At 42.9% G+C, this 72,089-nt stretch overlaps 1 protein-coding gene and 1 long non-coding RNA gene across 2 annotated transcripts; one reads left to right on the top strand and one right to left on the bottom strand.

The window, feature by feature from the left end:
• Positions 1-21,232: 21,232 nt before the first annotated feature.
• On the bottom strand, positions 21,233-58,342 carry SEPSECS (Sep (O-phosphoserine) tRNA:Sec (selenocysteine) tRNA synthase). The gene is made up of 11 exons (XM_037044855.1): positions 58,086-58,342; positions 57,149-57,303; positions 55,059-55,177; positions 54,584-54,742; positions 51,899-52,052; positions 48,364-48,466; positions 42,678-42,807; positions 42,456-42,547; positions 28,545-28,638; positions 26,819-26,909; positions 21,233-24,952 (listed from the first exon to the last, which is right to left on the bottom strand). The coding sequence occupies exons 1-11, from the start codon at positions 58,197-58,199 to the stop codon at positions 24,697-24,699; spliced, it is 1,467 nt and encodes a 488-aa protein (XP_036900750.1). The 5' UTR covers positions 58,200-58,342; the 3' UTR covers positions 21,233-24,696.
• LOC118986136 (uncharacterized) lies at positions 58,208-62,737 on the top strand. The gene is made up of 3 exons (XR_005066311.1): positions 58,208-58,287; positions 61,552-61,639; positions 61,885-62,737. It is a non-coding gene; the product is annotated as an uncharacterized LOC118986136 (long non-coding RNA).
• Positions 62,738-72,089: the final 9,352 nt, after the last annotated feature.

The following is a 72,089-nucleotide window of genomic DNA, read 5'->3' as shown; positions in this document are numbered from 1 at the left end:
GCCCACAGCCTCCGGCACATTCTCACCTTCACAGCCAAGGCTGCTGTGTGGATTGTTTCTCTGCAGAGAGACTCACTTTGCTGCTTCGTTGAGAAAAGTGTGAAATGCCTTTCTAAATAATGACAAGGCTGGCAACTGAGCTGGCTGGCCGGCCAGCAGACCTTGGAGATTTATACAGTTCAGATCAAGTAGGGGCCCTTCTGCTCGCCCTGGCTGAGAAGTTAGCTGGGAAGTTACCTAATCCCACTCAAGCTGCGTTTCTGCACTGTTAAATGGGGACATGGTAGTCTCTCTCTCTCTCTCTCTCTCTCTCTCTCTCTCTCTCTCTCTCATTAGGCCGAGTTCTGGTGCATCCAGACCATCCCCTCTCAACCAATCTGGCATTTCTGACTCCATGTCCTGAGTTGGCCGAATCGAGCAGAGCAGGGAGCTCATACAGGGTTGCCTTTTTTTCAGGCCCCATCTCATCCCTCGCTTCCTCCCCAACTCACTTCTCTCCTTAGACCAGTGGTTCTCAAACTCCAGTTTGTCATCAAAATCACCTGGACAGCTCATCAATCCCAGAGGCTGAGGTCCACCTCCTCCAGAGTTTTCCATTCAGAGGGACTGGGGCGGGGCCTAAGAATTCACATCCCTAAGTTCCCGGATGAAGCAAAATGATATAGATCCCATTAGGGACCACACTTTGAGATCCAGTGGTCTAGAGAAACTGATAGGGAAAGTGAGGGACCGGGAAGTTCTGATGTTACTCATCACCTCTTACAGAATCTCCATGCATAAGCTTTTCAGGTCTTGCTGAATCTGGACTTTGAAACACGCAAATAAATATATAATCACAAATTGAGATGAGTGCTCTGCAGGAAAGCTCAGCATCTCTTAAGAGAGCATCCAGGGGTACTGGTCAGGATTAAGGACTGCTCTGAGGACATAATAGAATCTGAGAATGTATAGAATTCTCAGTGTCTTTTGCGTGAGGATGCGTAGAGTTAACTGGATGAGGGGCCAGCAAACAGCACTGCAGGAGAGGGGCCCCACATCCGCCTTGGAACCACCCTGCCAGGAGAGGGAAGTGAGAACGAAAGACACAATAGACTGAGCATGCGTTCCCAAGTCAAAGAAACCAATTGCCAGCTGTGGTCTGGATGGGATGTGCTGATAAGAGGTAAGAACAGAGAAGCAGGCCCTTCCTCACCACTCATCCCTGTCCTTTGCCTCTCCCCTGACAGCTGCCCCAGCTGCCCCAGCTCCGTGAAGCCTGCAGCTGGGGGCCCTGCCTTCCTGGAATGGTCTCTTCATGGCACGTTTTTTCCGTTGTGGATTGCTGCAGAGCAAACCCCAACAGTTAGCTCTCTGATTCTGCGGGCTGGTCGGTTGGCTCTTTAGCAAGACCCACCTGCAATCACTCATGCAACCATGCTCAGCTGACAGGTGAGCTGGGCGGGCAGTGAGCCGGCTTAGCTGGGTGTCACTCTCCATGTGGTTTTTCCTCATGGGCTCTTTGTCCCATGGAGGGCTCAGGGCAATTCCAAGAAGGTGAGTCGAGAGCCACAGGGTCTCCTAAGGCCTAAGCTTAAGAACATACCTGGTGTGACTTGTGCCACATTCACTGGTTGAAGGAAATGAAAGCGTGGGGGAGGGAGGAGCTTGCTCCTTCCCTGTTCCTTTCTGTCCCCACCTGATAGCCTCAGCAACAGCCTTCACCAGGCAGCAGCCTGTGTCCCCATCGTCTCCTTCCTTCCAGAAGCAGCCTGGATGCTTGTTCTGCGGAGTTCCTCCTCCATGCCTCCAGTTCCCAGTTCCCTGGGAAGAAGGGAACAGTACCTCCCAGTACCTCCCAGTACCTCCCAGTACCTCCCACCTCTTCCTGCGTCCCGGAGTTACCACCTGTTGCTACCTCTGTGGTCCTTTTTTGCCTTTTCAGTACTCTGTTCAGCCAATTTCCTATATTAAACCATCCCTGCTTAAAGTACTGGATGGAGTTTCTGATTTCCTGACTGAGCCCTAAGTAACACTGTCAGCTAAACTGTGCTCTGCTGTAAGTATCAGACACCCAACTCCTACTGGATTAAACCATAGGACGTTTATGCTTTACTCAGGAAAATGTCTGGAGGTTGGTAGTTTGAAAGCTGGCTTTGTTTCTCAACAACATTGCAAAGGACTCAGGTTCTATCTTCCTATTCTGTGGTCTGTGGGGAGTTGTCTTCTCACATTCATGCCCATTCCCACACGGTACGCAAGTCGGCTGCTACAGCTCCGGGTGTCATGGCTACATTCAAGGGCAGAAAGCAGAGAGACAGCCTCACGAGGCAGTGAGAAAGGACTTTCTCAACTCAGTTTCTCTTTCTCCATCTCCCCCTTCTTTCCCTCTCTTAAAATTTCTGTAACAGGCTTTCCCCTACATTTCATAGACCCCAAACTAGGACAGTGGTCTACCCCTAACTGCAAGGGAGGCTGAAAAATTATCTAGCAAAGGAGGATGGGATTACCCCAAGAGGCTGCAGTCAACCGTTTCTCCCTACCGGGGGCTCCACCTACTGCCTGGAAAAAGTCAGGGCTCGTTCTCAGTGGGCTGTGGGGAGGAGTGGGGACACTGGGGAGAAAACAGTCCTCCGTCTAGCTCCCGGCCGTGACTGTCCCCTGGCCCCTGGCAGCTTCACTGCACTGGACTCCCTTCCCAGTCTCCTTATCCAGGGCTGGCTGCCACTTCTGGGCCCACCATGCAGCCCAGGAAAGAAAGATGGAAAGACAGACTCCCGCCTTCCCACTGCTAACTGTGCAGGTGGCTAAACAGGCCTGAGGTCACGGCCTCTCCTGCGGCCTTGGCTTCCGTACTCCGTACTGAGAGCTCCCTTTCCGGGCAGCTAACAGGACATCTCTCCTTCCAAGCCCAGTTTTGCCCTGGGCTGTGTGGCCAAAGTCCCTTTTAAAAAGGGAGTCTCAGGCCTTAAAAAATTCACAGTCCCACCAGGGCCCTGCCAGCCCCTTCTTCCTGCTACTGCCCATTCACTCGCTGGCCGGCCCAGGGTCAACAGGGAAATAAAGGAATTTAGAAAAACATTTCCCCAAAGTGGTGACTTGCTTTGCGAGGCTACTCTCCCACAAAGAGGGCGCCAGTCCCAGATGCCAGGGAACGCCACCTCAGCCTGTCTGGCTCCTGCTCCCACCCCTGCCCGTCCACCATCACCCACAGCCATGTCCTGTGGGGACAGACTGAGGGTTGGGTTTCCCTGGGGGCATGAAGCCCCCCTGAGCCAGGCTCCCCCAGTAGAAAGGGTCCAAACTTCATGTTCTCTAGCGTACCCCTGCCTACGTGGATATTCCTGGAGCTGCCCATTCCACCAGTGGTCGGCAGGGAACAGAAAAGCAAAGACCGGTTCATGACCTATGCAGTCTCCTTCGAGTGCCATTTCCCCCCCAGAACTCCTTGAGATCAGAGGTTGGAGAAGGAATTTTCACCTCCTTTTTGTTACACTCCTTGCTTCCTAACTCCAGCTAAACCTTTGTGATCTCAGTTGATCCCTGCTGTATTCTGGGCCTGGCATGCAGGAGCGCCCTCCGAGCGACTCTGGATGGGTGAATGTCTTTGTCCCCTGCCCTCCCTCTGTGCCTGGGGTGCCTGGCTCCTTTCCCTACCCCACCCCCAATCCTACTGCCCCTCAGGGTCTCACACCCACTCACACCCTCCAGGAAGCCCTCCCAGGCCCCCAGCAGTTGGGATAACTCAGGGAGTCTCTCCTTTTCTCCTCCAGCCTCTCTGAGCCTCATCCCTGCCTCCTCTGCTTAGGAAGGATCTTGTCCAGCTTCATGTTGGAGCGAGTGGCACGTGCCTCCTGGGTCTGTCCTAGGTGTGTGTCCCCATCCATGGGGACAGGAGACAGTTTACCATGTTCTACAGTTATTGCCCCATTCCCAGGGGCCGGCACTATGCTTGGCACATAGCAGGCACTTCCTGAATGTTTGTTGAACGAATAATACTTATGGTACTATATTATATATAAATACATTATATGTTGTGTATCATCTACATACGTAATATGATGTTTTACTTACAATGTGTGTTGTGTATATTATACATACTAGTTCTAATAAATTAGCCTTCCTCTATTCCAGGCACAGTTCTCTGTTCTTTATATGTCAACTCATCCCATCCTCCCAACAGCTCTGAGGGTTATGCAAGGTCACACAGGTCATACGAGAAAAGTTTGGAAATCCAGCGCTGGAGACTGGTTTTTAAAAAGTGCCTTCTAAGGAAAGGGTATTGGCCAGTTGAGCTCGGTAAATCCAGGAAGGCCCCCTTGACGGTGGGGAACAGATTCCATGGTATTTAAAGACAGGAAGAGTGTTTCCTTGGTGGGAGCAGGGAGAGAAAACTAAGGAGGAAAAGAAAACTCACAGACAAAGCCGTTTGCCCTTTTTCTACTCCTCACTCACTGGCCTGGAGTCAGCAAACGTGAAAAAGCAACTGCCTTCATTGGATCCGGGGAAAGCAGGTTCCAGGAGCACAACCCTGGTAATGCTGACTGCACCGGCCATCGTCACGCCCCCGTCTCGGCATATCAGACCTTTGGTGAGAGTTCATGGTCAGTTACCAAGGTGCGTCACTTTCCGCATAGTTATTCAGCGGGTTGCAGGAACGCCATCCACTGTAGCTAACGGGCCCCTTCTCCGTCTGCACAATTCTCAGCGCTGTCAGTTGGCGTGACATGTGTGCACCGGGCCTCTCACCGCCATCTGGCAGCTTCTGTGAAAGCACAGCTCCCCCTGCACCCCCCACCCCGCCCTCCATCAGGAGCGGGGTCCCGAGCCAAGACTGTGGGTAAAGCAAGATCAGGACGTATGGGCGCCCCGGCGATGACAGCCATGATTTAGCTGCGCCGATTGCTTTCTGACATTTCCATAGCTCTTCCTGGCTCTGCCTCTGCAGCGGCCAGTTGAGAGCTGCAGGAGGCAACAAGCAGAAATTGAATTTTCCACAGTGTGCTCATCCGAGAGGCTCATTCCTCAGGTCTACAGGCAGCTACCTGGGAAGGTTCCAGTGGGTGTTACTGCCCCCTTCTCCCCCACCCCCACCCCCCTGCTTTGCCCTGGCTAATGCCCCTGGGTGGAGGGGGGAGTGGGACTGCCCCAGCAAGGCAGGGAAGCTCAGCTCTGGGGACATTCAGGAAGGCAAGAGGGCACTCTTCACTGTGGTCACCAAGGGGTGGACAGATACACTGCCCTGAGTGCCCTGAGAACTCCCGAGAGAACTTCCCCGTCTGTTGACACATGTAGCCACCCAGAGGCTCCCAGGGTGTCACAGCGAACGCAGCTGTGGGGAAGACATGTTGGCACCCACACTTGGCCTGTTCTCTACGTCCCTTAGAAGAAGGGATGTTCGCCCCCTCTGTCTGCCTGACCCTGGCACAACGGGCCGGCAGAGCCAGAAAGCCAGCAAGGCGCTTCTCTGTGAACCTACCTTCCCTGCCTAGTTCACGCAGACACCTGTGGGGCGGGTGTAGCCCTGAGTTTGGGTGCATAAAGCAATGTCTTGGTAGCCGTGTCAAGACCTGTCCAGTCTCCAGATGCTCTGACTCCGTCACTTCGAGGTGGACCCAGGAAAGTGCATTTTGAACAAGCATTAGGCAGCGTCCTCTTGTTAGTGGTTCTCCGCTGTAGTTTCGGAGATGTGGTTGCTGCACATAGTCCCTTCCTCCCGCACTGAAACTCTCCTTTTGGGGGATGCTCTGGGATGTTCCCTGCACCCCCCATCCATCCCCTAGACCTTGAGTCGGCTCCCAGGACACATCCTCTGCAATCCACCATGTGGGACATCCCTCAGTTCCCTGTTTATCTCCCTCCCACAGCGTCGCCTGTTCCTCTCCAAAGGTGGGTGGCCGCCGGACACACCCAGGTCACGTGCTGGGCTCCCTGTGGGCAACGGCAGAAACAATGCCACATTCCCCTCCACGTCCGAAGGGGCCCAACCCAGTGAGAGCTTTATAAATATGCTTGAGCAACTGTGTTACATATGCAGTAACACTGACCTCTGTCCAGACCCCAGGCTAGCTACCAGTGAGAAGAAAAATGGTAGACAAACAATTTTAACCCCAACTGATAAGTGGTGCTCAGTGTGTAAAGCGTGGGGCCCAGTAGATGGGGGAAGGCTAAGGAAAAGGAGAACACCCAGCTCCGTCAGAGGTGAGGACGAGCTCTGACATTGTGCGCAGGGCTGTCCTGGGGGTCAGTCTGGCCACTTGTGACCAGTCTAAATGTCTCTTCCATTTGATCCCAAAATTCCAGTTCCGGCATCTTGCCCGGAGGAGATAATAGAATGAGGACACAAAGCTCTTTGCTTGGGTTATTCCCCAAACACCAACGAAGAACCTGCCCTACACAGGGCTTGGAGCTAGGGGTTGGCCACCTTGACTCAGCAAGGCAGGAGGGTGTCGGAGTGTGCAGGGTCCCCAGGGAATCACCCTGGCAGGGCTTCTTGGAGCAAAAGGCCGGTAACAACCTAAACTTGCATCCATGGATGGTGGAGACCACGTTCTGATAAAGCCACACACACAATCCAAAACACTCATTTGAAATGTTTCTGTGCATCCACAGTCATTGTTGGAGGGGGCTCTCTGGGACATGGTTGGGCAAAAAGTGCAAATTGGGAAATAGAAAAAGTCTCACGTTGACACACAAACATCAGCAGGAGCGTGTACAGAGAGCAAGGCAGGAAACATCAGTGTCGCACGTCAGAGTGTTCCAGGGTTGTTTCTGATGGGTGGAGAGTTGTACCTTCTTCTCTCTACCTTCCAGTTTGAAATTTTCTACAAGAGCATATATACAAAAGGCAAATATTATCTTTGTGAACTGAATGAATGAATGAATGAGGGAAAAGCAAAAAAGCATCAAAGTTCAACCAAGGATCTAACTATTAACGGCCTGGGAAGGCTAAACAGTCTTCCCTGAAGACTGGCACTCCCTCACAGGTGCCCTGGGAGGGTGTGGGCCCAGAGAGCCTCACGGGTCTCCTCCAATCCAACAACCATTGAACTCCATGACCTTCCTGCACCTCTTCCAGCTCTGAGGCTCTGAAAGGCTGAGGCAGCCATCAGAGAAGTGAAACCAATCCAGGCCCCGCGTCGGGCTGGGAGTTGGCCGGCCCTGGCCCTGGCCCTGGCCCTGGCCCTGGCCTTGGCTTGTTGTTTCATAGCTGCCGAGGCTCCGTTGTACTGGCTGACGGATGAGGCGCAGCTGAGGCAGTTAAATCTTCCTCAGCAACTGCATGTGCTGTCAGGACTATTCACAGTAGCGTGAGTCCCCTGCCCCAGACCCTTCTCCCGGTGACACCCTTCCAAGCCCGACTCTCGGCTAATAAACCCACACCCACACTGACCTCACAGCTGTTCTCCCCGCGTGCTGCCAGCCCCTCATCTGAGCCAAGCTGTTTGGATTTGCCACACATCGGGACAATTTTTCATCTGGGGCTTGTCATCGGTCTCAGAAACTGTTCTCATTCATTAAAAGCTTTTAAAAAAGATTTTGTTTGGTTTAGAGCAATGTTAGGTTTACGATAAAATTGAGAGGAAGACACCGAGGTTTCGCAGAGACCCTCTGTTTTCAGACACACACAGCCTCCCCCACAACCAACATCACTCACCACATCGGCCGATTTTTCACCAAGGGCACACTGACACACAGTCACCCAAAGTCCATCGCTGGCCTCAGGGTTCACTTTGGGTGTTGTACATGCAACGGCTTTGGAAGAAAGTACAATCGCAGGTGGCCATCAGCATAATATCATACAGGTATTTTCCCTGCCATAAAAATTCTCTGCGCTCTGCCTAGACATCTCCCGTGCCCCAGCCCTGCCCCTCACGGATGTTTTCGCCCACTCCTTAGTTTCAGAGAAGGCTTTTCAGGAGGGATGGTAACACGTCTGGGCACCAGCATGAGTGTGGTGGGCTTTCCCCTGCCACCAGACACACTGGCAAAAGAGGCCCCTCCATCTGCTAACACACTTGGGGTCTTTGCGACAACGTGATTTGCTCATGACAGAACAAAAGGGGTGACCATGCACAGCCACTCCCGCCCCCGGGGCCCCATGCCACACCCCATCGTGGCTTCCTTCCGTCAAATGGAGCCACAGCTTTGAACACTGGGGCCCAGATGTGACAAGGAGACTGGAGAGTGAACACCAGTTGATCAGCTCAGCACTAGGCAGTTGGGGAAAGGGGAGAAGGGCAGTTATTTGGAACAAGGAATCTGGCAGGCCACAAGCACAGCAGCTGCAGACCACATTAAGGCCCGCATTGGCACGAGGCCTAGAACCAGAAGCCACAGTGGTGGTGATAAGTGGTGGCGGGAGTGACAATTACAATGACAAACGTTTGTGGAGAGGTTGGCCCTTTACGAGTGTGTTGCCACACACAATCCCATCGGCTGCAGATGAAAAGGTTTTCCCCCGGATGCACAGGGCCCAAGGCCCACGCAGGATCCACCCACCCATTCATCCATTTATCCATTCACATACTCACAAACACAGAGCTCTCACCTTTTTCCAGTTACCCTGCTAGGTAATTGTACTAGCCAGGGTTCTCCAGAAGAACAGAACTGACAGGATGTGTGGATAAAAAGGGAAAGATTTATTGTAAGGAATTCACTCAGGCGGTTACGGAGGCTGGCAAAGCTAAAATCTGCAGGGCGGGCCAGCAGGCTGAAGACCCAGGAAGAGCTAATGCTGCAGTTCGAATCTGAGAGCTGTCTGCTGGCAGAATCCCCTGTTGCTGGGGGGAGGTGAATTTCTGTTCTATTCAGGCCTTCAACTGATTGGATGAGGCCCACCCACACTGTGGAGGGCAATCTGCTTTACTCAATGTCAACTAATTACAATGTTAATCTTATCCAAAAACGCCTCAGAAAGACATCCAGAATAATATTTCAAAGCCACCCACATGCTCCTCACGGGCAGCCAGGCTGGAGAGCCTGCAGTCACGGAGAATACGGTTCTTACTTCTCTCAGGCAGTGCCAGCCCCTTGCATGAAACCAGGCGACTCCAAACCCTCGGCAGCTCAGGGCAGCCCTCCGTTTGACTGAACACTTCCATTTGGATCACGTGGGGCCCGTCCACCCCAACTGATGGGACTGCCATCTCATCTGCAGGGCCCAAGGTGATGGGCCAGGAGAGAAAAGGAGACCGCTCCTTCTCCATTTCATCTGGCCTGTCATTTTTGGAAAACACACTGTACAGGATGAGGCAGTGACAAAACACAGCTGCAGTGGGAAACTCCAGGGACAGCGGCTCCTGGCTTGTCACCACCATGATGCATGTTCTGTTCCACAGCACTCGCGAGCACACATGTCCCTGTGACGTGCAGGGAGCAGGACTGTGCGACTGGACCCACGGCACAGGGAGAAGCGGGAGGGCCAGGGCGGGGCTCGGCTGAGGCAGGGCCGGGGCCCCTGCCACATCTGGTCTTTTTATTTGGTTTTTCCGTTGTTAGAGCCGTGGGGCTAGGGCTGGGGGTTGGTTATTGGTTTTCCGTGGTTGGCCAAATGTAATCATTCTGAAGTCCTTTCTGGACATTCTTCCTTTAAAAAAAAAATGCCTGGACTGCAATTTTGTTTTATGGCCTCTCCCTTGAGATCGGCTTTTAATTCAAAAATAAAACCCCAGCACAAAAGGGAGGGAAGGAGTTGGCAAACCTTTGAGGAGGGCTGGAGAGCCCTGGAGAGGGCTTCTGTCACAGCGCTTCTGCGGCCCCCATGCTCTCAGGAAAACGCTGCGTGTGTGTCCGAAAAATCTCCAGCTTCCTTGTGAGCCTGTGACTCGCTCATGTCTAGCGCAGTGCCTGGCACAAAGTTGGTATTAAGCAAATATTTTTTTTTGAAAGAGCAGCAGAAAAGAATGCCTATTGACCAAGAGGCTTCCTTCTCCATCGGCCAGATTCTGCAGGGACTTCGCTACTAATGAACCATGAAATGAGGACCCAACCGTTTGGATTTTGATGAAACATAGCACCATTGGGAGAAAAGTTAAGAAAAAAATGCAAATAAAAAACTATCCCACGCTTGTTGTTCGTGTTACGGTGCTTCTACAGACAAATAAAACGCCTTTAATAGTCAGAGGGGGAGAAAAACAGAGTAACAGGCCCACTGCTGGGGAGGACGGTGTTTATTTCTAAAAGGCAACTGGGAGAGATATGTGAGTCCAGGACTGAGCTCTTAAAACCTGCCCCTCAAACAGGTCATTGCTCAACGTTCTCTGGCTACAACCAAAGATGAATCGACTTCTCCGTGCTGTGCAGCCAGACTGTGTTTCTCCTTCTTGTTCAAAGGGCTATTGTATCTCTGATAAATTTCTCACAAGGTCAAGGTTCACCAGATCTTTGGCATTTTCCAAATTTATATTAACCCATCACTGAAAGAGATAAAGTGGGCTTGGCGTGACTTGTGTGTAGGGAGCCCGTGACAGTACTGGATAAGTACATTTGTGCCCAAACTGTCTCATATCTTCATACGGGATTAGTATCACACCAGTCTGGAGTTTCTACAATCCCCCCTTTTGCCTTAAAAAAGGACTAGAAACGCCCCTTTCATCTCTGGTTCTCGCCTACCACGCTACCTGTTGATTCCTTACAGGACACCGACACCTGTTCTGCGGCCACATTGGCAAGGTTTCTGGTGTCCTGGGTGCCATGTAGCTGAGCCTCGGGCACGGCACCCATCTGGAGGAACGTGATACACTTTCATGATTCCCCTGGTCTGAAGAATCGGTTCGCTGTTCCCTGCACTGCTGTGCAAAGGCAAGCCTCTCCGAAGAAGCTGGAGGCAAAGTGAACATGGCCAGGTGTGTTCTGGGCTTCACATTCACCTGCTCACGTTCGGCCTAATAACTGCGGCATTCACCGAAGAGCACATAGTAGGAAGGGCATTGTCCCGAGGGCTTTACTTCCGGCCTCACCAGGGACTCTTGCAACAACAGCTTAGAGAAGTTAGCTCTTCCCCACTGTGTGCAGATGAAGAAACTATAGCACAGAGAGCGTGAATACGTTATCCAAGGTCACACAGGGAGTGGGCATGCCATTCAGTCCCATGTCCGGCACCACGACACCGCACTGATCTGTCCATACTGTGTCACTTTCATGAACTGAGCTTTAAAAGCCCTTTGTGACGTGGTGGAATTATGGAGATGATTTTTGGTTTCCTGTTAAGTTTTTTTTGCCTTGGATGAGTAGTGTTTCAAAGCCCTTTTAGGTGGCTCAGGCTCCACCGACCAGCCCCGCACTCAGGGAGGCCTGGCCTTCTTCCCAGCAGCCCCCTGGGCTCCTGGTTTAGAGCCGATCCCTGCTTCCCCACCCAGCTCACCACAGGCAGGCAGGCTGCTGCCCTCGCCAGCCTTCGCCAGGACGGCCACTCAGGCCCCTTCGCTGCCTCCCGACTCACACGCCTTCCAGGAGCCGCAGGCCTAGACTGTCCATGGTAGTGACAGCGGCCTCTTCCCCGGAGGTGGCCTCCACAGGGAAAGACCTGATGTTGTAAGTTGAATTGCATCCACCCCCACCCCCAAAACTCATAGGCTGAGGTCCTAAGACCAGAACCTCAGAATGTGACCTTCTTTGGAAAGAAGTTAAATGCAGATGTCATTAGTTAAGACGAGGTCAAACTGGAGTAGGATGGGCCCTCGTGCAAGAGGACTGGCGTCCTTCTGAGAGAGGAAGTTCGGACACAGACACACATGGGGAGAAGACTGTGAGGAGGCAGGGGGAGGAGGCAGAGATCAGGGTGAGGCGCAGGAGCGCAGGGCCGTGGGGCTGACCAGCAGCCCCCTGACCCAACAACCCCAGGAGCGGGCAGAGGCCTGGACACGGCTCCCCCACGGCCCTCACAAGGAACCAGCCCAGCTGACACCTTGACCTGACTTCCAGCCTCCAGAACTTGGAGACCATACATTTCCGTTGTCTTGGTGGAATTTAAGTACTGTGTTACTGCAGCCCTAGCAGATGAACATACCAGATATGAAATGATAAAGAGGAAAGAAGGAAAGCCCAGCGGACGAAAGCCCTGGGCTCCGCACTTAGGGGCCACCCTCTCAGGAAGCATCCGAGCCCCACAGCAGTCCACAGGAGGGGGCTGGGGCAGCTCCCCGGTGAAGAGCAGGTCGGGGGATGGCGCTGAGCCCGTGTAGCAAAGGTAATGTGCTCCTCTGTTTGCTGCGGTGCCTTTGGGAACACGCATTGTGAAACTGGGAGGGAGCAAAGCCACCTAAAGGCTCCCACCTGGGCCCCATCCTGACCCACCCCCACCCGAGTCTGGGACAGGTATTCTTCCCACGTGCTCCATAGCACCTTATGCTTCCGTGTCTTCACTGCATCATGGGACTTGGTGACCATCTCTTTGCTTGTCAGCTGCCCCACTAGACTCAACTCTCAGGACCCAACTGAGGTCAGGACCGCACCCACTCTGTCGCCCTTGTACCTGTGTGGCTAATCATGTGTCGGGCCCACTGTGTCTCTCTGCTGGGTGAACGGATGGGTTGATGGATGGGTGCATGCGTGCATGACTCCATGACCCAGGGGGCGGGGGCGGGGGCAAAGAACTAAGATGGAAAAGAAGAAACAGGACATTTTCAAAAACAGATTGTTTTCATGGGGAGATAAAAGGGGGGAGAAAAGGGAAGACAGACAAAGAACGAGAGAAGGGTGAGGAGAAAGGTGTTCGGCCACCTTTCTAATGTGGATTTGCAGTTCCTTGTCTGATATCTCCGGACCAAACACTTCCATATTCAGAATGTTGGGGCTTTTAAGAAAGGTACCGTGGGGCATGGTCCACATGGGGTCGCCTCTTGTACACAAATGCACTGACATTTCTGCAGCCAAAGTGGAGGGCTATTTTACAAAGTAGGACCAGTGAAGACTAACGAGAGCCTTGCACAGTCTGGCAAGCCGGATTGCTTTCAGCTGGAGGTTTTCGGAGTCCAGGATGACGTTAATGGAGTGCGGCTCCATACCGGCACGAAGCCAAGCTGAGACCATCTCCGTTCACACTTCCCACTTCGAAGAAGGAAGATGTGCAGGGCAGAGAGCCTTTCCCCTGCATGGCATTCTAAGGTCACAGCCAGGGGGAATTTGGGGATGGGGTTCCCAAGAAACTGTTAGGGACAAACCATTTGTTCAATGTATAAAAAGTGCTTTGTTCCTGAAGCTGAAGAATGAGAGGCCAGAGGGAAGACTTCTTATTGAGAACCAGACCCTTTCTTCAGTTCCAGATTCCTCCCCACCTTTTCCCACTAACAAACTACACTTTCCATTGTTCTCCTTCTCTGGAAAGTATTTGTACAGTCATCTTCCCAGCTGCCCAGAGCCCAGCTGTCCCAAGCTGCAGATGGCTCGGTCGGCGTCTGGGTGGGGCCCCCAGGCTATCCCCGAGACCTGCAGAGCACTGAGAATGCTCCCCTCCTATAGGATTTGTCCCTGAACCTGGCTGGTTCGAATAACTCGAGACAGATGCAGACATACCTGCTGCCACTCAAGGGTCCAACTCCCAACTTCCTCTATGGCAGCGTGGGGTGACGATCAGACTAGGGAAGGGGAAGGAAAATGAGATGCAAAGCCAGGCAGGTCTGGCCCTCGGCTGTGTCCTCACCACTTGCCTCTCGACCTTAGGCATGTGACTCACCTCTTTCTCAATTTCAGTATCCCCTCTGGAGAAGAGAGCAATGATTTATCTTTGCAGGATTGCCATGACGACTAAGCCAGATGACATACGAAAATATCGTAAGGTCTGTCCACCTGGTGGCCCAAGCTTGAGCTCCAGACATCCTATCTGAAGCCTGTATCAGAAACAAGGAAGCATGAAAATGTGCATCGCTTCTCTTTTAAGGAAACTTTCCAGCAATCCCACAAAATAACTCAGCTTATATCTCACTGGCCTGACCTTGCTAGGTGGCTACACCTAACTCTCAGGCAAGCTGGGAAATCTAATCCACTGGAAGGGGGCCATTATTCCCGGGTGGAGATGGGACGAACCAGATGAGCAGTCTCCTGCCAGTGCTCAGCCAGCAGCTCCAGTCCTTCCCAACCGTGCCCTGGGGAGTCCCTCTGAACTGAACACCAGTCGACCTGCAGTTCACGCCAGCCCTGCCTGCACCAGGCCTTGACTGCTCCTGAGCGAGTGGGGGTCAGCAGGTCAGGAGGCTGGCTGGGGAGAGGGGGTGGGGGAGGCAGAAGCAGCCCCACTTCAGTCCCAGGCTTACCCGCTCCATCCCATACAGAAGGCCCCCAAAGTACTGCCAGAGCTGTCCCTGGGCACAGAAGGGGTGAGTGACCTGCCGTGGGCTACCTTCTTCCTTTGCATTTCGATCCAGGACTCCAGGTCCCTCAGTGACGCTTCTTACTACCCACCGCCTCTCGATGCACAATGTCACCTTCACCCCAGGCAGCTGGAGTGTCAGCAGTCCTGCAGGCAGGTGCGCAGACTCCAGCTGACGGGGAGCTTTGGGCAAGGGAGGCAGACACCCCACTCAGCCCCTTGGGTCCCAAGAGCCCTGCTCTCTCCCCTAGGCTACACCCTCCCCTGCTCAAGGGTGTGGAATCATCCAGGAAGGCTGGTCTCCAGAGGGCTCAGGGCCAGGTGCCAAGTCACAAGCTCCTGCCTCTGAGAGTGGAGAGCAGGGAGCCCGATCCAGGCAAATCTAGGCCAGGTCCCCACATGCTGAGTGGACAGACTCAGGACTCCTTCCTGGATTCAGCTCCTCAGCAGCCTTCTGTGCACACAGACATCTCCCGCCGGCCCCCATCCCCGCCTTCCCTGCTGATGTCAGACCCCTAGAGACCGTGACCCTGGCCTGGGCTGAATCCTCTGGGTGCCAGGCACTGGGAGTTTCCAAAGTTCACAGTCCTCCCGTATAAAAAGTGCATAGCTGGTTACCAGACAGCCCTCTACCTGCTCCCCGACCCCTACACCACCAATACCACCACCACCATTAACACCAACGCTGGTCCCTCAAAACGCAGGCATGACAAAGGGCAGGCAGGGAGTTGTTCCCACGTTGGAAATTGTGCTGGGAACATGCTAAGCCCCGAGCTGTCCACTCGATGCCTATTATCCCCACTCACTTCCCAGCCCTGCGAGGAAGGGATGGTTACTATCACCCCTTTTTACCGGAGGCCAGTAAGGCCAGAGAGCGGGCACTCCTGACCCTGAGCTCCTGTTGGCAGGCCAAACAGGCAGCCCATTTTCATTTGGGCCTTTCTGTCACTGACAAGTTATTATTTTATAAAGATTTATCTTTGGTTTGAAAAAAATATTTCTGTAGGCATGTCTGGATTTCCCTGCGACACACAATTTTTCATTAGCTCCAGGTGCAGAAAAGGCTGAGGTTGCTTTAAAAAGATCAGAATCCCCTTTCCATGTATTTTGGGAGGACAAACCATTCCCCGAACTTGGCGTCATCAAATCCCAACACCTCCCATCTACTGGGGGCCAAGGGCAGACCAGGCACCACGCCAGACGCGGCAGAGAACTGCAGTCCTTCCTCCAGGCCCTGAAGTGGACATCACCGGGGCTCCTCCCCTCTTGTGGGCACTGAGACTCACCCAGGGAATCAGCCCCAAGTACATCCTCAATAAACGGTGGCCAGCTCTACATGAGGGTCAGCACAAAACGGCCTATGAGCAAAAGCTAGCCAGCCTCCTGTTTTTGTATGGCCCATGAAGTAAAAATAGTTATTACACTTTTAAATGATTGGGAAAAAAATCAAATGGAAATAGTTCACAACTCATGAAAATTACATGAAATTCCAATGCCAGTGTCCATAAATAGCTACTGGACCACAGCCACGCCCATTCCTTCACATACTGTATCCGTGGCTGCTTTCAAGTAGTTGCCACAGAGGCACAGAGCCTGCAAAGCCTATACTATTTACTACCTGCCTAGCCCTTTACAAAAAAACAAAAACAAAAAAAAAACAACCTCACCTATGCCCGCTCCAAAGTGCAGGATTTAACCCTTGCTCCCAAGTTTCCAAGCTCTAAGGTCCGCCTCAGAGCCCTGAGCACCACGGTTTCTGGATCCTTCCCCTGGAATGAGGCCAAATAAGCCATCTAAGCCGCCCAACTTCTCGGGGGCCGAACTGCAAAACAGAAAGCATCATCAGGCCTTGCCCGGCTCCAAAGTCTGTCAGAAGACAAAAACAAGATGATGTACGTGAACGCATTCTGTAATCCAGGAAGCACTCTATAGCAACGGGAAGAATTACTGCACGATTTGATTCAGAGAAAGGAGGCTGGGATGGGGAAGTAAGCCAGCTGGGGGAGGGGAGGGCTCTGCCTGGCTTTGGAATGATTCAATGATAGAACAGACCACACCTGCCAGACAGGGCCTTTGTGCAGCCCCAGGCCCCTCCTCACTCATGTCGCAGTTTCTTTAACCCTGAAGACTGCAGTCACCCCTTAGGGTTCAAATTCGGGGCCAGTGCCACTTCCCCAGACAAATGGCTCATTGCATTCCCAAGTTCAGCCTCTTCCCAAGCAGTCGTCATCACCCCCCTCCCCTGCCCCCGCTCCTGGGGAATTTTAAGGTGCTCCAAGGACTTTTCTTCCCCAAACCCACCCAGATTCATTTCTATCTTTATCCCGAACTTGTTAAAACAAATATTTCTGGAATAGGCTAACGTTAAACCCTATTGGTTATTTCTTTAGGGTGAACAAGTTAGTTGTCCATTTGTTCAACAAACATTTGCTAAGGTTCTCCAATGTACTGAGGAAAAGGAGATAAACCTAGGTAGATCGATGATCCCCAGAAGGGAGGCAACTGGACGGACAGGCAGGGGAAGCTAAGTGGGTGCCGTGGGATCGGGAACCGACACCACTGTGCTGAACCAACCCGTTTGCAAGGTGTCTAAGAAAGGGCAAGGTGGAGAGCAAGGTGCAGGGAGAGTTCCTGGAGGTAGTTAGCTGGGAATAGTTCTGTAATAGAGAAGGTCAAGGGTGTGAGGCACAGCTTGGGTGTGAAGGGGTTCTTGGGGTTGCTGGCCAGTAACTCCAGGGGGGTCCACCGCCACAGAACCTCCTCCCACCTACTGGAAACCCCTGCCCTGGGGGTTCTCAACACAAAAGCCAACCTGGAATCTGACAGTGGCCCTGCTCTCCCTTGACCATGCGCAGTGCCCCGGCTGGCGAGGTGCTGGCCTGACACTCAGCCAATCTTGCGCAAGTAAGAGACAGACAAAACTGTGTGCAGAACTGGATGTTTATTTCCACCATCTGTGTGGCAATACAAGTTCAAGTTATCATGGCATCCGCTCTCCATCAGTATCAGGGAACCATTCAAACACCCACAGCCATTTACTGATTATAAACACACACTAAAAAAAGGCACTGAGTGGCATGTGGCCCCGCACCTGCCGCCTTTGTGTGCGTCAGTCAATTTCATGCCCGGGAAGCCTGGGCTCCGTGGGGATGGCTGTACAAGCAGTGTGGTTGGTTGTGGGGTTTTGTCTTTTTTTTTCTGGGGAACAGCATAAACCAAGTTGGCTCAAAAATACATGTATTGCCAATAGATGGGAATAAATGGAAAATGGACAATGATCATAAATGCAAACAAAAATTGCTGAATTTACCAATATTAAAAGGTCCATTTACTTACAATTAGTAGATAAAACTGAAGAGCATTTTTATCAGCCTTGAAGAAAAGTTAGCAGGGGCAGCTGTACAAAACGCTCCTATCTCCCACCCCAGAAGCCTCATGCACCCCCGCCCCCACGGTGTGTCACTGGCAGTGACAAATAGGGAATAAAACGGGCCTGGTGAGAGCAGGCACGGGGAACTGAAAGTGCAAAAAGGAATTGATGTTACAAGGAAACAAAGAAAACTGACCTATAAGGTGTGCAAATGTTTTCTCGCAGATCCTGACTCGGAGATTGAGATCCGCCTCCGTCTGTCCTGAAATCAGCTGTGTGACTTTGGATAGTCATTCTCAGAACCTGTCTTCTTACTTTGGACAGCTCCAAGCGTGGGGGGTGGGGCCACTGTACCAATGTATCCAGGAGCTTTTCGGAAGGCACAGTTCCAGGTCCACTTCTCCAAGCCAGGGTTTGTTTTTACTTTGTTTTGTTTTGTCTGTTTTTCTTTCCCTGACAGCTTTCTAACTGCCTCTATGGTATAAAAGGACCCTTTTATTGCCTATGACCATATTTTTTGGAGGGGGGAGTGTGAAATAACATTCATCTTTGTAATTAAGTCAGGGGATGCAATGTATGGCGAAGGGAACAGGGTCAGTAATATCGTAGTAACTCTGTGTGATGACGCAAGGTTGCTAGATTTACTGTGCTAACTTCCTAAGGTACACAAATGTCTAATCACTGTTGCACACCTGAAACTGATACATTATATGTTGACTATAATTTAAAATCCATTTTAAAAGCTAAAAAGAGAGGGCAAACCATTTATAGGGGAGTAACGTCCTATAAAAGAAAAGGTGGGGAGCAAGCTGGCCGGGGGGAGCCATCAGCCTGTGATGTAGACCCCTCAAAGTTCAGCCAGCCCCCAGGGGGGCTCTGAAGCAAGGACTGCCTGTCGTGTCGGGTGAAAGAGCCAGGCACCTATACCACCACCTTGCCCTGAGATTGACCACAGAGCTCGACTTGGGCTCAAAAATTGAGTTTTGCGCTCACCTTGAAGGAACCAAGGCAGGGAGGCTGTCAGCTGAGCACACGACTTACATCAGGAAGCAAGTCTTTTCCAGAAGGGAGAGCAGAGCAGTAACTTTTGCGTCGGCTGCACCAAATGCAATTTTTAAGAGTTCCGTCCGAAAAGCAATGGAAACCCACTGACTAGTTTCAATGACACGAGACAAGCTGGGATTTCATAGTTACATAAACATTTAATAATGCCCACTGAGTCAATCACACAACAAATAGTTGACAATCTGTCATGTGCCAGGTGCCTAGGTGCTTGGGATACATGAGTCGACAGAACGAAGACCCTGCCCTGGTACAGCAGGAGAGAGGCAAACTACAGGACATGATAAATGTGTCCAGTACATAGTGTGTTGGACTTTTGCTCCTCAGTATGGTCCACGGGCCAACGGTATCACACAGGGGTTTGCTAGAAATGCCAGCCTCACCCCAGACCTACTGAATTCAAATCTGCATTTTTACCACGAACCCCAAGTGATTCTTATACACAGTCAAATTGAGGCTCCACTCTCAATTCTGAGGTACCCGTTAGACAACGTGAAAGTGGGGGAGTTGACTGCAGTATTTAAAAAATGCAGTCTAGGTAGACCTCAATGAAAAGGGAAACTCTGATTAAAAACCTGAAGGAGGTAAAGGAGTTAGCAGAGCATCTAGTTCGAGATGTTCACTGGCAGAGGGAATAACTGGAACTGAGGCTGTAAGGCAAAAAACGCCCACAGTGTTTGAAAGCAAGGCGAGGACAGGGAACTACTACAGGACTCCAGATGACAAACGGGGCCTTCAGAGCTGGCTGGCAGCAGAGGAGGAGGTGAGAAGTGGTCTGACTCTGGGTGAGTTTTCAAGGTGTACCCAACATGCTTTCTTGACAGATTAGATACAGGATGCGAGAAAGAGAGGAGCTGAGGGTAAGTCCAAGGCTTTTGGCCTAAGCAGCTGAAAGAACAGACGTGTGAAAGAACTCGAGTCGGGAAGGCTGTGGGTGGAACCGGTTTTTTAGAAGGGAAGATCAAGGAATGATGCAGAAGTTGAGATGTCTGTTAGACATCCAAGGAACGATCAGGCAGCTCCACGCAGTGTGGAGTTCAGAAAAGAGGTCTGTCTGCTGAGATGTAAATTTGGGAGCCATGCTCAATCACTCCACCACAGTCACCTAAGAACAGAGCTAAATAGAATGAACTACGCTGCCACTCCCGCAGATCTGATGATGACGCCACACACTGTGGTCAGAGAACACAATTGATGGGGAAGTCACAGGGGCACAACTTTTATACCCCGTGATCTGCAATTTCAGGTGCATAAAATAGTTGACACATTTTAAACGTTTTTTTTAAAATTCTCAAATATAAATGCAAAACCAAAGGTACTCATAGAAACCAAAATTGAAAAACTCTGAAAAGAAAAAGTGATGATCATCTAAAATCAACCATGTACTTTTTAATTTCGGCTGGAGAATGGGCAGAACTCGTGAATGACTCCCTCTTAAAAAAAAAACTGCACTAAAATAAACTAGATAATGAACATACGCTAATTGCAATCCAGCACCGCTTGGTACAGTGCGGCTGGGTGCAGGGCAGCGGTTACCAATGCTGTGTTTCAAGCCCTGAGTTAACCATTTTCTTACACTATCGTCTCACTTAGTCTCGACCCTGTAAGGCTGTACCCATTTCACTTAGGATAAGACTGAGACTCAGAGAGGTTACATATGTGAGCTCATATGGTAATGAGGGCCATGCAGGAATCAAACTCCCAATGAAATGAAAACTACCCACAAAATTCAAACAACACAATCAAGAAATCTGCTGCAGAAGGAAGTGATACTAATCTATTTTATTTTCAAATAAAAGATAAAGTGCTTCTTTTAGGAATCATTAACTTCTAAGCATCCAACTTTATATAGTCACTAGACCCCTTACAAAATGGTTGCTGGAATGTCATCTCTTTCCGGTTTTGTTTTGCTTTTGACAAAATACTCTAACCACCCTCTACCTGCTACAACTCGTGTCCTCATCATAGGTACGTATGACTTTTCTTGCTGGAATCTAGGCAAGGTGATACTGATGACTGAATCAAAACTAGGCAAGTAGTTTTGTGTTACCTATACTTTCAGATTTTATCCATAGCAATGATTAGGTAAAATATAATATACAGTCAATGATTCATTAAAGTTTTATTTCATGTAATAAATTATAGAATTCATTTTTAAACAGTCTACACCAAAAATATTTTTGGAAACATCTCTCTTTTTTGGTAAACAAATAGGTTAGCAGGTTAGTGTCAGTTTCTATTCCAATGACTAAGATCCCCACAATTACACAGTTGAACAGAGCCTTTCTTTACATTTCTCTAAAAATTTGAGTTGATACCACTTGAAAAAAACAATGCAGTATAAACATTTCCATTTTGCCTAAGGCCTTAGACTGAACTGTAGAATATTAGGTGGAAAATTATAAAGATATATTCATTAGCCTTGAACTCATCATCACCTTACATATATATATATACCATAATGGCCAAAAGAAACAGGAAAGTTAAAAAAAAAAGCACAAAAGAATACAGTAGGCAAGTCTTAGCCTTGTATATTATAAGTAGCCATAGAAGACATATCATCAATGCAATGTAAAAGACAAGGAAAAAAACAGTTTACAAGTTTTTTGTTTGTTTTTCCCTAACAAAGCAATTCAATTGTTCTTATCAAATTATTCAGAGGGTATCAAACGTCTGTGTACATAAACCGGATTAGTTTTTAATTACAAAATAAGATTGGTCTTACAAAAAGCACAAGATAACAAAACCATTTAAGGGCTTTGGCAGAAATCAGCACATCTTAGAAAATGGAAAAGAAAACCCAGCCATTATATGCACCAAGTGGATATGTATTCAGAAAAATTTCCGCGTGTAACAAGAATGAGACTCGTCGATGTTTACTGTTTTTGTCGATTGTTGGCTATCTTCCTCCATGAAAGAACACAAGAATTTAACTCTCATGGTGAGCTACTAATTCAATATTAAAGCAACGTCACTGGCTAAAAAAAATTACCTTTGCTTAATTTATTTTTTCAATTTACTTTTGTTTAATTTAAATGTCACTAAAACCTCCCCTAGGCATATATAATCTAAAAGTAAAAGTCCATCCTGTAGCTTAGGCCTCGTTAAAGTTCTTCTTATTGGGGGGATGGGGGGTATAGAAACAGCCACGTTAGAGTTATGCACTAAGGCAAAATATTGAAAAAATTTATATGGAAATTTACTATTTTATATATCAAGTGCCCATTGGTTAAACAGAGCTGTATTCAGTAATTCACATTCTATGATTTTATTCAACTAATAGAAAAAGCTAAACAGAAAGATTTACTGTTGAACGCTGAGTTCCTAAGGCTGGGGTCACATATCATCCCCTGACAGAGTGAGAATTCATCAGCCGAGAACACGGGAGCCGAATGGAGAGCTGGATTTAAAATTCCTGTCCCTGCTGTGCGTAAGGAACACAACGTGGAATGGCCTAAACGATATTTTGTGTTATTCAATTTTCTTTTCTGGGCGGACTACCATAGCCCAATGGCTTTAGAAACCAAACTCCAAAAATCTACCTGACAGCCCGAGAGAAGAGGAGGCGGACCATAAAGATGGAAGAGGTCATCTCAGCCGACTGGAAAATGCACTGTCCACCGCTCGTCTGCCCCAGTTCCAGGACAACCAGGGCCAGTTATGAGGGTTCCCAGTAACCCTCAGTGCTGGCACTTTGAAATAAACAACTGTCTGTACATACTTTTTTATACTTATATGTGGAAATGGGAGTGAACACGGGAAAACGACATCAGTGTGGGGGCAAAGGAAAGCCTGAATACATGGAACCGGTAACATCCCTTCAAAAACGCAGGAATTCTATAATCTCAAGGTCAAATTTAAACCAGCAGGAATAGAACTGGAATTCCAAAACCTCAGAAAAGAAAGCACTAACAATAAAAACTGCAGCGGATTTCACGGAGCAGGAATAAAACATTATAACATATCTATCATGCACATGTGGGTTCATGTAATTTATCTTCAATTAGAATTATTATCTATTCAGCAGCTGAGGCCCAAGACCTGCTGATACAGTGCAGATGAGACAACACGTGCTCGTCTCCCGCTTTGGCCTTTCTTCAGCTAAATGATGATCGCACAGCATAGGGCACCTGCCCTGTAAACCAACCCTGGCTCACCCGGAGTCAGTGCCCTGCCAGCATTCTCACTGGCAGCGGCCCTCCATCCCCTTTCGTAGGCTCTAGAGATTCCAGGGGACTTTTCAGCTTTATTGGTTCTACAGTTCAGTCCCAAATTCACACAGAAAACACTGCCCAACCTTTTAATCGATGATCTATTCCTATAAAATGATTTATTAAAACTGTTTTTAAGAATAGATATTTAAAGTATGTGAACTCCGAAGATTCGTTTAAAAGTAACCTTTACGACACTTATAATTAGGTATTTTATTTCGAATCGACTTCCAAGGTTATCATCACGCCAGTGTCTAAAGTGCTCTGACTTACCTGAGCAGGAGCAGTGTCATCTGAGCTCACGTTTAACAGCTCACACCACCAGATCAATAGGAAAAAAACAACCCAGAAACGAAGGCAGCATTCTCTCCTGTAGTGTGGTCAATGCGTGTAAGTCTGCAAATAAAGGTACGTTCGAACTGGTTTCAAAGGAATTCTTAGAGCCTTTAATATGCCAATAGGCAAGTTTTCGAAGTCCCCAAGCTATTTGTCCACAGAATCTTTTATCTGTATGAGCACTTCTTAGGAATAATGTTTTACAGAACAGGTCTTAGGAAACACAGCTTCACTAATTCCTCAGACTATGAAATATCAGTCTATTTCTTAAAGTTAACCATAAAACAATTGTTACAGCCAATAATTCTGGAACTTCAGACTCAAAAGGTGAGCATATGGGAGGGAGGGGGATTACACCTGTGTATCATACTACATTGTTTTCACCTCCCTCAAAAAATATGTTCAAAAATACCCATGGTTAACCACTCTCGCTGGTGGTCTGCGCAACACGCAAACAAATCGACCAAATACACAAAGTCTGCCCAAAACAAAAACAATGGAACTAAAGTTTTCACTTGCCCAAATGGAAAAATACGTAAGTGCCATATAAAACAATTTATAATGACATATTTAGAACTGGTAACCCTGGTTATTACTCAGGAGTCTATACCATATACTGAGATAACATTATAGAGCTATCTTCTTTGAAGCACTATTGAATAATTAAAGTTGCTATGGAAAACCCGTTATGTGAGGAGTTCAATGACTTTGGAGCAGTGTTTCTCAACCTCAGCACAGCTGAAATTTGGGGCTGGTAATTCTTTGTTTCGGGAAGTTGTCTTGTCCACTGAGAGATGTTAGATGTCAGTAACATCCCACCAGTCAAAAGGACCAGAAATGGCCCAGATGGTGCCTAGATGTAAGCAAATCATCCCCCGTGGAGGAGCATTGCTATTGAGAGAAAATTACAGCTTACACCTTGACTCTGCTTCCCACTTTACAGGCATATTGTGACTTACACATATCGACAAACATTAGTACTGAGGAGCATTAGAGATCCTCCGAATTCAGTGTGATCAGAAGCACAAGGAATCTGTGAACAGCAGAGATGGTTAGAAAAGCAGTCTACACGTTTCCAAGCGCACTGTGGTAATTACACTGCCCCCACAGTAGTAAGAATCATCTGAATCATAATGCTCAGTTGACAAATATTCTCACAATCAGAAAAACGCTGCGTATTACAATACGTTAAGGATCATGAAGACTCAGGCAGTGTGAGAATAAGAAACGAACGATCATCAATGGCCGATCAGACCACATTCTGTTCCCTGGCCAAACATGCTCCATGACATTCCCAATCCAAATATCTCAAGTCTTGTCTTTAAACTGCTTGCCTGCACTGCTGCCGCCTCACTTCTTTCAAGTTGTCACGAAGAGCCCCTCTCATGCCACGAGGAAGGGCCTGCTGTGTGTCAGGGACTCGATCACTGCTTTCAGAGTTCTGCAACACCCACACCTTCGGTTTTGTCACTGCTGTCACTTCCAGACACATCACTCTCTCTGTTCTGCTGTTTTCTGATTATCTTTAAACACTTGTCAAGTCTCTGTACGAACAAGTCCACATCCTGGATCTTCATTCCAATGGCAGACGCAGCATTGAGGTAAGCACACGGGTAATTATCTGTGTGTGACATGAAGCCTCTGAAAGTGTAGCCATTCACAGTTTGCACAGACCCAAGAGGCACAACTCTAAAATGGAAAAAATTTACCAATTTAATATGTCCAGTGATACCAGTATACCCCCCATAAACAAAAGATATCTGTGGCAGTAAGCTTTACATCTACTTAAGAGGGTTATAAATAGCCATTATTTGTGGCCTATGAAAAAAGACTGTCAGCCTTAAACTACCATATTTTTCGGACTATAAGATGCACATCCGCTTTGCCTCCCCCCACCACAAATCTGGGAGGAATAATGGCTGTTAATGCTGCTGTGGAGTTCTGTTTACATTTACATTGGTGAAATATTATGTTATTTATGTTATTAAATATTTCAGCATATTTTTTGCTTCAAAATTTTTTTCCTATTTTCCTCCTCTAAAGCCTAGGTGTATCTTATGGTCTGAAAAACATGGTAAAAAGTATACAATACACTCAATTTTACATGGAAACGTGATTATCATGTATCCATCTTGTATTAAAGAGGTACACGCTCACAGAATCACAAACACCTGTACAAGAGTCTTCTTCAAAAACGTGAAAAGAAAATTATTTGTTTTCGTACCAAATATGAAATGTGACTTCACATACACAGACCTTAATGGAATGGTGAAACTAGTAAGCCAAAGCCATTTTGATTAATTGCCATGTGTCATCTCAAATGATCGACCAACAAAAATCCCACCTACCTAGCCAGTGCCCGCAGGAGGGGTTTTGAAGCAAGGGCCTAGGAGAGGTCATGTAACTGCTTGCAGGGGGGTAGTTCTCAGCGATCGGTAACACTCAGCAATGGCACATTTATTTTTTAAGACTGATTTCACTGGCATACTTGATATAAGCAGATTTCTAAGAGTTACTTTTTTCCCCCAAAGAAGTCAATTAGGATCAACTCTAACATAAACACAAATAGTGGCGACACAGAAACAAAGCCAAGAAAAGCATTTTAGGAGGGTCCAACTACGCTGTGCTAAACAGACATAGTTCATCAAGGTAAAAGCTCAGCTAACCTACACTTCTTTTCTTTTAAAAAGTTGTTCTTTGATGAAAAATCTCTAACCTCTGGTGTCAGAGAAAAATAATAGAAGAATATAAAGAAGAATACTTAGAACAAGATATTTCTTTTCAAGTCATTTTTCTCTGACACCATTAAATTAAAAATTAAATTAATTTTTAAGCCATGTACATAAAAGAGCAAAATTTACATTTTTAAAAGGCAGTACTTAGACAAGAACTGCATAACCTGCCCTGACCAGGGTGCTTTAGTTGGCTGACTGTCATTCCGCAAAGCAGAATGTTGCCAGTTTGATTCCTGCTCAAGGAACGCACCTGGGTTGCAGGCCGGTCCCCAGACACAGGCTGCGAGAGGCAACCAATCAACGGTTTCTCACACAGTGACGTTTCTTTCTCTCCCTCTCTTTCTCCCTCCCTCCCCTCTCTCTAAAATAAGCAAAATCTTTTAACAAAAATAATTTTTAAAAAACCATAACCTTCTTTAGTTTAGAAAATGGTCTTTTCCTTGAAAACATTTTCACTTAAATTTAGTAACAAAGATGACTTATTTCTAACACCATTAAGTGACACCATGGCAGACTAGCTAACAAAAGAAAATAAAGACAAATATTTGCATAGAGAGGTAACGGACTTCTGTATCTGTGTGTCTATTAAAACCAAGAAGATTCAGATCTTTCTGTGACTATTTCGAGTGTAGGCCGTCCACGGGTGCACATACCCTCCTGGATTCTCTACCGCATCACCATTTACTGCAATGAATTCATTTACTACAATGAATTCTCAGGGGTAGTTCAGCATATACGTGGGGGGCTGTTGTTAAAGAAAGGTACTTTGCTAAAATTAACTTTTAAAAGCTGAATAAATCCAAGCCTCTTTTAAACATACCTGGCTCCAGAAACCTGTCTGGTAAAAAGCATTGAGCCCAGCTGAGTGACAGCTTTGTCACAGTGTTCGTCTAGTGTCTTAAGTGTCACAGCTGAAAAGTAAAAAAAGTATCCCAATGAACCTCAAAAGAACAACACATAATCACGGAGACATTACTCTTTTGTGTGCAAACACGCATAACAGGAAATTTACCATCTTCACCAGTTTTAAGTGCACGTTCGGTGATGTTAGATACATTCACGTCGTTGTTCAGCCCTCACCACCACCCACCCTTGGAGTTCTTACCATCTTGGAAAACCAAACTGGTACCTAACGAAAAATAACTCCCCATTCTCCCCTCCTGGCAGCCACCACTGTACTTCCTGTCCTTCTGACTTTGACTGCTCTAAGTACCGCATGCAAATGAATTAATGCAGTGTTTGTCTTTTCCTAACTGGCTTATTTCACAGAGACTTTCCTTTTTATTCATTGTCAAGTGGCATGATTTTACGTGAATGCACTTAATAAATTATAGTCAGGATTTGTTTGCACATCAGACAAAAATATGTTAATATAAAGTCTCGGACAGATACATGTCATACGCAGAATCGGACAGAATTTCCCTACCACCCCTCTAAAAGAGTGAATTTTCCAGTTACACAGATGGAACTATGACATGATCAATACAGCAGTTTATTCAAATTCAACTACGTTTTAAGAAGTTGTAAAACGAGAATGTGGGATATATTTCAGCACAGGTATAAGACTAAGAAACATCAACTTCTGCATATGGACATAAAAATTCTTTCTGCGGTCACATGGGTAAACTATACTCTATTCATACCACCAATCACTGACACTAGGCACCACTTCCTGAGGACAGACTTACCACACTAGTTTACAAACATAATCTCCATCACTCTTTACCAATTTTGCATGTGAGGGACCATTAGCTCTCTTTTTGAGACAGGAGGAAGGAAGTCAGGGGCTACTGCATGGCAGAATAGGGACTCAAACCACACTGTATCACCTTCCACAGTATCTACCTAGATTCTAGGCTAGCGAAGGACTGACTGGGATGAGGTTTATCACATATTAACAACCACATCATTTTCCATGGAAGCTCATTCCAGAAAAAGGTTTCAGTTACAAATGACTGTGTCCTTCCTTTCCTCAAATGTACATGAAATATGAGACATATTACACTGCATATATTCACAAGTTAAAAAGGATAATTATGAAGCTTAAAAGTTCCTTAATGCATAGAAGTCAACATTCATATTATCCTCTTTAGTAGGTCTTATACTACATGACAAAAATATATAGTTCTTCTACAAACTAAGGAAATTACATAAACAGAATTCTCTAACATAGAGACACTCAATAAAACAAGTTTCTAATATTATGGTGTTTTGTTAACTGGTAGAAATTTTTTATACAGAATCCTTACTAGTGACCAAATGATTTTCATTAGAAGCAGGAGTTAAAGTATTATTTCTCTGTCTATTCATTATAATTATAATACTTAATATTGATTTGGATTCTTTCAGTATATAGTTTTTTATCTTAGAAATACATTAAAGCATTTCTAAAGGCTAACTAAACCTTTTCAATTTACAAATTAATACTGTAATAAATTTAGAAATAACACTGTAACTAGAAAGAATTCATACTCTTTTCAGAAATACAAGCTTCCTGCTGGGGATGGTTCAGAAGTGCTGATTTTTTTTAAAGGAAAAAAAATTACCTAAAGATATGGGATTTTGAGGTGTATGCAACAGTCTTTCATTATAGGCTTCTGACAGCTTCTTTAGTTGGATGGACAAATATGAAAACATTTCCTGCAATAACAAAATGTTACACTTAAAGAAAATCAAATAAATATGTATTGCAACTTGCCAAATTTAGAAGGATAAAATCTGCCTGGTGAAAGTCTATGATGTACATTAAATTACACTCATCCCTGTGCCTAGGAGCAGTTCTTTCCTTGGCTGCAATCCAGTGAGATTCAAAGCTGCCACAACGACCAGAAACCACAGGATTTAAGTAAAGAAGGCAATGAACCTGATTTGGGGCTATCACGTATCTATCACAAATCGATCCTCTTTTCAGAACCTCCAGGGCTATTGCTCTCATCCAAGCAGCTGTCACCTCCATCCTGGACCACAGCAATACATTCTCAATGGTTTCTCTGCCTCCTTCCCCACCTCTCTGCAGTCTGTTCTACACACAGAGGCCAGAGGGGCCTTTCAAAAGCATAAATCAGATCATGCCCCTCCCAATGACTTCCACTTGTAAGTATGGAAAAACAAACTCTTCATCTATAAGGCCCCAAACGATCTGTCCTCCCCTCCACTTACTATGGCAGCAGCCACACGGCCTTCTTGCCAGCAGTGGCCACGCCTGCTTCCCCTAGATGCAGAAGCCCTTCTCCCAGGCCACTCCACCCGTGGTTCCTCCTGACATAGACTCATACGACATTCCTTTGTCACTCCCCTGTGAAATCAGCTCTCCAACCCTGGTTCTTCCCAACGCTCAGTCTCACTCCAACACCATTACCTATTTTGGTTCCCTCACCATATTTATCACAATTTGAAATTACCTCATTTATTTGATAAAATGCACATTGCCTATGGCAGCCTAGTAGAATGGAAAAACTCCTTGAAAGAAGGGACTCTGTCTTCTTCACCAGTTTTCTCAACACGAAGAAAAACGTGCCAGGCTTTAGAATATAAGTAACTTAGAAAGAAGTAATTTAAAAATGTATTTCTTTTAAATCATATAAACTGAAAATCAATGATTCTCTAAACTCAATTAAAAAATATAGCAACTAAAAACCGAAAATTGTATTCATGATCTCACTCCAGAAAACAATGTAGAAAATAAAACAAAAATACAAGTATTTTGTGAGTATAAAATTTCATGTGCACACATAAGAAGTTACAAATTGACCTAAAATTTCTTCTCCTAGTAAGCCCTTCCAAAAGAACAGAAATGAAAGTCTGCTCACCAAAGTCTGCCCTCAAATGCCCATCTGTACAGGCCTCCTCCAGCCACAGTCCAAGCCATAAACTCTGAAGATCCACCTAAGAGCCAGGGGCCAGCCCTGCCACAGGACAGCAGGAAAGGGTGCTTCTCCGATGCCCAAGGCCACGAAAGCTGCTCCAGATTTCTGTAAGGCAAGGGCTGCGGAGTCTGGTCCCACACTGGCACTCAGGAGAGCTTTTTCATGTCTAAAGCATGTAGATGACTAACTCCATCTTTTGTTAGGTAAAGATTAAAAGAAGAGGAAAATTCCTACCAAGCTTATGAATTATTAATGAGTCTACTGAAGACCACATTTTTACCCTTGTTGACACATAGTATATCTTGTATTCTGATATGAAAAATTTTAAAACTAATTGTTCTTAAATTCTTAGGATATTTTATAAGACTGATCTCAACATGTCAGAATTATGAAACCTTAGATGAAAAGACATTGATTTTTTTGTATTTAAAAAGTCAATATCCGTATTTGTCATACCTATTGAACCCACTGATACATGTGATGTCTTTTTCTTTTGTCACTTAAAAATTATACAGAAATATTTAAGGAGACAAATGTTATCACCAGAAACAGAAAAAAAAGTTGTGGCAGCCATCTTTTCTTAAACATATAAATATTTCTGGCCCTGGCTGGTGTAGCTCAGTGGATTGAGCGCGAGCCTGCAAACCAGAGGATCACAGTTCGATTCCCAGTCAGGGCACATGCCTGGGTTGCAGGCCAGTTCCCAGCAGGGGACTCATGAGAGGCAACCATACATTGTTATTTCCCTTTCTCCTTCCCTTCCCCTCTAAATTAAATAAATAAATACATCTTTTTAAAGAAGCTTTCTGACCCTCCTTCTTAAATTAGTATTTCAATATTCACTTCAGAAGTAAACCGATCACCAAATGGAATAAGGAAGTTAAGAGGTTTTCCAGCAACTGGAACATCATCCACAATCTTCTATCACCAAAGCAGTGTTAATGAAGACCACGGTTCCTAGGTTTCTTTCACATGTCTTCATCTGCTATAACATAGGTAGGTCACAAACTTAAATGCTCCATATTTTAAGTCACATTTTTAGATATTAATTGCTCATTTTCCTTCCCCTATATTATAAAGTCTCAATCTGCATTTTCCTACTCTCCTATTCATCAACTTCTCATAAATAGAATTAAATATAATAGCTGGGAAATCCCTTTATAGACTTCTATGTTTTCCTTCCAGTGTAACAAACAAAAACCTCACAGGTGAGGAACAATTTAAAATATTATTCTATCTAGTATGGCTGCCGCAACACTCGCCAACGTGGTCACACTTGTAGAGTAGAGTTGACCCTTGAACAGCACAGATTCAAGTATTTTGATGCAAGGTTCAGAATCAATGGATACGGAGCGCCTACTGTATACATTGCTCTATGCCATTTTATATAAGGACCTGGGCATCTGCAGATTTATCTACAGGGGTGGGGGAGTGTCCTAGAGCCAACCAATCCCCTACAGATAGCCAGGGCTCACTGTACTTAAGTTTCAGGGGAGTCAAAAGTTATATGTGGATTTTCAACACTATGTTGTATGAATGAACTATCCTTAATTTGTATTTAAGTATTTCTAAAGAGAGAAAAACAATGTATCCTTAGTAATAGCCCTAGCAGTACTTTTAAACTTACTACTGCATACATGCCTATTAAAAACTAAGATTTTTTCCCAATGTTTAATTTCTAATACTTGAACAAATTAATTTTAACCAAATCAGTTCTATCAACCACTTGGTAATGGCACTAGAATTCAGTGTTAACTGCAGCTAACATTGGGATAAAAATCTTTAGACAATAAACATAACACTAAGGTAACTAAATCTCATGTCACTACTATGGGAGTAATTATACAAAAAAAATTGTTGAGTCAAGTTCACATCCACTTGCAAATATTCATAGTATCCTACTCTATGTGAAGGGTTATGATAAGGTAATCCAATAAGCAAAGAAGCTTAAATTATCTGAAAGCACAATACACTGAATCCTACAATATTCCAGATATTAAGGTCCTAAATGCTAAATCCGTTAATATCACTACATTTAAAATACATCATTTAGGAGACTGTATCACTATTTCCTACACTAATACTTAGCTAAGCATTTTTTACCTGATATATTAAAGGTACTACAGAACCTGCACTATATATTTTTTGCTACAGTTAAATCTATAACTGACATTTATTATAGAATACCTCTATAAAGGGAGAAATTTATTAGCACCCCAAGCAAATGTATATAGAAAGATCTCACTTAAAAGAAATGAAATATTATTGATTTTCTATGTCTTTTTTTGCTATATTTAACCTAATTTTAAAAGACTCTCACTAGAGATAAACTGAGCTGTATACCTGAATGCTAATGTCAGCTACACTTCCAGACTAAAAACACAAAACTTTACACCACAGTTCAAGATGTTAATGGAAGAGAAGTTGAATTATATTAAGCACTGCCTTTCGGATGGCCTTTTTGCAAACTAATTTGCAGTCATGATGCCCAACATTCAGCCTATCCCTCCCCATAACCCAAAGATGCACATAATTCACTAAATTTTAAAGAAAAAAGTCTTTTGTAATCATGTTTTTTGAAACATACTGTTTCATGTTACAGCATAAGATGTAAAAAGAACTTCACATATTATTACACTATGCCTCACGGGTGGATAATAAATCAAAAGAGAAACAGAACAAGTAGCCTAGTATTTCGATGATGACAGGAAAGGGTGAGTGGACAGCAGCCTGCGGGTACTCATCCATGCACAGATGCCCGTACCCGAAGATAACAGTACAGATGCAGTGTGCCGCTCCTGCTGAGTGTGGCCAGATTAAAGGGTCCAGGCACACGTAGTGATCTTTGCATCACAGGCTGAAGCACTGATTTCAACCCTTCTGTTGAGGCCCCACATCCAGGCTTGAAATCTCATGCTTTTGTTGAGATTCAACTACTCCACTTTTAGGGTTGCAGATATACTAATGTGTCCAAACTCAGCTGTGTTATAGGACATTGTTTGAAGCAGATGTCTGATGTTCTCTTAGAATTTAGCCTGTCCTCCAAGCTTCAGCTGCGAAATGCCAGCCACTGGAGCAGCCGCCCCGTGTCGCTCCTCTTCTGCACGTGTCCAGCTCAGCAGCCGTCATTACCTGCCAGCCCTGTTCAACGAAGCACTCGTCTGAAAGGGAAGCTAAGCAGAATAACGGCTTTCTCTGGAAGCCAAACAGAGGCAAGGACAAACTTTTGAGACTGATTTTCTTTTTCTTAGAGAAACCCAAAGAAACAGTCTCTTAAATTTTAACCCCTTTTCTTCAAGGCTGCTTCAGTTAAATTCACGGTTATTTCTCCCTTCAATGAAGCAGATGTGCTGATCAGAAACGGGCTAAGGACAAAGAGGTTCAATTCACACACACAGTTCCACTTTCTCTGGTCCTTTCGCCCTTCAAAAAAGATGGCTTGAGAAGAAATGGCTTCAGGCTGAGTTCCTGTCTGTCTCTATTTTGAACAAAGATAGTCGTTTCTGAAGGGATACACTAGATGAAATAACCTCTAAAAATACCATTGTGGTGAATAAGGGCACAGAAAAAAAAATCCTAAGTTTTCTTTTAACACTCCTTTTTCAGTACGCGGTTACACCAATAATAGAAAAAGGAGCTCTCAGTGATGGTATATAAATAGCTCTGGATGGAGCAAAATAGCTTTGCCTCAGCTTCTCCAGAGCTGAACCAATAAACTATTACGATTAAATTTTCACAGTTCAAAAGCAAGTCCATTTAAACAAAAGAGGCCCTTACTTCTGCAACAAATCCAATACAAAAAACAATATTTATGCTACATATATGCAATTATGGTTTATGGAGGACATCGACATTTTTCAATGGAAAGACTTGCCTGATGAATGAAGTTGTTAAAGAACAATTTTATTCACTTACAGTGACAGAGTTCTCAAATGAGCATTCTAACACTTTGAAGGTTACTACTGCAGATAGTCTCTATTCTAAGTAAATGCTATACAAAAATGTTAAATAAAACCGGCTAATCCAGTAGAGTCTGTGGGGTTTTACACACCTCCACAGAAGAACCATCACTTTCACAGCTCCCACCCAGCACAGAGCAGGCGAACACGCCAATCAGTACTGGAAGCAACGAGAGCAGAGTGGTAAAGACAGAAAGGGGAGGCTTTGGCATCACACCAGCCTGAGTTTCAGTGGCGGTTCTGCCACTTACATGTGGGCCCTGGGTAAGTACTTAGCCTTTCTGAGCCTCAGTTCCATCTGTAAAATGGGAATAATAGCTACCTCATAAACTTACTCTGAGTAACATGAAATTAATTTAAGACACCTAGCAGAGTTCCTGGAACACAGCACACAGTCACAAAAATGTCTGTTCCCCACCCACTTGCTTTCCCCACAGTCTAAAAGGGTTGTCTGGTCACAACTAACATTAGCTAACAGGACTCCTACAGACTCATGCTAATACCTGGTCGCTATGATCCTGTTCTCGTCCTGTCCCTGTTTATTCCACACTTCTCTACCTAGACAAAAGGAAAAGAACAAAGTTCTGGATGTTACAAAAAGAGATAGAGCCACCCAATTCATAAATATCACTAGAATATAAAATTTCTCCCGTGAAATATCTATCCAATGATTAGTAAGAACAACATCCCAGTGAAAAGCAGAGCTGAACTGCCCACTGGAGCCATCACCAGCTGAGCCACATATTCCTGCAGGTCATTCTCAAAGCAGGTGCATTTTCACTCATACTAAGCAAAACATACACAAGCATGGGCCTGTGAGTCATCTACAAGTAGTTGAAAACTTTAAAGCCAAACCCTAAATGTCAAAAGTTAGAAGCACCATGGCATAACAGAAACACTCAGATTCCAAAATGATGACAGAACACTCTCAAATCAACAACACCATCATCTGGATGTAGGAAAAGAGCCTTGGAAGGGGAATGCCTGCTCAGGAGGAAGTCCTATGCCTACAAGTGGGGTACCTGTCACACACAACAGGTATTCGCCATTTCAACTCATTCCTTTTCACAAGGTTTCAGCAACATTCATATAGGGAAATGTTCTGTAAAACACCTAATTTAATGAAGTCAGTATCAAAATGTGATTTGCTTTTTAACTAATTTTCCAGAAAGACGCTTATTCTGTCTGGATGACTATACGTCCAGAACAAGAGATGAGTACACAACAGTGAACCTATGTGTGCCCAAATACCCTGCACTGGTTCATTCAACAAGCATCCAATGAACATCTGCTATATTTCAAGCAACGGGTGCCATGAATAGAAAGATCAATGGCAAACCCCAAGGTGCACACTAGTCTACTAGATTACCTATAATCAAAGACCAAGTTTCATTTCAGACACCTAATCGTAATTCTTTGGGTATGCACTAAAGTAACCAGTTTAATCTGCTAGTTAAGTAAGTGTAACTACAAAATCACTTTGAGACTTATACTAATTTATTATAGCAAATATTTAGTATTATTAGGTATTTAGTTTCAATTCAAGAACAAAAATAGAAAATAGAAATATGCTTATTTCATATAACAGCTTATTAAATTTTTTTGTTTCTAAATATCAATACATAATAAAATATACTCTTTAATGTCTAACTTTGCATAAGTCTTATTGTCACAGCTATTATATATTCCGTACTGATCAATATAAAGCCAAAAAAACAGCTACAACATAAGAGAAAACAACAACTATGAAAAATAAAAAATAGACAATAACAAATTATATTTCAAAACTTTGATATTTGGGATATTTATGCAGTCTATCTCAAACTCCATAAAATATTACCTACCTATGTATAAGGTATCAAAATGCTATGAAAGGGTTCTGGTCAAGATGGCAGCAGAGGTAAATGCAGTACTCACATCCTCCCACAACCAGGCCCAGCACTAGCAGCAGCTGGCCCTGGTTCACAGCTTGGCCTTGCTGGGGTACCTCTAAGCCCAGCACAAGTAGCAGTCATCTGCAGATAACTTTGTAGCTCATGCTGGGTCGCTCACACAGGGCACAGGTGGTGGCTGACCTTGGCCTGCACCTCCTAGGAGGCCCCAGAGCCAGCACACCTGGTGGAGAGCTTTAGACCACACTGAAACACTGCACGACCTCCTCCACAAGGAATGTGCTCCAAGGAAGGACTCAGCAGGCACCAGACCCCAGTGAAGTAAGCCCTGTTCTATAGAATCAGCCCCTGCACAGCCAATCCTCCATGGTGGTTGCAGCCAGTCCTCGCACCAATCCGTCTGGGGGGAAATCCTTCCCACTGAGGTGCCAAAAGTAATCAAGACTTGACTACAACAGGAGGGTACATCCCCACCTCATGGGGATGGGCCTAGAATGCCCAGCTCAAGTGATGGGGAGGCTGTGCCACTAGACCCCACAGGACCCCTAATATATAAGGCTACTCTACCAAAACCATGAGACACAGCAGCTCCACCTAATCCATAGAAACAAACACAAGGAGGTAGCCAAAATGAGGAAATAAAGACATGGGCAGAAGAACAGGGCAGAATTCCAGAAAAAGAACTAAATAATATAGAGACAAGCAATCTAATAGATGCAGAGTTTCAAAACACCGGTTATAAGGATGCTCAATGAACTTGGGGGAGAGTAGATGAACTTAGAACTTCAACAAACAGACAGAAAACATAAAAACAGAGATAGAAAATATAAAAAGAATTGATCAAAAATAAAGAGTACACTAACTAAAATGAACATATTATAGGGAATCAATAGTGGAGTAGATGAAGCAGAAAATCAAATCAGAGATTTGGAAGATAAGAAAGCAGAAAACACCCAATCAGAAAAGCTAAAAGAGGCTAGTGTAAGGAGCCTCTGAGAGAACTTCAAGAATACCAACATTCACATTATAGAGGTGTCAGTAGGAGAAGAGAGTGAGGAATAATTGAAAACTTATGGGAAGAAATGACAGAAAACTTCCCTGACCTGGTGAAGGAAATAGACATACAAGTCCAGGAAGCACAGAGTCCTAAACAAGACAAACCCAAAGAAGTCCACACCAAGACACATCATAATTAAAATGCCAAAAATTAAAAACAAAGAGACTCTTAAAAGCAGCGAGAAAAGCAGTTAGTTATGTACAAGGGAGGTCTGATAAGGCTGTCAGCTGATCTCTCAACAGATACTCTGCAGGCCAAAAGGGACTGACGAGAAATATTCAAAGTGATGAAAAGCAAGGACCTACAACCAAGATTACCCTGCAAAGCTATCACTTAGAATCAAAGGACAGATAAGAACTTCTCAGGAAAGCAAAAGTTAAAGGAGTTCATTACCACCAAACCAGTATTATAAGAAAGACAAAAATACAAATAAAATGACAATAAATACAAATTTATCAACAATTACTTGAAATGCAAATGGATTAAATGCTCTAATCAAAAGACATGTGGAGACTGAATGGATAATGAAACAAGACCCTTACATATATTGCCTACAAGAGACTCACTCCCAATCCAAAGACACACGCAGACTGAAAGTCAAGGGATAGAAAAAGATATTTCATGAACATGAAAAAAAACAAAAAAGCTGTGGTAGCAATACTTATACTAGACAAAATAGACTTTAAAACAAAGGTTCTATAACAAGAGACAAAGAAGGACTTAGCATTCTACTTCTGGGTATTTACCCAAAGAACCCAAAACACTAAATGAAAAAACATACATGCATATGTTCATTGAAACATTATTTACAATTGCCAAGATATTGAAGCAACCTAAGTGTCCATCAACGGATGACTGGGTAAAGAAGTGATGATAGCCCTGGCTGGTGAAGCTCAGCGAACTGAGCGCAGGCCTGCGAACCAAAGGGTGGCCAGTTCAATGTCCAGTCACAGTACATGCCTGTGTTGAGGGTTAGGTCCTCCAAAGCAGGTGCATGAGAGGAAACCACACATTGATGTTTATCTCTCTCTTCCTCCCTCCCTTCCCTTTTCTCTAAAAATAAGTAAATAAATTAAAATAGTTTTTTAAAAAAGTGATGCATATACACAATGGAATATGACTCAGCCATAAAAAAGAATGAAATCTTGCTACCTACAACAATATGAATGGACCTAGAGGGTACTGCACTGAGTAAAATGACTCAAAGAAAGACAAATACCATATGATTTCACTTCTGTGTGGAATCTAAAAAACAAAACAAACAAACAATGAGAGCCAAAATAGAATAAGATACAGAAAACACTCTGATAGGTGCCAGATGGGAGGGGGTTGGAGATACAGGTGAAAAAGGTCAAAAGATTAAGTAGCACAAATTGGTAGTTATAGAATAGTCACAGGGATGTAAAGTACAACATAGGAGACATAGCCAATAATATTGTAATAACTATGTATGGTGTCAGATGGGGGACTAGATTTATCAGAGTGATCATTTAGTGGGTTACATAATGTCTAACCACTGGGTTGTACACCTGAAATGAATATAATACTGCATGTTAACTGTAATCAAAAAATAAAAAATTAAGTTTCCTCTTCAAATTTTTGTTATTTGAAACTCCTTTATTTTTAAAGATTTCATTTATTTATTTTTAGGGAGATGGAAAGGGAGGGAGAAAGAAAGGGAGAGAAACATCATTTGGTTGTCTCTTGTACACCCCCAACCAAGGACCTGGCCTGCACCCCAAGCATGTGCCCTGACTGGGAATTGAACCAGTGGCCTTTCAGTTTGCAGGATGACATCCAACCCACTGAGCTATACCAGTCAGGGCCGTTATTTGAAACTCCTTTGCAGGTACCTTTTCTTCTCCCAGACTTCTTAATGTTGGTGTATCCAGAACTCAGTTCCCACACTTTTCTGTTCAGACTCACTCTGTTGCAATTTCATCTAGTCTCTTGGCCAATTAATTCCTCAAATTTTTATCTCCAGCCCAGCTCTACCTGTTAACACAGACTCATTTCCCACTCTCTACTTGACATCTCTATCTAGATGCCAATGGATGTTTTGAGTTCAGTTTTGTCAGAAACTGAACTCTTGGCCTTCTACCAAAACCCACAGGCTTACCCACCTCAGTTAGTGGTTCCTCCATCATTCCAACTGCTCAGATCAAAAATTTCACAAGTATTCTTGACTTTTCTTTTTCTGTCATACAATACATCCATGCAGAACTCCTATTGGCTCAAGACAGACCTAGAATCCAACCACTTCTCTCCCCCTCCGCTGTTACTATCTAGACCCAGGCTAACATCACTTCTACACTATCGTAAAAGCCTAACAGGGTCCCAGCTTCTACCCTTGCCCCTTTAATTTGTTCTCAACATGGCAATCAGAGTGGGCCTTCCAAATAAGTCACATCACAACACTCCTCTATTCAAAACCATGCAGTAACTCCCTATTTCACTCAGAATATGAGGCAAAGACCTTATTGTGGCCTAGAAAGCCCTACATGATCAGGCCACCCCATTACCACCCTGACATTAGTCCCCACAACTCTCTTGCTCTCTGCCGCACCGGCCTCTTTCCTGCTCCTTTAACACACCACGTCTGGCCTTCTGCCTGAAACACTCTTCTCCATCACATGTGTATATTAACTCAAATGTCACCTTCTCAGTGAGGACTGTCCTAACCACTGTGTTCACTCACCACCACCACATCATCATCCCCAATTTCCCTTCCATTACTCTTCTTCCTTTTTTCCAGAGCACTTTTTACCTTTCTAATTTACGTACTAAGCCAACTTTAAAATTTATGTTTTATGTTACTCATTCATTGCTGATCTCCCCCAAATGCAATATAAGCTCCGTCTTTGTCTATTTTATTGATTGTTATATTAATATAATGTGCCTGAAACAAAACATATACTCAATAAATATTTGATAAATTAAACATCTACTCCAGGAAACTTATCCCACACTCAACTTTATCTACTGTGAACTTTACAGAAACACTGGCCCACACTTCAGACCAAGCTATTTGATGTGGGCTTCTCATCGGTCAGATGGGGGCCAAGACTGACTGGTGGGGTAGAAATGGGTGTGCGGCACCATGAAACTGAAGAGACCACAATCTCAAAATGTTCGACCTTACAAAATGTCTGATCTGTAAACTACCCATGGGTCTTGTGCTGGATTACTAAACTACAGGCTGATCACAATGATCGTGCCACCCCCTGGGCCAGGAAGTATCTGCACTATCTTAAAAAATATTCTAGAGTCTTTTAGAACCAGAAGTGGCCTGAGATAACAGTTGTTTCTTTCACAAATGAGGAAATAAAATCTGTGAATTCAAGTAGTAAAACTATGTGAATAATTCCCATAGTGAAACAACTACTTACGAGGGAGCTAAGACCACTGGTATGCAACGTAACTTAACTCTCGCAGAAATACAGGACAGTTTTCCTCATCTCTAAACAGAGCCTTCATCTGTTCTTTGGAGAACATTCACTGAAAGATTTTCTGAGGTCCCTTGGCTACAACAATCTATGACCATGATGATTACTTTTTGGAGTTTATCAAACTAGAGTTTCACTCTAATCATTTAAAAAAATTCTCAGTTTTATCAAGGCATAATTTACATACGGTAAAGTTTCAAATGTCCACTTTGCAGGTGTTCACTTCTATGAATTTTGACATATACAGTCATGAAACTACTTTTTTTCTGTCCTGATATTTTTTGCCTTTTCCAGCATGATATACAAATGAAACCATAATAAATATGTAGAACTTTTGAGTCCAGTTCATTTCATTTAGTATAATGTAGTTGAGAGTCATTATGTTGGTGCATATATTAGTGGTGTGATCCTTTTTATTATTGTGTATGTATGTACCACAGCTTGTTTATATACCAAATGACGGATATTTGCGATGTTTCCACGTTTTAGCAATTACAAATAAAATCATTCTAAACATTCATGTCTACTTTTTGTACAGGCATAAGTTCTCATTTCTCTTGAGTAAGCAGTACAGAGTGGGGTGACCAGTTAATATGGTAAGCCTATGTTTAACTTCGTAAGAAACTGCCAAAGTGTTTTCCAAAGTTGCTGTACTATCGGCATTCCTACCAACAATGTCTGAGTTCTACTTGCTTGGAATCTTGCCCAACTTTTTAATTAGAGTCTCTAATAGGTGTATATGTAGTGGTATATCATTGCAGGTTTAATTTGACTAATAACATTGCACATTTTTTCCTCTATCATGTAAATCTTAAGATATCCTCACAATAAAAAGTAAGTAATTATTAACCCTGGCCAGATAACTCAGATGGTTAGAGCATCATCCTGACACACCAGGGTTGCCGGTTCAATTCCCAGTCAGGGCACATACAAGAAGCAGCCATTGATGAATAAATAAGTGGAAAAACATACTGATGTTTCTCTCTCTCTCTCCCCATTCATCTGTCTCTAAGACCAATACATTCTAAGCCCTGGCTGGTGTAGCTCAGTGGATTGAGCACAGGCCTGCGAACCAGAGGATCGTGGTTCGATTCCCAGTCAGGGCACATGCCTGGGTTGCAGGCCAGTTCCCTGCAGGCCAACTCCCAGCAGGGGACGCACAAAAGGCAACCATACATTGATGTTTCTCTCCCTCTCCCCTTACCCTCTAAGGGTAAATAAATAAATAAGTAATCTTAAAAAATAAAAAAATAAAAAAATAAAAAAAAAATAAGACCAATACATTCTAAAAAATGTAAATAATTACTTTCCTGTGAACTGAATAAGGGGTAGATAAGGGGTAGATAAGAATAAGGGGAACTGGTTCTACCCCTTTCAGTTCACAGGGGTAGAAAGACTACAGTAAAACAGGGCAATTTTTAAAATTAACAAAATTTTTAAACTTATTTATATGCATAAAGCTGTTAAGGGGATCTATCTAATAACACAGATGGAAATATTTAAAAATATGTAAAGTACTATTAAAAAATCCAAGGAGCTATAATTGCTACTAAGCATTCAAAAGTTGTACGGATACAAAAACTGCACCAGGGGCCTGCAGCTCTCCACGAAGAGAGATGAACAAAACCTCTGAGTCGAACTCGCCCTGCCAACACCGTCTCTGTCTACAGTTCCAGAGCTGTCCTGGGTTAAGCTAGTTTTTAGTGTTATAGACAAAGCTCAGTTTTCAAGAACAAATGTCGCTTTTCTTTTCACAGTCAATATAACCATGAGGTCAACATTCCAATAATGACAAGGGATAAATTTATTATTTTAGAATGAGAAGCTGGCCAACTTCTGATCTGATTCTTCCTTTCTTTGACTGATGTCTCATCCCTAAACAAGTCTCCAGGCTTCCAAAAACAAAAAGAGAAGCCTTTTACATTTGTCTTTCAAGAAGCACTAAGTGATAAATGAGTTGAATTTTACTAAACTAATAAGAATCCCTAATGTAAAAGTTTCTCAAAAAACAAAAACAAAAAAAAGCAAAATCACCTGTCCAAGATTCCTTGGACTGTCTGGATAAACAGGATGACAACGATTAATTGCAAATCACCCAGGGTGGTTCCAGATCAAACGAAATCCCGTAGGACCGTACTTGATACCTAAATAGAATCCAAAATGATAAATCAATAGGCAAAAACACCAATGATTTGGAGTGCCATTCTAGATATTTTATACCTAAAGAGAAGGCTTACCTTTCTTTCTTTTAATAGCTTCTTATAGCCATTTGATCCAAGTGTTAATAAAGTAATAAGAACATCTAAAGAAGGTGAAGCTGAAGCTCTTCCTGAAATAAGAACAAGTTATAATCAGGAGGGTAAAAAAGCTTTGAAAATTAAGATTTATTATAGTAGCCTACATACAAATGGATTTTTGTTTGTTAGTTACTTTTTCTGAAGAGCAACTAATTTATTTACCTGGATACATCTTGCTGATTTCCTGAATGAAGGAATCATTAAAGCCAGCAATTATAGCGCCACCTACTGGAACCATAAAATTTTTGTCCAAGCTCTGAACAAAAGCATCTATTCTACCAACTCGGGCCGCCTAGAATAAAATATTACATATTAGTTTCTAGAAGAAGAGACCACAATGACTATTAACAAATAAACACTAGTAAGATAATGCATGAAAATAAAAAACAGATACAATATTTTTATTCTTTGCAACAGTGCCAGTAAAATATTTTTAAATATTAAACTGATTATTCCTAAATATTAAACATATACTCCTTACATGTGGAAAAGCACTTTATAGTTTACAACCTGTTTTTACACAAAAACCACTTAATTCTTACAACAACGCTGTGAGAAAGACAGCGTTTCAGTATCAATTCAGGAGGGAACTATATTTAAACAGAGCCTTTCACCTTAAAATTGGGTAAGAGAGAGTGGATTCCTCCTGTGCCTATCACCTGTGATCTTCTCTTTGACAATAAATGTCAACAGTGGGCCCTAAAGCTACTAAGTAATTTCAAACACGCTCTCTGAGGTTGAGAGTGGCCACCAGAATCTAGTGGACTGCAGCCACCCATGCTGCCAATCAATCAGTCACACGTAGAAGGGCCTCTCTTTGATTCTTGGATAACCTACTACCTGCACGACCACTTAAAGCAGCAAGTCTGCTCCTACCACCACTCAGATAACAAAAGAGAAAAAGAACATTTTTATTTTTAACATCGACTAATGGAAATTCTGGTTAATTCTTGGCAGTGTTTCTACATTTAACTCATGTTTCCTAATGTTATCTTAGGCGATCTCATTCTACTGCAAATGAACTTCAAGTGAAAATCTAATATTCTGATGAAAAATTGAACACTTACTTAACAGAAATATAAAACCAAATTCTAGTTCCAATCTGACATAGTCTATGACCTTCTGTCTAATGTGCTGCAATTTTCTCCTCTTAAAAACAGAGATACTATCTAAATTTCAACTAAGAGAATTTTTTTTCTTTATCTGTGGTGACAGATTTTCAATCAGTATTCAGAATCTACATTCCTATTAATACTATAACTGCATTTGACCTTCAGCGTCACACTTGCTCTCTGCATCCGTATCTCAGGAAAAACAGGAGCAGCAGATAGCTGGCCTAATCGAAGAGACCAGATCCAGGCAACAGGTAGAAGCAGCAAAGCTGGAGGCTACCACAGGATTGTTTAAATCTCAACCTTCCTGTCACTTTTCTAATTTCCTCATAAACTGTGATCAGAGAAAAATCTCACCATCTCACAGGAACACAGAAGTATGTAAGACTGATGGAGGAAATAACTGAAAAACATGCAAAGTAGCAGCATATAAAAATAAAGGGAACAGTTAAGGTTGCCTTCTATTGACATTTAAGTGCTGTCCAAGGCTTCCTGAGAGAAACCTGAACCCAAATTGGGAATGGGATTACTAAGAGAACAGTCAGCGCCCCAGATTTTGCTAAACTCCTTCATCACTACAACATGAAAGTGCTGGGAGGGGAGCACATCCTGTGGCAAGAAAACAGGACCCACCTCACAAAGGATTTATGTTGTATATGGACCTCACTCTCCACACTAAAGCCAGAGGCTATTAAAGAGCAGGAAAAAACCTTGAAGGTTGGAAGCATTTAAATAGGAAAACAGAAGCATGTTCTAGGAAGTAAAGAACTGCAATTATCAGTTCACCCATTTCCTCATTTATCCACAGAGTATGTGGATACTTATCCGTCGTCACACATTGTTCTAGGACCTGGAGACAGCAGCAGGGAATACTACAGATGACCCTTGAACAACGTGGGCATTAAAGGTACTGGGCGCCTGCAGAGTCGAAAATTCACATATAACTTAAGTTGGTCCTCCCAACCCTGTGACTCCAGGAGAGGATCCTGGATCACTCCATCTACTCTGACTCCTCCCCCCGCCAAAACATGAGAGCATGAGCCAAGGCCTGTCATACTCATTATTTACTGTCTGCTTCTGCTCCATGAGGGTAGGCTTTTGTTGTACCCACTCAGGCATCCCCAACACCCATCCTGGTGCTTAGCACATCAGTGGGAACCCTGCAGGTATCTGCTAACTGAACTGACAATTAGGTCTGTGAATAAGTAGTGTTAAGACCTACTTCTCTCAAATTCTTAATAAACAAAGTTGCAGCTTCCTTACTCTTTGGATCTTTATAATCCATTGACTCTACCATAATTAATTCTATGTGTTTTTATAATTCTACTATATCCCCCTCCATTACACTATCCCAACATCCATATTCCATGAGTCTCCTAAATTAGTCAGTTCAGTACATAAATTCAAGTGTAGGTTCTTTAAAACTGACTTCCTGGGGACTACCTGTGCACACAGAATGTTCTATATGCTCTGCATTCAGTCGTTCTGGGGCACTGCCCTTAAAAAAAAAAAATCCTGACACATTTTAGTCCTTCACGGACCGCCTCATTATTACAATATGAGCTTCCCAAGAATGTATTTGCAGTGTTAGTACTTTGTCTTTTAGAGCAAAATATGGGGCTTCGGAGTCACAATGAATTACAGGGGCCATTTTGTAGCTTCAAGCCTTGGGCAAGTCACTTAAGCCTCCTGAGCGTGTTTCTTCATCTGTAGAATGGAAACCACAAATATACCTAAATTGTTAGGGTTAAGTTAATAAACTCTGAAAGTCTAGCAGATGCCTGGCACATGATGGCTACTCAGTAAATGGCATATATCACCAGTATGAACTATTGGGAAGAATTAAAGCCAACTACTTTTTAGAATGTCAAAAACAGTAATCAGCACTCAATAAGACCCAAGTACTTACTTGATTTAAAGCAACTGACTCACCACCTCTGTTTGTAATGGGCAATTTGGGAAAATGGAATGTTTGTGTACTGCCTTTTCAAATTTCTGAGTAAATGACCATTATAGAAGGTAATATAGTATCTTCAACAACAGAATAGCTACATTTAAAAAATTCATTCACTGCTCTTACCGTGTAATTTTCTGGTTAAAGTTTTAGTCAAACTCAAACCGCCTCACGAATGAAGGGAGATGAGGACAGAGCAGGTACTCCTGACTCACAACTACAAGGGCACCTCTCAGATCCTACCCTGGAGCTCATTTCCTTTCCGTCTTAATTTCTTCAAGTGTGCCACCTGATTTCCAGTATTTAAAAATACATGTAAGCACCAAAAAAACATGGAGCACTTCCAGGTTAAGTAAACAACGTTTAAGTAAACAACGTTTAAGTAAATATCAAGGAACCATTAAAATGACCATTTTAACACTCCACAGGCATGTGTAGAGTATAAAACTGTAAGTTTACATCTAGATTTAAAAATTAAATATATTTTCACTGTTTTGAAAAGTTAATTCTAAATGTCCACAATGACAATATATAAAAAGCAGTAAGTGTATATAAAAATAAGAAAAAAGTAGATACATAAATTACTATGAGCGTTAGGGTCATAGAGTTATGAATGAGTTTCTACTCCTTCCTCCCTTTTCTTAACTTTTCGTAATGCTGATGTACTTGACTTTCAAAATTGAGGCTGCTAAAAATTTAGGAAGAGAAAGGAAGAGAAGGGGAAATAAAAATAAATCACTGATTTGGAGTTGTTTTTAAAATTTCCAGCACAGAGAATTACACAACCTTCCTCTGCTACCAACCGAACTAGATGTAATCTAGTTCAGAATTGTGAGGAAGCCTTACAAAGTTAAGGAATAACTGAAAAGGACATCAAGGAAATGATGGTTTTCCTCCAAAAATCTTAAGAAATGCTGACATACCGTGTCTACAGTGTACTCCAACCCTGGACTTGTTACATTATATAAGCAAATTTATTTCCTTATTGGTTAAGCTAATTTGAGTTGAAATTTCTGTTACTTACTGCCAAGTACATCCTAACAGGTACAACTTTTGAGTAAAGAAATTAGTAAATCAGCTATTACTATCATATAAGCCACATTTATATCAGAGATGATACTACCATACTCAAATGATTTAAAAAAATTTACTAGGAAAGATTTCCTAGGCAGATAAGCATTCACCACCATGTTGGAGAAGACCACAGATAATCTGTGAATAACACCTGTGTCTACATGACATAAACCACACGTATTTCAGAACTGAGTATGCGATTAACAGCATCATGCACACAAATTACATAACTTGTCATTCAGGGATAATACCTACCCACTTCCTAATATAGTATGAATAATTAACCACTGTAAATAAATATAATACTTCATGTAGTCATTCCCTTTTTTCAGTAACCACTTATTAAGTGTCAATTATGTACCAGGTACTATGTCCTAAGTAATGAGAACATAACAGTGAACAAAACAAAGTCCTTATCCTAAGAGAAACTTAATTCTAATTACTATCAGTAACTAGACAATAAATAAATAACCTACTAATTGGTAATAAGTGCTGTAAGAAAAAGAGCAAGAGGCCATCAATTTTAAGAAGCAACATTATTTTACACAGCAGTAGATAAGAAAAACTGCCAATTAATATTTATAAGACACCAATAATTGTAAAACATCCCAATTTCAGAAATGTTAAAGTGAAAAACATGCATCTTAAAGCTGATGAAAAAGGTAAAACAGGAAAAGGAGACTAGAAATGGTGGCAAGGGTGTTATTTTAGACAAGAGAGTATGAGGTCTCACTGACCTAAAATGAGCAGGAAGCCATGCACCTCCCTAGAAGAGCAACAGGCTCTTCCAGGGAGGTGCGTGGGAGGGATAGGAGAGAGCAAAAGACTGGCGGTGTGCGCGCCTGTGGCTCCACGGAGGAACAGAAAGCAGGCATGTGCAGCCAGAGAGAGTATGTAAGAGAACAGCAGGAAATGAACTCAGCAAAAGCTGCAGAGGCCTGAACACACAAAGCCTAGCAGGCCATGGCTGTTACTCTCATTCTAAGAGGGATGGGAAACCCAAGCACATTTTCAATATGAAAATATGAACCTCATTCAAAAATATGAACTAAAATAAGAACCTAAAACAGATGACTGGGATCTAATTGATACTTATAAGAATAAGTCGTAAAATTTTTTAAAACTTGCCTACTCCAGTTATATGCTAGAATGTTTTTATAAATAAAGTCATTTCCAGTCTAGGATAAGATAGTGTCCTTAAATATTAAATGCAGAACAAATCATCAATATAGTTTGAAAAGTACTATAATCCAGTATTTAGAAAAATGAGGATCCCAGTAATGAAACATTCTCAAAAAGTTAAAGACTAAGCCCCTTAAATATTTCTATGTTGGTTCTGACCAAAGCTATTAGTCCAATTACCACCATCCTACCAAAAAATGACTTCTAGTGCCCTGGCCAGGTGGCTCAGTTGGTTGGAGCTTCATCCCGTGCACCAAAGGCTGTGGGTTCAATCCCTGTCGGGCACATATGTAGCAGGTCTGATCCCTGTTGGGGTGTCTATGGGAGGCAACTGATTAATGTTTCTCTCTCACATTGATGCCGATGTCTCTCTCCCCGCTCCTCTCCAAAATCAATTTTTAAAAAAACACTTTTATTGAGTGAATATTGGATGCAAATAACTGTTTTTACTATATTAACTTGCAAGAAAAACAAAGTAATAATTCTACATGTTAAAATTTTCTTGACATATTTTTTAAACTCTTACCTGCTGAATGAGGTGCATACACTTTGAAGACTGCAGTCCATAAGCATTGTTGACTATATGTGGAACGCCATAATTAGCACAAATCACAGCCAGCTCTTCTAACCTGTAAACAAAAATATTTGGTAGACACACTCTTACTGCGCTTTCATAAGTTACAGTGTGAAAACTAATTTAATAGTTAATGTTAATGTATACTAGGAGAAATTAAATTTCTACAGCAATATTTTAGCATATAATTTGGCAGTTTGGCAAGGCACGGCAGGCACTTTAGGATAAACTTTAAAAAGCTTTTAAATTTAAAATGTTACCAATAAATGAGAAACTATGTATTTATAAAAATCTGTATAGATGGTTCAAACCCCTTTAAAATTTCCTATACAAAATGTAAGAAGCAGATTATTTATAATGACCCCCTTATAATGTGGTACATTCACATTTAAGTATTCTTGACTGCTTATCATATTTAAAATATTATCTGCAAAGTAATAAGCATATCTTGAAATCTTTAAAAAAATTTCACATTGCCTGTCATACTAAAAATATCTGCAAAATAATAAGCATATCTAAAAATCTTTTTAAAATCTCACATTAAACATCTTATAATTTAAAAAATACATTTTCAAATCGACTTCAGTGTATTAAAAAATACAGGACATTAAAATGCTTCAGTACCAAATAACATTTTCCAACAACTTGGATACTAAAATATCTGGTTTTAAATTCACTCTTACTTTCTCACTTGACACTCCTTATATTAAGACAATCTGACACAGGGATATAAAGTACAGCATGGGGAATACAGACAATAACATTGTAATAACTAAGTATGGTGCCAGATGGGTACTGGAAATATCAAGGGGAACATTTTGTAAAGTATATGGTTGTCTAACCACTATACTGTACACCTGAAACTAATACAAAATAATAGCGAGTGCAGACTATAACTGAAAAATAAAATAGAGAAACATAAAAAAAGACAATTTGAGAGTCTAACTTTATGCAAAGGTAATTAAATTTCAATTAGAGTATAATAAATTATATCCTTTTGCAAAATGAAATAATACTTGTGACAGAGGTTATCTTTAACAAAAATGTCTCCCACACTATAAAGCAAAGACTAAATTCTATGGTTTAACAAAATTAATTTTTTAAAAATTATTCTTTCTACAACACAAAGAATTTGGAAGCAAGATATTTTTATACAATAAAAGTTCCTTTCCATGGAATGTATTTCAAATATACAGTATACAGATTTATATCTATCTATGTATTATTTGTTCTTCTTATAGATATGCATTAATATGTTTTTAAACCACAAATAGAAATTACTTTATTCTGTTAATCTGTCAGAAGTTTTCAACTTACTCCCTGGGAGTTTTATGAATTAAAAACTCATTTTATCATTCACTTTCATAAATCTCACAAATCACAGAACACCTCACTTAAACTAATCAATGTTGTTAACAAAACAGACCTTCTGAGAGACACACAGGATTTTCTTCATAGATGCACTTTCAGATGTCTGTCTTCTAACAAAAGCATTCCTTAATAAAAAAAACTTCCCCAAATAAGGTGCTATAATAACAAACGCACTATGCTTTTAAAAAATCACCTGGGAGTAGTTTTAAATATTCTGAGTTGATCAAATATACTAATATTCAGAGTGTATATATGGGTACTTAGTAAAGGCAAAGGGATACTGAAAATATATCTTCCATGTGACTCAAACTGTATTCTAATTTAAGATGTTTATCAATTAAAGACATGATACCCTTCCTTTTTTTAACATTTCCTTTGGCTGATTTTGCCCCACAATGTTCTCTGTCCAATTAATGGACTAATAAAGACAATATCTATCCATTCAAATTAAGAGTACAAAAGAATTAAGCTTAGTGTGAAATCGAGATGCATTTTTAGATTTAATAAATCAGAAATTCAAACATATTACTAACAATAACACATCAATCATTTTCTAAGGTCCCCTCTTACAAGAAACACTCACCAGATAACACCACTAAAAAGTGGTGTATGAGAATTTTACTGATAAAAACTTCATGATACATGTAGAATACTTAATACTGCAGCAAGCACAAATAAACATCCAAAAAGATTTACACAAGGTGAAAAAAAACAATACTATCCTCAAGGATAAATAAGCTAATACAAACATGCATATGCTGTTTTTGGAAATGTGTTTTATTTCTATCACATTAAAATTTTTCTAGATAGCAACACCATCAATGAAGAGTAAAGATGTTTAATATTAATACTTCAATAAAAATTTTAAATACCTATGACTGGTAAGTAATAAATAAAGCATATACAATATAGGGTGGGGCAAAAGTTGGTTTGCAGTTTGTAAAACACAAGTTTATTCTTATATTACTATTTATTAATTATTGCATTATTTTCAAGATATTCTTAAAGCAAATTCACATTCATGATTGAAGCAAGGTCACTTTTCAAGAGCATAGTTTTAAAATTGTCTCTGAAAGTCTGCCTTTTAAGATAGTAAAAGCTAATACACATTCATTACTGCCATATTATGTCATTCCATGGATGCTACAAAAAAAGTACAAAGTCAATATAGTTCTAATAAATTACTAGGACTTTATTCAGAATGTTAAAAGGAAACAAAAACTTTATGTCAAAACTTGAAATCTGGCTCTGGCTGGTATGATTCAGTGGATTGAGTGCCAGCCTGCAAACTGAAAGGTTGCTGGTTGATTCCCTGTCAGGGCACGTGCCTGGGTTGTAGGCCAGGTCCCCAGCTGGGGGGCTGTGAGAGGTAACCAGTCAACGTTTCTCTCCCTCTCATTCTCCCTCCCTTCCCCTCTCTCTAAAAATAAACAAATAAAATATTTTTAAAAAGAACCCTGGGAAGCTATATTCCTATACCTAAGTCTACTATACTTTCACAATAAAAATTGGGGGGCATCCTTTAGAAAAGTAAACATTTGCTTTTTTTTGTTTTGCTTTTATTTTCTTAAACATTTGCATTTTTCTCAGAATGCAAAGACAACCACTGTGTACACCTAAGTGTACATCTAAATTAATCTTCCAATTAAAAAATAACCAAAGTTAAGTAAATAGTTCTAAAAATTTGTTTAAAATCTGTCACTACTGATAGTTCCTACATATGGAAACTAACTGTAAGAGCAAAGCAGTGGAGATAGCAATGAAAGCAAGTAAAAACCCAGTATTTAGCTTAGAAACTTCTATTAAAGAATGAGGGAAAAAGATGCTAGGAGATCAGAAACCAAAAAAGAGCAAGGAAACCGTTGCTCTGCATCCACTCAGGTGATAAAGGGGTCTCCACACTTGGTACTACTGGTTGTTTCTCCTTCTTATAGATCAAATTTTAATTTTCTCAAGAAATAATGCTGTTTCACCACAAAGTCTATCTATTCTCTTAGAACAGTCCATTCACCTATTTACTGCCAAACGTTACTTCCACACCTTTGAGAATTAGTACGTGTGCATTTTATTTGAAAGACTGATGATGCCTAAAGGACAACATTCACACACCACTTACCTGTCAGGCACCCGTGGAGCAAAACAGGATGTAGTGGAATGAACACACAGCACATTATCCGGCCCAAGTTCCTCAACTTTAGCTTCCACCGCGTTCAGGTCTGTGCGCAGCTCATCACCTTCTAAAACGTTTTCTATCACCACAGGCTCAAAACCTGACCAAGCCAAGCAGAAATCAAAACATTAGCGTAAACTGGAACAAGACAAGACCCCGGCAATCCAGAGCACAGTGCTGCCCTACACAAGAACTCTCCACAGTCATGTGGTTGCTGGACCCTCCTCCAGCCACAAAGACCTGGCTCAGTACTGGGATGAGTCCAGGGCAGGCCGAAAAACCATGAGGGACAACCAGGCCACAGCTAGGACCACAGATCTATTTAGCACTTTGATATGACAAGATTAATTCTGGGAGTTAAGGAAAATGAATGTTAAATAGATACCTACAAAAGCAATAACATCATGGATGTAGTCCAGTTCAGTTTCAGTCCACAGAAAGCAAATCTACACGTTCTCTTGCAACGCTTAAGGTTTATTTTAAAGTTCGTTTTATTCAGAGATAAACAAAAATAACAACTCAAGTATTGAAAGCAAATCACAATTGCCAACTGAATGTTTTATCTCTAAAGAAAAGAGTAATGAATTTTAGTAGTCTAGGGATTACTGACTCATAGCTTACAAGTTCCCCTGTAACCTAAATATGAACATTATTTTTCAATTTTTAATTGAACTAGTATATTTAATTATCATGCGATCAAAAGTCCACCCAAATAACAACTATGTAAACTTGTAAGTGAATATTTACATGCCCATAAACTTAAAAAGTTGTATAAGCAATATATACACTAAATAATGTACAAAGCACTTACATAACTAAGCACTCTGCAATACTAGTGAGTACTTAGGGTAAAAGTAAACTCTAGTGTTTAAGTCTCAGAAACTGGGTAGAAAATAAACCTGAGAAATTTTGCACATGAAGTTGTGCAGTCACATCTTCAGTCGTCCCAAATACCAAATCTAGCAGCCAAGCTACATTCATGGATTTAAAAGCCCAAAGGGATTTAGAAGCCGTTTAGCTCAACTCACTCATTTCAAAGATAAGGAAGCAAAAGTTCAGGAAGATTAAGTAGCTCCCCCAAGTTCACACACTACAAGTTATAACAAAGTTAACAGCAAGTAGTTTTCTTCTGTGTTTTAGAATCCACATCAAGTTGTCTGCATCCTATCTACAAACATATAAAACCTCTGCCACTATAAAATCATCATTTCAAATATGCGATGCAGAGATGGGCAGGTTAATTCATACCTTCACAGCTATTAAAACAAACACATAAAACTTGACTTAAATAAGTACCTCCCTGAGGACGGCTAATTTTCTATTTCTCAGATTCTCTAGACCCAACACTATTTTGGCTTTCAAACAAGTAAAATACAAGCTTTTTTAAAGAATACAACTATCCTGCTTCCTAAGAATAGAGGCTATCCTGGAAAAGAATAAACTGTACATTGCAGTCCAAACCGTAACATCTTTTGGAAAAAAGTTTTCAGTTTTTCAGTAAAGCAATCTTTTCCCTAAGTTTGGTTATCAATTATTTGGTTAACAGGATGTAAATTAAGAGACTTGACAACATTATACCACTTAAAATAAATCAGCATATTTTTAAAAGTTGCTCAGTTTCTGCTATAAGTTCTTCTTATAAATCTCTTTACATGAGTTTCTTTGGGATTATTTACACATATGCAGTTTAATTATGGCCCAATACTGTTCATTTCATATAACAGACTGAAGCCACTCAAAAATGACCTTAAATATTCAAATTTGACTTAAGAAAGCCAAATATGTTATCCTTGCACTTTGACTCATGGTGGTAACTTATGTGTACTCCACTCACGTCTATTCAACCAACATTTCTAAGCACCTTTCATGCTCCAGGAATTATTGTTGGGCACTTTATATGTCATCCCACTTAATCCTCAAGACAACCTAGTGAGGTAGCTATTCATAACCTCATTTTAAACAACAGGAACATCCGATCCAGAAACTTCACTTCTGAGTATGTATTTTGAATTCCACTTTTCAGAAGAATTCAAAGCAGGGGCTCAGGCAGGTACTGGTGCACCCATGCTCACAGCAACATTATTTACAATGCCCAACAGTTAGAAGCAACCTAAGTGTCTATTAATGAATTTATGAACAAATTCACTAACAAAATGTGGGATTCACACATTTTGTATGTATGGAATTATTAGGCCTTAAAAAGGAAAGAAATTCTGCCACATACTACACCATGGATTAAATCTTAAAGACATCAGTAAAATAAGTCAGTTGCAAAAGACAAACACTCTACTTATGTGAAGGGCCTACAACAGTCAAATTCATGGACTGAAAGTAGAATGATTATGGCTAGGGACTCGGAGTGGCAAGGACAGGGCAGTGACTGTTCAGTGGGCAGAGCTCCAGTCTCAGAGGATGAAAAGTTCTGGAGGCGAAGGGTGGTGGTAGCTGCACAACAAGGTGAATGTCATGGACCTGTACACTTAAAAATGGTAAATTTTATGCATATCTTGCAGAATAAAAAGAAGAACAAGAACAGGTTTCGTTTCTTTCCATTTATCTTTCTTTACATTAAAAGTCTGAAATGTCTAACTGTGATATTGAAGACATTACATACAACACTTCTCCTTTTACCTGCAGTGATCATGGACTTAAAGCAGGACTTCTGGTCTATTCGTGGCCAAATAATATACTTTGCCTTTGGTCTTTTGTGTCGTAATGTTAAGAAACACAGAGTTAGACTCATACCAGTTGCCATAGGCACTACAAAGCAACTGGTCACTGTATGGGCACCTAGGAATAAAAAGTAAAACAGAAATTAGTTATGCCATTAAAGAACCAGCATCTTCTTAAAGAAATGATGTATTTCTAGCAAATAACAGAAGTTGTAGATTTAGTGCTTCTTGCTCTGTACACACTCTCAGGAAGCTCACAGCCAAATTCATCCTCCATCCTTATGGCTCTGAGTTTCTATCTTATTCTAAAGGTTTTACATATACATGTCTTTTCAAAAGCTATTTATATCCTTTCAGTGAGATGTATTAATAAAAGAAATTAGGTAAAGGCATGAGTGGTCAGCCAAAAGTATTATGATTAACACAGCACTTACCAGCAATTTTTATGATGTCCAGGACCAAAGAATTGGTAATTTTGTTCAAAAGGCTGGAACCTGCAGCTTTTGGTTGCACAGCAGAAATATCACCTGATCGTCCAATTCCATGAATGAACCTAAGCAAAAAATGAGCCAGCAAATAGACAAAAATATTCAGTGCTCTAAGTAATCCACTGTCTAAATATACAAATTCAATAGCTAAAAAAATACCAGGTGCAATAGTTAACTATTACAGATACATTTCATCAGCTATTACTATTATACAAATATCCTATTAAATTGAAACAAATTCATCAACTATGCTGTGATATCTAGTCTCCAAAGGTGGCCACCATTAATTCCTTTCTTCCCTATGCCCACACGGTACTGCCACATCAAGAGACAGAGTCTAATTCCCTCCACTTGAATCTGGCCTGGCCTTAGTGACTTGTTTGGCCAGAGAGAATCTAGCAGAAGGAATGGTGTGGCACTTCAGAGTTAGATCATAAGAAGCCTTGAAGCTTCTACCAAGCCTCTTGAAAGGCTTGCTCTTTAGGGGCTCCCTCTTACAATCCACATGCCTTGCTGGGAGAAGCCAAAGCCACATGGAGAGGACCCCCGAGCTCCCAGCAACCTAAGTGCAGCACCCTCAGAACTATGAGATAATAAATTACTGTTTTAAGCCACTAAATTTCTAAGTGGTTTGCTGTACAATAGTAGAAAAACAGAACATATGCTAAATTAAATTATCTTCTTTCTTTTCTTTTCCCCTAACCAGAGCAGGGGGCTAAGTTCCCGTGGGGATGAGTTGATATTTCAAATGTTGCCTTAATCCATTTTTTAAAAATCTGTATGCAAATCCACTCATTTTAAATTAGATGTTATATGCTATTTAAAAAAACCTCTAAATAGTCTTAAAAATCTATTTGTAATTTACAGTAAAATAGATCAGAAATTCTATACACTGGAATTATCACAGGACATTAGTTTCGCACTTCATTACCACTGAAACCTCATGTACAAAGAATTTTTTACAGTTAATATCAACCATCATCAGTCCATTTTTAACATGAATTTTTCACCCAAGATACACATTCATTACCATGGTTTTAACTGCAATGGATTTTTTTAACTGACACATATAACATATTAGTTTCAGATATACAAAATAATGATTCCATACTTGTATATATTATAAAACAATCCCCACAAGTTAGTTTACATCCATCACCATACAAAGTAACACATTTTTCTTTCTTGTGATGAGAACTTTCAAGGTCTATCTCTCAGCAACTTTCAAATATACAATACAGTATTATTAATTACAGACACCATGCTGTACCTTACATCCCACCACATATGTATTTTATAACTTGAAGTTTGTACCTTTTGATCAAACTAGAAGTTTGGTGGTTTGACTGAAACAAAATTGTATTACAGGATGGAAAATTTCACCATGATTTGAAATCATGGAAGACAGGAGTTTTTAAGAGTATACCTGTATTTCACAGAAAGGTTGGGGAATAGAGAAATGATTATATTTGGAATCACTGTCAATTAAATGGTTATCAGAACTGAAGAAATGCTTTTTATAAAAATATAAAAGAGTGACTTAATAATCTAAAATTAAATTTAATACACCCTTTCCTATATCTACTGCAACAAAAAGCAAGGTGCCTATAAAATGGGATTCGGTTTAGATGCATGTGAACAACACTTAAAGTACCACCTATATGTTGTCCTCAAAAAAAACAAACAAATTTAAAAAAAAAACAACTTGTGACTGCAGGAAAGAAACACAGAAGAAATCTTAACATGTTTTAAATTCTTACAAACACTAGGTTTCCTGGGTTAACTGTTCTTAACAAAAACGTATAGCCGGTAGGATTAACCACCCAGAACCTGTCAAAAACGTTTACCCTACTCTCTTTGAAAAGCAACTACTCAGATGAAATAGTTGCAGAGTTTACATTTCTATTTAAGTAAGGAAGAAGTAGGTTCCAGACAGACATTTTATAATCTAATATGATAAATACCGCCACCATTGGTTTTAGGAGAAAAAAGAAAGAAAACAAGAAATGTTTTCACATGGTATTTGAAAAAAATACCTGTAATGACGCCGAGCAACTAACGCCGACGCCACCCTCCCTTCCCTTTCTCCCACTCCGCAATTGCCCAGGAAATTGTTGCTATCCATGATTGCGAGTTCATGCAGGAAGAGTTCGAGCGTGCTTTCATCCCAACCGTCTTCCGGACATTTGCCCTTAAAACAAACAAATTACATCGAATTATAATTTAATCCTATTTAAGATGGTTTCATCGTTCCCCCAAACCCACTTCAATGACTTTAAAAATATTTTAATGTTATTTTTGCCCTATTCCTTGCTGTCTAAATTCAGACAGAAATTGAGTACTATGAAGAAACCTCCAATAGGCAAAACGGTGTATGTTACACTGTATTATTACAATTACCTACAGATTGCAAGAAGGAATAAATGAACATGATGATTCACTCGGGTTTTAAATTGCAGGTCACTGAAAACCAGGAAAACCTTATCTTCAACGCAGATCCTTCAAACCAGAGTGTTAAAACTAGAGGTTGTCAAACTTAAGCGAAATTAAAATTCGGAAATGCTGGCAGAAGGGAGACCCGGGACGTTCCGAGGCAACACTTGGTTCGAGCTAGTACGCCGAGGTTTACACACACGTGTTCCCCGAGTACTTGATGGGAGGTGCGAACTTTGCCCCTTCCGCGAACAAGTACACTAAGCGGGACTCCCGTTCACTTCCGCATCTCGAAGTTACACAAACGAGACTCAAAAGGTCGACCCTCACACACCCCCTAATGACACTCTCTGGGTCCTGCCGGCTTTGGCGAGGTTGAGGAGCTGAGCGCAGCAAGTCCGCACAGTGCACGACAAGCTGCGACAGCCTCCGAGGACAGCTCTCAACCTGCAAACAGGAGCGAGGGACGCGGGACTCAGCAGTCCCGGGGAGCGGGTCGGTGCCTGGGGGCTCAGCGGCTGCGGAGGGACAGTCTGGTACCTTCTCCAGAAGCAGCCGTATGAGGTGCTCGTGCGAGCGGCGGGCCTCACAGCCCTGCCGCACGTACGCCGGCGACACTAGCCTCTCGCCGGCCGCGAAACTCTCCCGGTTCATCGTGCCGGTAGCAACCGTGGCGGGACAACGAACAGTCGACACGAAACGGACACACAACAAAACCCGGAGGCAACGCTCCGCCTGGACGGTACGGCAAGACCTTAGGTCAAAAACGCGTCTCGCTTTCGCACATGCGCGAACCGCCACGGCCGGTGCACCGAGAAACCAGCGACTTTGAGCATGCGTGGGGGTGGCAGCGCGTCCGGCGAGCTTCAGAGGACACTGAAGTTAGCCCCGCCTCCCTGCCTCCGATTGGTCTAGTTGATCCCTAGGGTCTGAGAAGGACTGTAAGGAAGGACCTTGCACTTGTGCAGAAGGGCAGAGGAAAGTGGAGGGCTAGGACGTGGGGTTCCCCGAAGAAAACACCTCCTACGTTACTCAGGGCCAGTCCTATTGGATGGTGAGAGCCGCTCACTGTCTGTGCTTCAGCCTTCCTTGGACCGCGTTTCTCGTGTTCCGGAGCAGTTCATCCTTACTTCATACGTCTCACAAACTCTTATAAAATAGTAGTTCTTCACTCTTTTTCTCCTTTGCACTACAGAATTTTTACCCCTATCACCCACTGCCTTCTAAGATAGAAGTTCGTTGTTACACATACACACACGCAGCCCTATGAAGCAAACTCCCTAAAGGCAGTGCATTGGTTTTTACTGCCAAATCCACCCGGTCCCAACCTCAAGCCCTTAGAATAGTTCCCAGAATATATTAGTGGCTAATTTTTTAAAAATACTGCTTTAATGATTTACGTTGACCAATCAACAACCTAGAGCTAGGTGCCAGAAATACAGAAATGAAAAGACAGGATCCCTGCTTTCAATTTGCTTGCAATCTTCACCTTAGGTGAATCCACGGTAATTCCTGGCATTGCTCTTGTCCAGGGATGTGCTACAGCCCGTTTGCACTGGTTCACACTTACTTGCAAGTGCTGATTGTTAAATGTTCAATGATTTCCTGAGCAGGTTTTTAAATACAGCTGTTCTTTAACAATAAATAAGCTTACAATGAAGTTAACTGCTACTTTGTTACAAAAGTAACAAAAACAGAAGCTCAAACTTTTCACTTCCTATTTTACTACATTTTACTGTTGCCCGTGATTTTGACATAATTCACATCGATTTCATCTGCACGGTGGAAATAGAATGCAATGTGTGCTGCTACACATCCCTATCCAACCTCCTTTTTGATGGCATCATGTCGGTAGCTTGCAATTGGCCATGGTGGGAGTATTTACACCATGGAAACTGGCAAACACTAAAAATCAGGCCCTTCCAGGTGGACCCCCACGCCACCAGGAGTCAGTGGTTTAACATGTACTAACTTGCCACTGTTCTACTGTGTGTTGCTGGGGTATCCTGTCATTTATAAGCCACGGTACTTGTCTAATAGAATTTCAGTTTTTAACTTTCTATCTTCCTTAACTAGATTCTTGAGATCCTGGCTAACAGGGCTGTATTTCATATCTATGTTCAAAGCACACATTGAACATATAATAGATGTTTGACAAATATTTGTTGAATGATGTAGACAATTTGAGAACTGTGTAAAACTACACAGAAAGGTAAATTGCAAAAATAATGAAAATTTAGCTTATTTTTTTAAAAAATAAGCATTAGCTTTCAAACTTTGGAAAGTGGAGCTCTTATTCCCAAATATGCAACTGTTTTTACAAGTTTTCCTTCGGAAAAGCTCTCTGCGGGGGCAACTTTTCCCACAAGTCCCCCGTCCGCCATGGATGAAAGTAAACACTACCAAGACGTGTTCTGCTTGAGGAGGAGAGGTGGCCAGTTTCTCCAAGGAAAAAGGCCTTGAGCCCCTTTCTCCAGGGGCTTTTATTGAGTTGTAATACACAGGAATACAGGGTGGCAAGGATCAAACAGTAGAAAACATTTCAAAGAAATCTGAGGGTTTAGTCTCAGTCAGTGTCTGTCAGGAAGGAAGTTTTGCAGAAACTTTAGGGTTTCCTGCTCAGACCCTTAACATATGAATGAAAGCACTCTTAGCAGAGCAGATTTCACAGGTTTTCCAAGAAATCTTTGTGATGCCAGATTTCCCCTCCCGCCCCCGCCCCCCACGCCAGGATCTGCTCTGACAAGGCAAGGAGCTATACCCCTCCCCATCAGGTATTCAGGCGTAAGTGGATTAGAGCCAGGAAGCACTTCTCCCAGAGCACGTGGGGTCTCGGTCTATGTCACATAGCTGGGGGCGGGGCGGGGGGGGGAGTGCGGGCAAGGGTCCACTGCTCACTCTTTGTTGCAGCCCCCACCCCGTCCTTCCATGAAGGCCTCCCAAGTGATCGAGCTGGCTTAGGTTGCCCCTCCTCTGAGGAGTCTTACCCGTCTCTGACTTCTGACTATGCTTTGGGGGCATGGAGGAAACTGAGGCAGTATTCGCTACCAGAGACAAGCTTTGTCTCCTGTGGCTCTTATTCCGGAGGGCACTCACTCATCATTAGCCATGGGGGGGTAGAGTTACAATTCCTGAAACCAGGCAGAGCAGTCCAGAACCGCTCTCAAAGCTGCTTTGTTGATCACGTGCAAAATGTGCAAAAATCCCAAGATCCAGCTCAACCACCAATGCCTACACTAGGTTTTGAGCCAGCGGGTTCTCTCACACTATTCACCAGTCTTAATTTGGAAAAATGTTTGTTTCCAAAAACTAAATCCAGCAAGGCATGCCGTCACTGAAGGATCCCAAAAAATCCAGGTGGTGGAGGCAATCTCCAAAGAAGTGTTCCAAAATTTTTGAGTACCTACTATTTCTAGCAAGTAGGACAGCATCAGAATAATTCTATGGTCTTAGAAGATGTAACATAGTTAAAAATAGGCCCCAACATTTGTGGTTCTAAATTTTGCTTGTGTCACTAGTTGTGTGGCCTTGGATACATTATTCATAGTCCCTGAGCTTTGCTTTCCTCGTTTGTAAAATAGGGTCAGGGAGGGGATAGTTATGATGATTAAATGAAATCTAACTGCTCAATGACATCTTCGCCTCGATAGACTGATTATATAAATGGACAAGGGCCGGATGAGAACCCCAACCCACAGCCATGGCAGCAAATCGGTTCTGGCCCAGGAAGCCAAACCAAAACCCCTGCAGCCATCCTCCCAGAAGAGTTAAAACATGGTCCATGACTGCCAGTTTCGCAATTTTTTCACCTGCATCTATCTCAGAACAAACCGGAGAAAGCCAAATAGACTTGCCAAACCAATGACATAAGATGCTCATTTCTAGTTTGCCAACTTTCGTCTTCCCTTTGCCAACAAGCTCCAACCAGAGTACAACCAGAGTACACCTGAACTTTTCCTCATTTTTTAAATATGTTTATTGATTTTTTTTAGAGAGAGAGAGGAAGGGAGAGAGAAAAAATCAACGTGAGAGAGAAACATCAATTGGTTGCCTCCCATTCGCTCCCCACCCAGGGGTTCAAACTCGCAACACAGGTATGTGCCCTGACCAGGAGTCAAACCCCCAGGCTTTTGGTGTAGAGGACAATGTTCCAACCAACTGAGCCACACCAGCAAGGGCTGAACATTTCCTCAATTTTTACCCAATTTTTTCCCTCAGTTTTTTCCATTCCCCTCTCTGCCTTTGAGGCTTCCAAATGTAAGTGATGGTGACAAACTCCTTTGCTCTAACAAGCTCTTAAAATCTGTTTGTTATTCGAGTGGCCTTTGTTTATTTCCAGTTTTCCTGAAGACTCCATTGAGACACAGTTTTGTCACCATCGACCCCAGCCTTCAACCCAACAAGGTATCCGCAAAGGCCCCTTGTACCTTGCTGCTTGTGGCTTGTCAAGTGTGTGCCATTGTGGCATGTCTGTGCTGGGTATGAACTCCGCTGTCTTTGCATTGAGCTCAACGATTTATTCCAAGTTTGGTACCCAGGTTTTGTTATTGGATCCCTTTGTTTGTCATTCTTGGTGGAATCAAGCTATTCCTTTTCATCTTTGTCGGCTCTCTTTTGTACTTCTATTTTGAATTGTGCTGCCTAAAAGTGTTGTTTGTCATAAGAGGCAGAATCAGAGGGTGGGACACAGGCCTGGGCCCTAGAAACCTGTTGCTGGAGCGGCCTTGTAGACCAATCAGTTTGCAGTTCTCTCCAAACTGGCGTCCATTTGGACAAACTTTGTCGAGGGTAACCAACGAAACTAGGCAAGGTCCCTGCTGTCTTGATTTTTTGCCCTGAGAATTTGCCCGTAAGTTAGAGAGAGAATGTACTCTAATTTTCTACCTGCCATGAGGCACAGATTGTCAGGTCTGTGCTCAGAGGGGGCCAAGCGTCAGGAGGGGGGCCTGAGACACTATGAGCACAAGCGTCACTTTAAACTAGCTGTTGCCAGCTCTCCTGGGGTCCTCCAAGCCTAAATCCCCTCCTCCTCCAGGAGAAACCGCTGCTTCTTTTCTGTGTTCTCATTACAATCCTAACTCAGGTGCCTAGTTCTCTAAGTGATGTAGCTTCAGCAACGAGGATTTGAACCTTCAGTGGCCACTCTGGCGGACATTTGACTGAAATGAATTTTTTATTCAATAGGCGCCTTAGAAAAGAAGGGGAATTAAGATTTCTCAGGTCAATGGGAAGCAGTTTTTGATTGGTATGTAGAATCCTTCTAAAGAAATTCTGGTTCAAAACTTATTTCACTAAAAAAATTATTTGTCTGAAGCTACTGGACAATTTGACCAACTTAGGCAACAACAAACTGGACTCATTTTCTAGTATATCCTTCCTCTCCTGTGCCTCAGTTGCCTCCCTACATCCAATATCCCTCTTCCCCTTTACCCGTCTGACTCTCTCTCTTTCCTCACCTCCATCAACTACTCCCTTCTCTTCCTCTTGACCAGACCCCCTACCTTTTCCCAAAACTCTTCGAAGACCACAAAATACTAATTGCCTGTAAAAATATATCCCTTGGATGAGCCAGGTATGCAGGCCGCGGTAGAATTTCAACTTTGGACCCAAGATGAAGTAAGGGCTGTGATTAAGGATCCTCCCTACTTTCCAACAAGAGCAGCAACTATTCCTAAAAGAATTTAACATTCTTTTTGGTGTATATGATTCAGGGTTACTTCACATCAGCTTGTACACATGTTGGTCAGAACCTCAGACACTAAATCATGGGTGGCTGATTGGACTGTCCCAAGAAGGAATCTACAAGGTCTCTCTTTCCACAACAAAACTAGGGTTTGGAAAAAAAAAAAAGATCCTGGTCCTGACCTGTGTGACGCAGTTGGCTGGGTGTCATCCTGCAAAGCAAAAAGGTTGCTGGTTTGATTCCTGGTCAGGGCACATGCCTAGGTTGTGGATTTGAGGCAACCAATTGATGTTTCTCTCTCACATCGATGTTTCTCTCCCTCTCTTTCACCCTCCCTTCCCCTCTCTCTAAAAAAATAAGTAATTTTAAAAAATAAAATGGCCTGAAAAGTAGGGCAAAATCTCCTAGAAATAGTTTCCCAAAACATTTCCAATAAAAAATTTATTGGGCCATAATTCAATCATGCAAACAGAAAAAGATGAAAATATGGGAGATTTTTCTGATAGACTGGAAAATAGCTTCAGATATCATTCAGGAGTTAATGAAGGCATGAGTGTAAAAGCAGCCTTTTCATCTCCTTCTGTCAGTGGAGTTAAACCTAAAACTGGAAGCCTAATTCAAAAACAAAAATTAGAATGGGAAATAGCACCTTTGCCTGAACTAAAGCACCTGTCAGAACATTGAGAGGGATTTAGCATAAAAGACAGACAGAATCCAAAATAAACTATGATCGTGCAAATCAAACAGCTAGGTGGCCCACTTCCTGAGCCACCATATTTGACAAGGGCAGTGTAGCTAATGTAAACAGACGGGACACTCGGAAAAGAGAACGTCCCATCTTACAAACACCAAGACAGTGAAAAGCCCTTCATTCTGGTCAGCGTGGAGAAGGAGAACCTCCAATATCCCCACTCACCCTTAAACACTCAAGTTCAACAAACACAGGTGTTCAACCTCATTGCTTCTGGTGGTAGGGCACTGCTCTGACCACATTAACCCCCTCATTTTTGCTCAGCCTCTTCTTATGTGTCAGAGCACCCACGTATTTTTCCTATCTCCCAGCCCTTAACTGTATGTAACCTGGGCCCTTGAATGAAAAATATTTCTTCGTGAGCTGTGACATCACCCCTGCAGATTTAATAAGGAGAGGCTTACTCTGCAAATAGAATTGTAATATTGAATGCTCAACCGAGGAACTGTTTCTTAAAGTTCTAGAGAACTTTTCTATTCGTAATCAAGTTGTGCCTGCCCTGGATATAACTTTGCCTTCCCTGTTATATTCGATGCACACCCGGGTAATGGTCTTTAACATCATACCTGACACTCTGTGGCCTTCAAAGTCCACTAATACCAAAAAAAAAAAAATCAGGGTGGAACACAGAGGGTAGATAGATCCCAGTACCCAAACAGACATCCACGGTGTCTCTCGAAGTCAGAAGCAGAGGAACGGTTCCACGCTCTAGCTGACAGCCTAATATCCGAAGGTCTTCTCAGACCCTACTACCCCTTGCAACACGTTGCAAGTAAAGACACCAAATGGATAGAGATATCATTTTACTCAAGACCTCAGGACAATCAACAAAATGTTTGTCCCTCCCTTGTCATTAATACCAGACTCGGCATCAACTCTACCTGAAGCTACTCTGCTTGCCTTTCCTGACATNACTAACACCAAAAAAAAAAAAAAAATCAGGGTGGAACCCAGAGGGTAGATAGATCCCAGTACCCAAACAGACATCCACGGTGTCTCTTGAAGTCAGAAGCAGAGGAACGGTTCCACGCTCTAGCTGACGGCCTGATATCCGAAGGTCTTCTCAGACCCTACTACCCCTTGCAACACGTTGCAAGTAAAGACACCAAATGGATAGAGATATCATTTTACTCAAGACCTCAGGACAATCAACAAAATGTTTGTCCCTCCCTTGTCATTAATACCAGACTCGGCATCAACTCTACCTGAAGCTACTCTGCTTGCCTTTCCTGACATGTCAATCCAGGATATCACATTGCTTTCTGTAATCATGTCTCTTAGTTGCCTTAGTTTATGACTATTTCTCAGGGTGTTTGTCTGTTTGTTTTCCACGACTGCAAGTTTTGAAGAGTGTCAGGTATTTTCTAGAACGTTTCACCATTGATCTTGCCAATCCTCTCTGTGTTCTCTATTTTCCTAATTTCTGGTCTTATCTCCATTATTCCTTTCCTTCTTTTTTCTTTGGGTTTATTTTTCTACTCCTTTACTAACTCCAGATAAAATCTTAGCTCAGAAAGTTTTGGCCTTTTTTTCTTTTCTGCTATATACTCCCCGCCCCCCTACTCCTTGACTATCAGCAAAACCAATCGTGGTTTCTGTGAAAAAAATAACGGTGAAGCGAGAGGGCTAGTCCCTGTCCCGAGGCCACAAAAACTGCAAGAAGGGAGCGAGGTTGGGGGCTTGGGGGTAGGTATGTGGCGAGTGCCCAGGGAGGGAGAAAAGAGGCCGGATTTTCAACAGGAGGTTTACAAGGAAACGGTGTGCACTCTAGAGGAAATCTTCATCTCCCATGACCCTATAAAACACTTAGTAAAATCGGTTTTTCTTGTTAACCCGCTATGGGATCATTAGGTCTATTTTGGAGATGCCTCAGAGCACTACATCCTGCTGTAAAGGCGGGTGGAGAGTGAAGGCCTCTCAGACACCTGGTCCTTCTGGCTTACACTAACAGGAGCTAACCCTGAGCCTGCGTGCCAGGCTCTGCTTTAAGGACTTTCCCTGCAGTAAGCTACCCTTTGGATTTATGTGTGATTTTCCTCGTCCCATTTTACAAGTGAAGAGGCTAAGCCCAGAGAAGCCACATGAGACCACGCGTTAGTCAAAGGAAGGAGCCAGGATTCACACCGGGCTGTCTGCCTCTGCAGGCTAAGCTCTTCACCACTTCCCCCCCGCTGTCAGAGACAAGAAAAGGTGCCCACCATATTGGTGCCAGGGGCCCTTGATGCTGAAAACCCAAAAGGTGTCACAGACCCCTCCACTCCATCCCCACTCGGATCTCCTCTACCGGCCATCTTATCAGGCACACCCCACCCCTTTCTCTCCACCTGCACCCCCCACCCTCTGTAATCCCCCCGTTGCAGAGGACAACTGCAATGGCCTGTCTGCTTCTACCTTTCCTCATCATCTTCTGTCCCTGCCCGGTCCCCACTCAGCAGAGAGTATTCATCAAAGCACATCTTTTGCCTGCTTAGAACCTTCAACACTTTCCCATCACACTGAGCACACAGTCCAGACCCTTCACCTTGACTCCTAAGGCTCTGTAAGGTCTGGACCTCATTGCTATCTAGCGCTGTGCTCCCCTGCTTGAGTTGCTGGGCTCCCACCCTGCTGACCCCCTTTGCAGACCATGAAACACCAACTTTTCACTTTTCCCACCTCCAGACCTTCTCACATGCTGTGTCTGCTGCCTTAAATGCTCTCTCACATCTGTATGGCTGGTTCTTACTCTTCCTTCACTGTGAATGTCACCTCCTCTGAGAAGCCTTCCCTGACCACATTATGGAAGTAGGAACTTAATTTGAAGTAAAAAAAAAAACCATATTTTTTCAAATTTTTTAATGAGTTGATTACTTTTTACCTTTTTACCTATTCCTCCCAGCAGCTATCATGTGCCTGGCACATGGTGTGCATTCGGAAACATTTTTGAGTGAATAAGTGATAAAAATGGGTCCCAAAGATGGCTTATCATTTGATGGTGGATGAATAAAGCCAGAAGTGGAGAGCAGAGAGATAGCAGGGGCCAGGGAGGAGTAGATGACACCTCCTGTGATGAAGGCACTCGAACTCGAGGAAATGTTTCCCAGTGGCGATGCAAACAGACAAATGACCACATCACTTTGCCATTCCATTCGCGTGTGTTCTCGGGTGTTTGGGGTAGGGAAAATGACAAGTCTTTTAAGAAGCATGGCAGGATCTGGCTGTCATCAACCTCATTAATGAGGCTGCTCAAGCAATCTAAAGCAAAATAACTTCCACACCAAGGCCAAGCTTCAAAGAGCAGTTGGAAGGAAGAAATGAGGGAGCAGTAGAATCTGTAACGAGGCTGTTCAGAGAAGTCTCCTGTGATTAGAAAAAGGGGGGAAATGCAGTAATTACATTTTGCTGAGACTCAGAGAATTCAGAAAGCATGGTCTCACCTTCATCTTCCTTCTTTCAGATGGAGAAAGATGAAATAAAAGTAGATGTGGATGTAGCAGGAAGTAATTTCAGGACTTCCCTGGGATGAGGAAAGCAATTCTCTCTCCAGTGCAAAGACAGGGAGGTAGAGAAAGCTTCCTCCAAGCGGTAAAGCTGCAGATATAGTTATAAAGGTACACTACCCAGATAAAAGCAGGAGCAAGAAAAAAGCTGCAGGAGCCCTGTCAGGAGTCTGTGAGCCGGCCCGGAGCCTGGGGCTTGCTGACATTTAAAAGAGACGGAGGAAGAGTTTCAGAGGCCTTGGACTTGGAGTTATGGCGGGTGGTAGAGCAGTGAGAGCAAGAAGTGGTCAAGTAGTCGTGGGAATCAGGCAGGTGGGGTTCAGAGCCTGGCCCCTCTTCTTCCTCCTGCCAAATTTGTATGAAATTGCCCAATCTGTGTAGGCACAGGCCTCATGTCTCTACTGCGTAGCATACCAGTGACGACACAATGGAAAGAAGCAGGCCGGGCTTGCTCCACTGTTTCTCTAGGCTCCTGCTCACTCTGTCACAGGGGCACAGTAAGAGTGAGGGGGAGGCAGTGACAGATGTCAAGGTGTCAGTGCAGCCTGTGACACAGAGGGAGCGCTCAGCAAACATGAGACCATGATCTTTGCTGTTGCAGCCAGTCCTTGCGGGGGAGGTACGACACGAGACCCCGGGTGTGGCGAGTGTGGACTGGCTGGGTCAGCCTCCTTCTCTGGGCCTTCCAGAGGCTGGACAGCTACAAACTCTCTGTTCCAGACTCCCTTCCAATGAGCAATTCTTAATTCTGAAAGCAAGTTTGTCCAATTAGACGTGCTTGCATGAGACTTGGAAGGTGGAGAACACATCTGCTTCTTTCAACTGTGTCATCACCGGCAAGCTACGCAGAAGAGACGTGAGGTCTTTTCAGCCTCTCGGAGTCCATTCTCCAGCCTCCTGGTGTCCAGAGACAGTGTGGCTTCCTGATACCGTAAATGCAGTCTCAGCAGCGGGTTCTTGACATCAGTAGCCCTAGTGGTGGACTCAGAGGTGATAGTTCCCCTGGTGGGTCGGTACTGAAGTGTTCTGGGTCATTTCTAAAGTCCAGTCCAGAGCCCACACCCCTAGCCTTCCCAGAGATTTGTAAGGACCTTATTCCTTACAGTAAGTCCCTTCTAAGGTCATATCTGCTTCCTGCACTACATCCTGACTGCTACACAAGGTGTTTGCATTTCTTTCCTTCACTGTCTCAATTGTGTACCATATTTCTACAAGAGAAAAAAATTGGAAAGCATGAATTGCTTCACCTGGTGATGTATTATTCTTCCTGCCTTAGTTACACCTACAGAAAGACTGACCAATTACCCCATCCCTATATAACCAAGCCTAAGACATTGTCATCCCCTGGTGACAGCTGCCCAAACTGCTCTAATGCTGGGACATGACTAACCAGAGTCAGAACAGAGCAGACTTCACAACCCCAAACCAAGAGAGTAAAGCCCAGTCAATATTAATGTTCTCATGGAATATTGAAAATGGAGGCGCTGAGAGGAAAGAATTTCTCCAGTATTGCCGGAGAGATGGAGTGTTGATGACTCAGTGAGAATCTTCCGGTCAACCTGGCAGATTCAATATTTTAATCTAGCGTGACTCACCATGCCTCAGCAGCAACTGTGTTACTTAAGAACAGCCACTCCCTTTGAAGTGGGCTCAGATCCTTTCTGGAAGGAGGCAGGAAGTGAACACACTCTGCAACCTTCTCATCTTAGCTCCTTTCACTTTTGATAAAGCATTAATTATGCTGACCATCTGATATCTGAGCTGGTTCGGTTGTCATTGCTTTAAGACAGGAATAAGTAAGCGTTCTGGTTTGTTTGTTTGTTTGTTTCAGTCTTTTGTGAATCTGAAATCATTGTATCAGTGATTCCGTTCCACACAGCCTGGAAACTGTTCTACTGAAAACTGAGAACTATTTGTGAATCTACAGACTTGACTGAAAGTCTGAGCTCATCTCTGTGAGAAGCCCATTAACCCTGGCACCTTCTTTTTCCCCCCGGCAGCCTGACTTGCATTCCCATCAAGTGGACATTCACTCCTTGGCCAATTCCTAACTATCTGCATGTGGCTTAGTCAAAGCCATTTATTTCGATTCAACAAGGAGACACCGAAAAGGGCAGGTTCTGAGGGAGTTCCAATAGCTAATGGGTTCAAATCCTGAGCCTGCAACATCTGGCTCTGTGACCTTGGACAAGTTACTTCATTTCCCTGGGTTTCATCTCCTAATCTATAAAAAGGAGCCAATAAAAATACTTCGTTTGTATGAGATAAAAGATATATAAAGTAAGTACACTCAACAAATGGTAGTGCTTAAGAAACAGGAGCAATCGATATTATTTGCTGGATCTTACAAGAATGTAAAACTGAACAAGCCACAGTGAAAGCCCTTTAGAAATATCTGACCCCGTGGGGTAGGGTGCAGCATGCACAGACATGAATTTAAGAGTCTGAGTGAGATGTGCCATACGGCCGAAGAGCCCGTCCAATTATAAGTAGGAGTTCTCACTGGAACAGGGTCTAGGGCTCTGTTCACAGGTAGACAGAAAGTGGCCCAGGAGGAATGAAGTGAAAGAGCAACGGGGGGCGGGGGGGGGGGGGCGGAATGAACCTGATAGGCCTCTCTGAGGAAGGCCTCAAAGGCTAATTTGAACTTGAAGAGTCAGATAGCAAAAGCAGCTGCAAGTACTTCCCCCTCCTAGTAGCCACGCCCTTAGTAATTCTGTCCCACAAATAATTTTAAAAACTGTCTTTGCCCTTTGAAGTTGTATTTTCTATTTTTTTTAAATGTTGTTCAGCCTGGCTGGTGTGGCTCAGTGGATTGAGCACAGGCCTGGGAACCAGAGGATTGCGGTTCGATTCTCAGTCAGGGCACATGCCTGGGTGGCAGGCCAGTTCTTGGCAGGGGACACATGAGAGGCAACCATACATTGATATTTCTCTCCCTTTCTCCTTCCCTTCCCCTCTAAAGATAAATAAATAAAATTTAAAAAAATAAAATGTTGTTCAATTACATTTGCCCTCATTTCACCCCATTACTCTCCCCTGCCCTACCCACCCCCACCTCCCACATTCAAGCCTCCCCACCCCCGACACTTGTCTTTGCCCATGGGTCCTTTATACAGGTTTCTTTACCCTTCCCCTTCTTCTCCCCATTGTCCTCCTCCCCTCTTCCCTCTGGTAGCTGTCAGTTTGTTCTTTATTTCCATTTCTCTGGTCCTATTTTGCTCACTTGTTTGTTTTGTTCATTAGGTTTCACTTACAGGTGAGATCATATAGTGTTTGTCTTTTACCACCTGGCTTATTTCACTTAGCATAATGCTCTCCAGTTCCACCTATGGTGTCGGAAAGGGTAGGAGCTCCTGCTTTCTTTCTGTTGCATAGAATTCCATTGTGTAAATGTACCACAGTTTTTTCATCCACTCATTTACTGATGGGCACTTAGGCTGTTTCCAACTCATGGCTATTATAAATAACCCTGCTATGATCATTGTGGAGCATAGTTTCCTTTGAATTGATGATTCAGGATTCTTAGGGTATAATCCCAGCAGTAGAATTGCTGGGTCAAAAGACAGTTTCATTTCTAGTTTTTTGAGATGATTCCATACTGTTTTCCACAGTGGCTTCACCAGTCTGCATTCCCTCCAACAATGTACTAGATAGAGTTCCCTTTTCTCAGAATTCTCTCCAGCACTTGTTTGTTGATTTGGTCATGATGGCCATCCTGACTGGTGTGAAGTGGTATCTCATCGTGGTTTTAATTTGCATCTCTGTGATGGCGAGTGATTCTGAGCATCCTTTCGTATGTCTCTGGGACATCTGTATGTCCTCCTTGGAGAAGTGTCTGTTCAGGTCCTTTGCCCATTCTTTAATTGGATTGTTGTTCTTCCTGGTGTTGAGTCATGTGAGTTCTTTATATATTTTGGAGATCAAACCCTTGTCCAAGGTGTCATTGGAAAATATATTTTCCCATATGGTTGGTTCCCTCTTCATTTTGCTGATGTTTCTTTAGCTGTCCAGATGCTTTTATTTTGATGAGACCCCACTTGTTTATTCTTTCCTTTATGTCCCTTGCCCTGGGGAATATATCAGTGAAAATACTGCTATGTGGAATATCTGAAATTTTCCTGCCTATGTTCTCCTCTAGGACTTTTATGGTGTCATGACTTATATTTAAGTCTTTTATCCATCCTGAGTTATTTTTTGTGTATGATGTAAGTTGGTGGTCGATTTTCATGTTTTTGCATGTAGCTGTCCAGATCTCCCAACACCATTTGTTGAAGAGGCTATTTTTACTCCATTTTATGCTCCTGCCCCGTTTGTAGAATATTAACTAACCACAGAGACTTGGGTTTATTTCTGGGCTCTTTATTCTGTTCCGTCAGTCTATGTGTCTGTTCTTATGCCAGTACCAGGCTGTTTTGATTATAGTGGCTTTGTAATGCATTTTGATGTCAGGTATTGTGATCCCCCCTACTTTGTTCTTCTTTCTCAACATTGCTGAGGATATCTGGGGTTGTTCATGGTTCCATATACATTTTTGAAATATTTGTTCTATATCTGTGAAATGTCATTGGTATTTTAATAAGGACTACATTGCATTTATAAATTGCTTTGGGTAGTATGGATATTTTGAT

This window comes from Sturnira hondurensis, unplaced genomic scaffold (assembly GCF_014824575.4).
Source record: "Sturnira hondurensis isolate 20B ecotype Veracruz unplaced genomic scaffold, ASM1482457v3 Scaffold0000780, whole genome shotgun sequence".
Lineage (NCBI taxonomy): Eukaryota > Metazoa > Chordata > Mammalia > Chiroptera > Phyllostomidae > Sturnira > Sturnira hondurensis.
This window is presented reverse-complemented; position numbering and strand designations above follow the sequence as displayed.

What these genes read in the sequence shown, in the direction of transcription:
- SEPSECS (XM_037044855.1), bottom strand. Translation starts at nt 58,199, where the DNA reads ATGAACCGGGAGAGTTTCGCGGCCGGCGAGAGGCTAGTGTCGCCGGCG. An exon ending in TACGGCTGCTTCTGGAGAAG is followed by an intron (nt 57,304 to 58,085) that starts GTACCAGACTGT and finishes GTTTGTTTTAAG; the next exon opens with GGCAAATGTCCGGAAGACGG. An exon ending in GTTGCTCGGCGTCATTACAG is followed by an intron (nt 55,178 to 57,148) that starts GTATTTTTTTCA and finishes TTTTTTGCTTAG; the next exon opens with GTTCATTCATGGAATTGGAC.